The sequence below is a fragment of the Dreissena polymorpha genome, chromosome 13, assembly GCF_020536995.1.
Source record: "Dreissena polymorpha isolate Duluth1 chromosome 13, UMN_Dpol_1.0, whole genome shotgun sequence".
Classification (NCBI taxonomy): domain Eukaryota; kingdom Metazoa; phylum Mollusca; class Bivalvia; order Myida; family Dreissenidae; genus Dreissena; species Dreissena polymorpha.
In genome coordinates, this window is record NC_068367.1 from 16,757,686 (window position 1) to 16,829,774 (window position 72,089).

At 34.3% G+C, this 72,089-nt stretch overlaps 3 protein-coding genes across 3 annotated transcripts; 1 reads left to right on the forward strand and 2 right to left on the reverse strand.

The window, feature by feature from the left end:
* Nucleotides 1-9,540: 9,540 nt before the first annotated feature.
* Nucleotides 9,541-20,079, reverse strand: LOC127856249 (uncharacterized). Its single transcript, XM_052392341.1, has 4 exons — nucleotides 19,906-20,079; nucleotides 19,035-19,140; nucleotides 18,467-18,670; nucleotides 9,541-14,143 (listed from the first exon to the last, which is right to left on the reverse strand). Exons 1-4 carry the CDS (start codon nucleotides 20,039-20,041, stop codon nucleotides 12,478-12,480), a joined length of 2,112 nt encoding a protein of 703 aa, XP_052248301.1. The 5' UTR covers nucleotides 20,042-20,079; the 3' UTR covers nucleotides 9,541-12,477.
* LOC127856248 (uncharacterized) lies at nucleotides 9,995-23,294 on the forward strand. The gene is made up of 3 exons (XM_052392340.1): nucleotides 9,995-10,208; nucleotides 15,989-18,701; nucleotides 22,576-23,294. The coding sequence occupies exons 1-2, from the start codon at nucleotides 10,105-10,107 to the stop codon at nucleotides 18,348-18,350; spliced, it is 2,466 nt and encodes an 821-aa protein (XP_052248300.1). The 5' UTR covers nucleotides 9,995-10,104; the 3' UTR covers nucleotides 18,351-18,701; nucleotides 22,576-23,294.
* LOC127854490 (uncharacterized) lies at nucleotides 20,841-22,810 on the reverse strand. The gene is made up of 2 exons (XM_052389554.1): nucleotides 22,598-22,810; nucleotides 20,841-21,509 (listed from the first exon to the last, which is right to left on the reverse strand). Exons 1-2 carry the CDS (start codon nucleotides 22,808-22,810, stop codon nucleotides 20,841-20,843), a joined length of 882 nt encoding a protein of 293 aa, XP_052245514.1.
* Nucleotides 23,295-72,089: the final 48,795 nt, after the last annotated feature.

Genomic DNA, 72,089 nt, shown 5'->3' on the forward strand with positions numbered 1-72,089 from the left:
TATCAGTTAAAAAGTAAATTAAAAATCACCATAAAAATTCTTATTATAATAATCAACCACATGTCTATATTTCAACATCATATATTCCTTCTATAAAATCTGGCATATCAGAAATACGACTATTAAAATCACAATATATCTGTAAAAAGTTGATCAAAAAATGCTTGTGGATTAACATAACGAATATATCCATAAGGAGGCAAATAAGCCGAACAAATATTAAAGGTATTGTTTGAGACTTTGTCTTATAGGGAGAGCCATAAAATGCCTTCATAAGAATTGTTCAAGAGTGTTCCATTAAAATAAGATAATACTTATTTTTTAATAAAAATACAAACTCCACCGGAACCATTCTTTTCATTAGCATGAAGTAATTTTCTACATTTGCCATAAAACACATAGTTCTCTAAATTTAAATGGTATTCAACAAACGGGATTAAACTATACACACAATATCTAATTTAAGAATTTAAATACATTGTTCACGAAATAAAAAACTTGTCAGATATCTCATCATCAGACCATCCCATGACATTCACAAACCCTTACTTATACTGATACTGTTAATAAGAAAAAACACTGTCGCGGCGGTCCAAATTGTGTCTGTAGTTGCGCCTATCCTCATAGTCTCTAGGATCAGATCCGTCATAGTCTCTCCTTAAGCGATCTCTGATACGCGATTCTCACGGTTTTCACGATAATCTCTGTAGCGATAGTCGTGGTTATTTCTGTTTCACGATGATTATAACTGTCGTTGTTGAAGCGTGAGCCATGACTCCTGTCATAGTCCGATCTACTATTAGCTTGATGACTTTGATTTTGAGTAACACATTGATTATTGCGTGTGCTTCTGGGATTACTTTGCCCACGGTTAATATTGAAATTTGCACCTTTTGACCTAGGAATAGGATTACGTACACCAATATTTCTTCCGGGATTATTATGCCCGGGTTTCACTCTCCTCGAATCACCATGTGCGTGTCTCCTTTGACCAGCAGTGTTTGGACTTTTCTGAAATCTGAATGCCGTAGCTTCAATCAATCCACTAAGGGATCTTTGACAATTTGAGTCACGTTCTCGTTAGTAGTTTGTGCAAGATGCATCTTACAGACATTCAAGTCTCTACATATCTGTGGTTTTGAATTGATATCACTTGTACTTGTGACTGGAGACATGCGATGTCAGAGCTAAATTCCTCCTTTAATGTATGTACTTCTTTCTCCATTTCCTGTTTGTTCTTTAATTGTTCTTTTTATGCACCCGGTAGGGTCCATAAAGCAGTTGAACTATTCGTCCGTCAGTCAGACAGTCAGTCAGTCTGTCCGTCCGAAAACGTTAACCTTGGCCGTAACTTTTGCAAAATTGAAGAAAAACTTGATATTTGGCGTGCATGTGTATCTCATGAAGCTGCACATTTTAAGTGTTGAAAGGTCAAGGTCATCCTTCAAGTTCAAAAGTCAAAAAAATACAATCCAAGGGAAGTTATAAGCTTTAAAGGGAGTTAATTTCTAAACCTGCCAAATGAAATTGTATTTCAAAGCGGCGCAATAGGGGGGCATTGTGTTTCTGACAAACACATCTCTTGTTTGAATCTAGTAACAATCACATTGCGAATATTATGCGACAATTTCTTTTCCATCTCATCAGTTACCTTTTCGAGCTTACTGTTTAACAACAGCAGTGACTTTTTCAAATTTATCATTCCCATCACGAACGTCCTCGCGTTATATATTCATTAATGTCGACAATTTGTTCATTTCATAGGCTAATTAATGCAACAATTATGATACAAACCCTTAATTATCACCACTACTTATATATATCAATTCACTATTCATAATTGGGGCAGGAACTTGATTGGAATTAGAATTATCCTCGGAAGTAGAACTGCCATTACCTTGTCGCTTGTTATTTGCCATTTTCGAAAATGTTTTGGATTCAGGAAGCTGCTAAGTAGACACTGTTTAAGACTTTGTCACTTTCAATTTGCTGGCTTTTTTCGAATGGCCAATGTTTACCGTAGGTTGTGCTTGTTGAACCTTCCTACTTGTTCGTTGTTTGCTTTCTACAATGTTTTTCAGTAATGTTTCTGAACTTAAACTATCAATATTCTTATCATTAAGCTCTGTGTCACTTATACCAGATAGTTTAGTTGATAGATCACACTTGGCTTTTTAACATTACTCTCAGGGGATTTTGATAATGTTCGTTTCCTTTTTACCTGATTGGCTAGTGGAGTAGATGGCCTATCAACAATAAAATATTCTTGCACAAACTCACCTGCAGAACGATTTCAAGTTTGTAAAGTCTTAGATTCTGTTTCCACCGGGTCCTGGAGAGTAGAACCACACGACGTGTCTGACGGCCCGCAAGCGGGAGTTAACTCCCCGGCACGAGCAGCCTCTGGATCCCTTTAGTGTCGGATGTCTCAAATAGCCCGCCTTCAGGACTAATATCCATGGCACGAGTAGCCTCTGAATCATTAACGTTTGTAACACCCGATAACATGACTTGCTGAACGCCGGTTAGAATGTGGAAGAAAATTATTTCCCGTAAAATGTTTTCTAAACTGCCTTACTTCTATAATGCCTGTTAAGTAGAGAAACACAACCAAAACTGTTCATAAAATGTTTACAAAATCTCCTCCGCGTCTTTATCATTCAGACGCTTGATTGTCCGATCTAACTTCCGTCAACTGATCGGGCGGATAAATCTCCCGAGTTGGTAATTTTTTAAATATATATTTCATAGGCAATATGTATTTGTGCAGTTCATTGACTATGCGTGTGTGGATGCATGGTGTCGTCTGTGTACATAGATGTACATGTGCATTTTGCTGCGACTATAAGTGCAGTGATTTAGCTGCATTTGTTGATGCAATGCATTACCTTCTTGTATTGATGCTCTACATTAGCTGCGTGTATGAATGTATTGAATTTGCTGCTTGTATGGGTGAAGTGCATTTACGTGTATTGATGCATTGCATCGGATGCATGTATCGGTGCAATTCATCTTCTGTGGGAATGTTTGCATTGAATTATTAACGTGTATGGTTCAGAATTATTGCTCCATGTTTTTTATGCATTGCATTGGCTTTGCGTATTGTAAAGCTCTATAAATGCAGCGTGTATTGGTGAAGTGCATTGTCGTTGCGTTTATGGTGCAAGTGAAATCGCTTCGTATACATGGTAGCATTGCATTTTCTTCTCGTAATTGTACAGCCCATTGATGGCGTACATTGATGCAATGCATTGACAGTGTGTATTTATGAAGTGCATTGGCTGTATGTATTGTTGCAGTGTGTTGGCCTTGCACCAGAAGGAAGCTTGAAGATAGGATAGCGTGCTTTATTTTGGAAAAGAGTTTTATTATTTATTTGTCACGTACATGCCATATGACTGAACATCAGGACTTAGCTTATACATTGAACTATTATGTTTCGTTTCAAAACATTAAGCATATTTTAAAGGGACCGTTCACGGTTTGATTAATTGACCAAATTGAAGAAAAGTGTTTCATATATGCAACTGTTTTTGAAGTTATGTTGTTTTTTTTTCGAGGAAACAATAATGCTTAACAATGTCCATGCTCAACAATATCCATTCTATGCATCTTTTGACGATTTAAAAACATGAAATTTATTAAGCGCGAAAACGAGTGAATTATTTGGAGAGTGATGTTGTAATGGTTATATTGGGTGAAACTACCTGGATTGCTTATATACACTATATAATAAAAAATGCACTATAATAACAGGAAGAAGGGCCGTGTGGTTTAAGCGCTAAACCTTTACTCCAATGTCAGTGGTTTGGGCCCAGGTGTGGATTACTATTTTCTGTCTGTAATTTTATTCTTGTTCTATAATGGAAGATATGCGTTTTGATTAACATATGTATAATTTTAATTTAATAACGTGGTAATTGTTTGTTTCCATTAGGAATTGCATCTGACACTGGAAAGCTATGAATTTTATGAGGCAATAGTGTCAATCATAGCAAGGTACACTTAGTCACTAGAATGAAATGCGTGCTTATAGTAGAACAATGTTCATCACACGACATAATTAGTACAATAACAAACGATATATTTTGTTTCGATGTATACCTTTGTACGTAAAGGAAGAATGTCAGTTTATTAAGTTGTTATAGTGCTAATTGGAGCTTACCTGCCGCCTGTAAATGTCACCTACTGTCCTGATGTTCACAGCAGCCATAAATGTCAGGTACCGTAGTGTTGGTTAATTTCATAGCTCAACGTTGATATAAAATGTCAAACGCACTAGCATGCAAGCATGCGGTCTCGTGCCTATAAAGCGGCTTTAAAAATAAATATGAATCATCGAGCAATAAGCTTTTTCACTAAAATGAGAAAGTATTCCACACAAAAGAAATGTGTAGATTTTACTTGTTTTCATATTACTTTAATCCAACGGATATTAGCCGTGACCGTGACTGTTACTTAACCAACATTTGCTTACCGGTAATTTATGGGCAATTTTATTCAAATTCTTAAATAGCGTGTCAATAACATATGTTTTTTAATTTAAATTTGTAATATTTTTGCTATAAATTAATTCAATATTTAAACCCACTCTCACAACTGAAACCACTCTCAAGGTTTTATTTTGATTAAAATAGCAAAGGAACAGCCAATATAGATTTATTCAATCCATAAAAAACAAGAACACGTATTGGTGTATTTTACATACAATACCATTGAAGCACACAGTAGTCAATCAAAACGGTCAAATCTTTTATATTCTACAAATAGAAGGTAAATTAAATAGCTATGTTTCCTAAAAATAAGAATGACACAAATTACTTCAAAAACTTAAATACTCAATTTTTTTTCATTTGTGGATCAAATAGTATGTCAAAGGTAAAAAGGTTTATAACAATATATTGACATCCTTGTTTGTATTAATTTTACCTTTAAAATTAAATTTCATTAATTGGTCTAGTGGTAAGAGAATATATCAATACTATGTGTCCAGAAAGGCCCATCACAATCACAAACTGAAGGGGGATTCTAACACAAGATAACATTATATTAATTTTAAATAATAATATTAATCGTATGAATATTAAATAGCGAAAAAACGCATTTCTGAATTTTGCTTGCTATCTTACCCACGTGCAAAAGCGTCCGATCGTCACGGTTGAATGAATGCATCGTGAGTTTGCACATTATGTAATCAAACGATCAAATATACAATTTTAAATCACGATATTTACTTAAAACAGATATTCAAGTCGTTCTTGTTTCGACGTGTTCAGTAACTTCAGTATTATATGCCGTCGGAGCCTAACTTGAACAGAGAAGTGTATTGCATTTAAGACTGAAACAATAAGACAGGTAAAAAATTATATTGCCCCTCAAACTTGCGCGACATCACGAAGCTAGGTACATCTAGCATATCCATTCACAAATATGCTGCATAGAAGCATTTGTTCTTTAGTATTATTTAAGCCTAGTGATTACTTCACACGTGTCCTAATTTTTTTTTTTATTAGCAACCTTCATCCTGCTGGCTCGTTACAACTAGCTCATTCCTTCAAACATATGTTCCCTCTGCTATAAGCGCTTTAAATTGTTAAGCTTTTGTTCAGTGTTTTTTGCTTTTTTCAAATAGCTAATTCTATTATTGCTCCTCGTCCCAAAATGTTAGTATGTGATTTCGACTGTAAACATGAAATTATAAACAAGACCCGATCTTTAAAATGGGGAACAATATGTCATGTCGTGCGCCATGTCGCGTAATCATTCATAGTTCATGGACGACACATAGTTACTAACAATGTTCAATACTCTTAAATTACCAGTGTGTAGCCTATCATTCGATATCTCGTCATGCGCATAATGCCACGATGACGAGTTTTGCATTAACTACCATTTTCTCGTATCGCGCATGGGACAAGTCCGTCCCTCTCTAATAATATTAATTTCTCTGCATAATGAAGGATAAAATATTCAACAACACCATATATCAGTTTCTAGTCCAATTTAATGTCCAACATACTTAATATTTTCAGTTATACAAATACGTTGTGATTGCTACATGATTGTGTCTTTCTCGATCCGTACGTCTCCAAGTCTAAACGCTAACTGCCCTATTCCCCTCTAACATTTGCCCCATGAAACTCTGTTATGAATCCCATTGGTCAGTGTTCTACGCGTGTTTATTTCTGATTGGCTGAATTTCAATCTACTGGAGAAGTCACTATTCAAGTATGCACACGTTAAACAGCATTGTGATACCAATAAATAATGCAAATACAGCCTAAGGCTTGTGTCAACAGCATTGTAACCCCTTTGTTGTTAAACATACACCAGATCCAAATATTTAATCTTTTGACCGTCATGCATACTCGCCACTGATATACTTGTCAATAGTTCGTACATAAAGAAAACCCAAATATTTCACCCAATTTCTCATCATTATTCGACACAACTTATCCTCTCAATTTGATTTTTATGTATTTTAGGATACAGAAAAATCTTTAAGAATGTAAGTATGGAAGTAAACGAAAACATATTAATACATACGATGTAGAATATCAAACACGCAAACATGAAAACATCAGTGACTAAAACATATATATGATGAAAATCTGCAAATTATTAATGAAAGTTTTAACGAATGTTTCTGCTGAAATAATAAAACGTCAGAATATTTTAATAGTCAATGTCAATCACAATGACGTGGAATGCGTCACTGATTTGGGAAATCCAATACGAATAGTGTCCATTTTTGACATCTTTGCTGGAGGCGAAGTGGCGTATGGGTGAAGAGATGAGACGTCCGGTTGGAGAGTATGTGACATCTGGTTGTAGATGGTAACATGCAGTCGATTGAAGACGGCGGCTTCCGAATGAAGACGATGATGGTCGGTCGGAGAAGCTGTTGGTCCTCGGCTGTTGCACGATTTAGAATACTTCAAACGTTTATTATATATAGTTCTGGAGAATGTCTGCATTCATGACTGTAGTATTATAATTAGTGTTTATGTACATGTAATAAAGGTAACACACATATATATATATATATATACGTTCATAGCCGATAAAATGTTCACCTAATATATGTACAAAGTACGCGCGATTTTTCATCATCAAGTCCATTCATATCATCGTATTTTTTAAAATCATTTTTGACGACGTGTGAAATGTCCATTAACAGTCCACTCGTTGTAAGGTACTGATGCTGGTTCACAATTTGGTTCAATGTCGACAATGTTGATCCTAATTGAAGTCGTCTATTACGTCATCTTATCCTCGACGGATACATCGTCGTCGAAGATATCTGTATGTCAATGACATATTCTTCTTCTGTGTCGGGGCGTTAAGATCTGATCACGATCTCAAATGCGTTATGAACGCATGTTGCTGCAGGCAAACCACGCCAACGATGTCAGGAGCGCTGTGTTTCTCCTCAACTTGTATTGCATTGGCAAATCTTATAGGGTCAATTACATGAAATGATAAACGGGGCTTTAATTTACATATTAATGGAATTTGCTATATAAGCACTCAGATTATTATTCACACCTATGATAAGATATACCCAAATAAAATTAATGTGCTAAAGGAACGCGATTCTCCTGACGCAAATTTATGATTTTTTATTTAAACTATACGCGTTTGTCTATTCAATGAAATGCATTGTGCTTTATTATGTTTTATTTACTTTGAGAACAAAAATTTACAAACAAAATCCCTTGTCTAAATGTAGTTATTCTTATAAAGAAACGAAAAAGAATAAACTACATATTCGATCAGCATCAAATTTTTAATGAATCATAGCAATATAGTTGTATCTTTTACATTATACTAATAAAAGGTCCACTGCTTTGCTTTTAAGGATATTTACAAACTGTATTAAAATGTAATTTATGCCTAAAATGGTGTTTACCTGAGCGCTGTAGGGCATAAGCTAGCGTTGGTTAATATCGTTGTCAAGTGCGTTGTCATAAGCTTGTCACGTAATCGAACGTACTTAGTGAAAATAAAACAAGTCTCTGATGTCTAAAATATTTCTTTTATTTTTCTCTATTCCCTAACACCAAAATTGTACTTATAGTCTAAACAGTATTTACTGAGTCTGAATGTCAATGTACTTAGTGGAAGTAAAACAAATAATTTCAAAGTAAAGGTAAATAATACAAAATGAATATTTCCTGAGGGAAGGCGAGGTCCTGTCTGCCTATTGTGAGGGTTATTTATACCAATTTCGTTACGTACTCGCCTAATTCGTGACCCACGCCTGTCATCAAGTAATGGGCGTCAAACGTGTGTATCTTGGCGTTCATGGACAGATGACATACCATCCCTACGGATTTTACGCCTTCTGTACTCGCGGGTCTCCATTTAATTTGACATCGCCAATTTGTATTAACACCTGGAAAACGTATCGGAATGTCGCTCCTTCCCGCTTAATGTACCTACTAATTGTTTATATGCATTTTGCGAGTCACGATTCTTATATTTTTACGCATCGGAATGTCGCGCTTCTTCCCTCTTAATGTACCTACTAATTGTTTATATGCATTTTGCGAGTCACGATTCTTATATTTTCTGTTCGTTACATATTACTGAAATATATCTATTATCTTTTCCTAAAATAAACGCTTAATGTACCTACTAATTGTTTATATGCATTTTGCGAGTCACGATTCTTATATTTTCTGTTCGTTACATATTACTGAAATATATCTATTATCTTTTCATAAAATAAACCCATAATAATAAAATACATTGCATATACATTTTACTAAAATATACCCATTATAACCCGTTACATTACAAGCTAGTCTGCTACGATACTAAAGCGTCGGTCAATCGGATTAGATCGATAAACGAATTGGGTATTTACCGTCAATTGCGACAGGTTTGGTCTTTTTGTCATGTTTGTACCCGATTGAGATATATACACAATTATCACTTTGGGAACAGGAAACCTCGTTTCATTAAGCATACTTGATCATATAACCAGATGTTATCTATGGACACACCTCATTGTTAATAGAAAACGTAACACTGCGATAATCTTGGGAAATTGGAATCACATTTATCTAATCAATTATTTAAATTTCATTATATACCATATCTGAAATGGGACTCGTTATGTATTGGTTTGAAGTAATACGAACTAAATTGTTGATCAAGGACTAATACAAATCAACACGTTTTCCCGATAATTGAACTACATTGGTGAAATGAAACCATATTTCCATAATAAATTATTCAAACTTCATTATATCTCTTCCGAACTGACTTCTGTTATGTTAATTCCTAAATTACCCGCAACATACAACTACGTTTCAAGCTACTCGTTATTCGAGTACGGGTAATTGGCATTTCACCCGTATACTTAAATATGACATTTTCATTTCATTCTAAACCCGTAAATCAATGCTAATGACGATACCACAGGGTCCAGTAAAAAAAAAAAAAAAAAAAAAAAAAAATTGTTTATGTAAGAAAAAGGAAAAGGGCACCAACGCAATTCAACTACTGGACATGCATTATAACGCACTGCTAAACAGTTCATATGTTTATCACCAAAAACTCTGCACAGATTTACAGCAAAATAAATTATCTCTCAATCGGTATCAGTGTCATTCGATTCGACGCAGTATTAAACTGTCCACAGGGCCCCAAACACGAGAAATTGTCCAAAATTCGGTCGATGTAGCTAAGCCTGTCCACTTGTGTTTACACGGGACGAGTCCTGTTGGGCACGTAATAAGCGATTCCCCGATAAATTGTCTATAACTCCATATAAACCACATCCAAGGAACACTGTCCACATCAATTACTCGCTCCGTCTCCGAATATTAGCCAAGAAATCGACTCGTTTTTACACACAATAATTCTACACGTCAAAAGTCGCCATTTGCCGGCTTGGAATCCCGCACTGCGCAGATATTGGAACGCGTTATTTGATTGGTTGAAATTGTAAAAAGTTAAAAGGTAAGATAACAATTGACATATAACTCAAAATGTTTAAACTTTTGCAAAAAATTAAATCCTATATTTTTACAAAACGATTTAAATATGAAAACGATTTTTGCCATCACTTAAACTGTGTTGTTTGATATAAACATGGAAAGGGAACCAGCACAGCGTCCCTTGCAGGGAAACATCAGAGTAATAATAGCGGCAAGATTGAAAATTTTGACAGACCTCAAAATGAGTCTTGTAACCTGGTAATGTGAACTTAACAAACAATTTGTCCTTCCCATATTGATTATTTAACCAATTGCCCATGATATAACGTCTTTTCACACCTTTGCGAACAGAGTAGACTCATATCAGACAATACTGTGCCAAGTGCTGTTTAAGTCAATGCAATACTTAAGCAAAGTGCTGTTAAATTTATATGCAAAACTGAGCTACATGATGTTAAATTGTATGCAAAACTGAGCCAAGTGATGTTAAATTTCTATGAAATACTGAGCTAAGTGATTTATATGAAAAACTGAGCTAAGTGATGTTAAATTCCAATGCAACACTAAGTGCTGTGAACTTAACAAAACTTAGCAATGAATTGATCGACCTTACGATAATATTAAGTAATGGCTGAATCAACCTATGCCTACCATGCAGAATGATTTTGTTATGTCAGTGACTCTGGTTCAATGCTGTATCATCGTTTTGACAATGTTTCAGCATGGCATTTTTCTACTAATAGTCACTACACTGCCTTTCGGAGCTTGCCTGGTCAGGGTCTAGTCAGTTTGTACAGCATGCCCACTCTCTTTCAAAAGTGGTTATCTGTACCCATTAGGTTTTCAAAATGTGGGAACAGAACTAATAAGATGTGTATGTGACCCCCCCCCCCCCAATATAATTGACCTTTGACCTTGTAGGACGACCTTGATCTTTCACCACTCACTATGTGCAGCTCCATGAGATACACATGCATGCCAAATATCAAGTTGCTATCTTTAATATTGCAAAAGTTATGGCCAATGTTAAAGTTTGACACAAACCAACAAACAAACAGACAGGGCAAAAACAAAATGTAACAAGAGCTGTCACCATAGGATGACTTATGCCCCCTATAAACGATTGATAGAAGTTATGAGTTTTTCTCTAAACCTAAACGCAGATTTCGAAACCTTGACGCGGACCCTAAGTTCAAGGTCAAGGTCACAGGGGTAAAAATTTGTGTGCTTATGGAAAGGCCTTGTCCATATACACATGCATACCAAATATAAAGGTTATATCTCAAGGGACATGAAAGTTATGAGCATTTTTCAAAACCTAAATGCAGATTTCGAAACCTAAACGCGGACCCGAAGTTCAAGGTCAAGGTCTCAGGGGTAAAAATTTGTGTGTGTATGGAAAGGCCTTGTCCATATACACATGCATACCAAATATGAAGGTTATATCTCAAGGGACATAGAAGTTATGAGCATTTTTCGAAACCTTAACACAAAGTGTGATGGAAAGACGGACGGACAGACAGACGGACAGTCCGATCACTATATGCCCCCTTTTCTTCGAAAGGGGGCATACAAATGTGGGTACTTAAGATTTATTTGCTAAAAAAGACTTTATAACATAATATTTATAACATAATATGTGGTAAAATACTTAACTAAACACATGAGGATGAATAATCAGAATATTTTGGTAGAATTTGCAGCACACAAATTTAAATTAGCTCTATTATATTGCAGATAGCAATGTAGATCTTGTTTTTTATACACCATAAGAAAACCCAGTGACAAAAGAAGAAATATCTCATTATGAGCATTTTTTTTCTTTTGTCTCTAGGCTTTCAAATGTCATCAGCCGCAAGATGCAAAAATGCTTCTGCAGGGAGCAAAAAATTAAACATCATTTATTGTCAGGTCTACATAAATATGATAATTCAAATGGAATGTTACTTAAAAAATATCCAATAATAATAAACATGTAAATCCTATGTTATTACTTATGATATCAATCATTCTAAAGAGAACCACCAATATAGGATTAAACTCTTTTCCAAACGACACATTTTGGACTGTCCCAAATTTAAAGAAATTGCAGACGACCATTAAAATTATAATGGAATATGAAGAAATAGCTTTGGAAGGGTAGAAAGCATTGTGATAAAAGGAGAAATTGTTCAATATGAGCAATTCCTCGTTTGTTCACAATGATTTCTAGAGTTGTCATCACCAAACCCGTAAAATCCCGTTATCGTGTGGTAATAGCTTAAACAAAGAATAACCAAAGTTGTAAAACAAAAACCCTTTTAACTAAATGGTGTATTTATATTATTATTATCTACTGATGGCATTTTGCACTCGGCAGGAGATGACTTAAAAATTATACTGAGACAAAAGAAAAATTGCTTTTGCAACTTACTTATAATGTCAAACATGAGCAATGTATTATTTTGTCAAAATGTTGATGTATTCCTTATTTCCCAAAGAGTTAAATCTTGTTATTGTTATGTAATGGGTCAAACAAATGACAATATTATTCACATTCTGGACAACAGAACTTTCTGTTTACTTTTGTGTAATACTTCCATTTTGTTAAACTAGATAACCCACAACACCGTCGATGGTACCACTTGTTACATATATCACAAGCTATCCATTCTTCATTTTCAGTGTAGGCTTTACCACATTTGTAACATGACTCCTCTTCCTCCTCCTCCCTTTCCTCATCACCATCATCATTCTCTGGCGGTTTCTCAGTTTTTTCCTGACTTGCAGCTCTTTTAGTCTTTTTCACTGCTGTTTGTGTTTTTAAAGACTTCTTTTTACAAGACACTCCAGATGAACCTGGCTGTTCTGAAGAAGCCAACGCGCCTAGAAAAGTATGATTTGAATGTGTTGAAGATGATCTTTTTTTTGAAGACACTCCAGATGTGCCGGGCTGTTCTGTAGTAGTAATAGAAATAGGGTTGAGACTTTTGGTTTGTTTGAAATGTGTATTGTGAGCGGTCTTTTTTTCTGAAACTTGGATTTGTTTACGGTGTTCCATTTTCTTACGAGTGTTGCAGGACTCCATAAAATCCCTTGAAAACTGCTTCAATAGTATTGAGGATACCTTGTATATGCACTCTCTGTAAAGTGTTCTGATGTTGTCATTTGAAGCTGGGTTTGCATTATTTCCACTACACATTTTATAAAAGATTGCAAAAAACTGGTTATTTTCTTCAAGGGTCTTAATTACATGATCATGAAGACTATTTCCATGTTTGACCAAGTTTTTTGAACTTAGTTCATTCAATGATGCTGTTACAATACTTTCAAAACAGTGGTAACATTGGTCAGAGATATTTGTCAGACCTCTATTAATATTCTGTTTTCTTGAGGTTTCTGATAGACTTCCTGGATCTTCAGTTACAGCAATCAAATGGTGCTCACTAACTGTCATCTTCTCTAGGAACTCCACCATTACTGACGCTGTGTTAAATTTACTAACGCCCAATGCACTGGTTTTGTACATATTCGATTTAACTTGGCACATATAGTTGTATTTGAGCTTGGCAACAGCATAACCACCTATATATCTGATTTTCCCTCTGGCTGTTGCATCAAATCCATCTGTAGCTCGTGATGTCATTTTCTGGTTATCTATATATGATAACTGTGCAGCTTTATCTGATAGAAGCAACTGACGAACAGTAGTGCAGAGTTTAAAAATTGCAGAATACAATGCAGGTTTTGTTCCTTTGGAGGAGAGCAGAATTAATGGAAGACACTCACTTTCATACTCTGCTGATGTCATATGACTTTGCCACAGTTTATAAAAAGCAGTTAACTGACACTGTGGAACTGGACTCTCTCTACCTGGTTCGGAAATCACAGTTTGGGCATAAAACTTCATGCAACGGTCATACTGTTGGTTTAAGAAGCATCTAACAATTTGTTCATTAGCCATAAAACTTGCAAATATTTCATTCACCATAGACTGTTGTTCAGTAACGGGACATGTGTAACTAAGTTCATTTATTTGTTCCTCTAAGTCAAAGGTGTCTGGAAGAACAACAGCTGTGTGTTCTGCCAAGGAAGAACCAATATTTGCCAAGAGCTCGTCAAACACTGGATCGTCCATGTCATCTTCCGTGTCTAAAATGCCTGTTGCATGTTGCACTGGGCTAGGATTGCTCTGTTGCATCTCAGGATATAAACTGAAAGAGCAAATTAAATATTTGACACATCTCACACAAAAATCATTTAAAGATATAATCCTAAATGTGTCTTTTAATCCATTATCATACAATAATGTGATTTTACGTGTTTGTTTTCGACAACTCTTAGAAGTCGTTGAGGTAATAAAAGAAATTGCTCATGTTGAGCAATTTCTCCGTTTTACAACGATGACTTCTACCCTAACAAATCAATGTCTTAATACTCTCTTACAATTTAATTTGTCATCTCGAAATTATAATGTGAAAAAGAGAAATTGCTCAAGATAAGTAAATTCTCCTTATCTCACAATGATTTCTACCCTACCAAAACAATTTCTTCATATCCTATTACATTTGTAATTGTCATGTGTAACTTCTTTCAATTTGGGACTTAAACAAATATTGATTGGTATTGAGTTAAAAAACCTGTAGTTTTGCAAATCTTGCAAAGTTTTCGTTTTATTCAATAATCACTAAACCTTGCAAGAGGTACAAGCATTTTTTATTTGCATAAATAATATAAATAATATTCATTAGGTTTATATTTTTCATATTAAAATGAATTTCATATAAATCTGATGAATATTATTTTGTGTATGTTCCTTTTGTGTATAAATTTTTATCCTGTTAATCACTAGTATTAAACATTAACCGTTTTCCACTTAGAAGCAAAGTGAATAGGCTATGTGCAAACAGCATAAAACCAGAACAGCCTGCAAGTAACTCGCAGTCTGTTCAGGTTTTATGCTGTTTGCTGCTCATCCGTATCTAAGGGTTGGAAATGGAGCCGTTAAAACTTGAATCTAGCTAGTAAGAAAGGTTTTTATTTAAATTTCACTTTCTAAGGGACTACAAACACATCAAAATACATATCTAAGTGGTAAGGGGTTAATACTATCTGATACAGAGAAGTCTGTAAATAACTTACAAATAATCAGTAACCGTATATAGTATTCAATATTTTGATCATTAAATAAAAGCTGATTTTAGTAATTGTATTATTTAAATCCATAAATTGTTATTGCAATTATGGTGTGTAATTTAATTTAACCTTCTAAGTTGATTGTGCACATTTTCCCTGTACATGTTTCTAGAGCTTATATGTTTACATCTGACTGATAACTAGGTCAACCCTCAGCAGATTGAACAGCTGTTATCATGCATATAGAGGTCATAATCTTTATAATTTTCCCACGCACTTATGTAAACAATGTCTAGACTACTATGATGGAAAGTGTATGCAAGAATTTTCAATTGTTGTTATAGGTAAAAGTATAGTATTTTAGTAAAAATATATTACTTTATTTAAGAAGGTTTGTCCTAATGATATCTTGGATGAGTTCGAAAATGGTTCCGGTTGGTTGAAAAACATTGCCGACAAGGGGGCGGGGCATTTTTCCTCATAAAATCTCTTTATAGTTTGTTTATGGGTTTGACACATACTGCTGCTGATGCTGCATTTATGTTCTTTTTCTTTTAAACTGACAGTAGAATCATTTAACCATTTAAACATCAATTAAAAAGATGTTATTCCATTACCAAACAGTTAACCAGTAACGACATTTTACAAGTTTGTTGCAGACGACTTAAGAAATCGTTATGATGAAAGGATAATTTTTTCAAGATGAGCAATTCCTTCATTTATAACAGGGATTTCTACCCTACCAAATCTACTTCTTTATATTACAATTGTATTTGTCATCTGCATCCACGTTCAATTTGGGACAGTCTAAAATGTGTTGTTTGGTAACGGGTTAAACCTTTTCCGTGTTTCCAGTAATTTAACTTGTCAACTGCATCCTCTTTAAAGAAATTGTTTATAAACACATTATTTTTTTTTTTCAGGCTTACACTAAACCTCAAGTTGGGCAATGAGCAAGAGTTCATATCAGCTGAGGTTCTCTTCAACACCTATACCATAGACACAACATTGGAAAGGAAAAATGACATAAACTATCTCACGTTCTGTCAGATTCTTCAAAAAGTGTTTAAAGTAGACTCCAAAAGAAAAGTTATAAACAAACAGAAACAGACTGTATACAACCTGCAGTGGAAACCCCAAGACAAATCCAGTAATGAGAAAGTTTTCGATCACTTGGCGTTAACAAATTTGCTACATAACCTGCATTGCCATGTACATGTCATGCCATGCACATCTGTGAAAGTGAAAATTCCTACCGGCTGGATATGCAATGGAAATGAAGTTGAGAAAGTGGTAGTTTTCAGAAGTGATATGACATTCAATGTGCATATAAGAGGACAAGAGATTGATCTGGAGTCTAATTATATTGCCGGCACTTACTGTCTAACCTGCGAAGGTATTAAGGAAGTATTGGAACAAGTTAATTGCATCCAGCTATGTCAAGGCATTACTATTAAGAAACATAATTACATACCCCACTCAAACATTCAACAGGAACTGCTTACCAAACAAGGGGATGAAAACATTAACCATAACATTGTGCGATCTAAATTATGCAAACAGTTTGCCATATTGAATAACAGACAAATCCCAAACTGCACAACATGTCAGCGACTTACTATCAAATATCCAGAGAATACGCCAAAACCTTCGGTAGTTGATACACTTAGGAATTTAGTGCCAACAGCTAGTGATGCTACTTTGACCTTCTTAGCTTCACAGGTAAACAATGCACAAAACAAATGCAGCAATCAAAACAGATGGGACAGCACAACTATAAATGAATGTCTGCAACTTTTCACTAGAAGTCCAGAAGGATATAAAAGCCTAAGGAAATCTGAAGTGCTGCTTCTTCCAAGTCCCTCACTTCTATTACTTTACAAAAACAGCATACAACAAAGTCCAGGGTTTCATGAAAACATCTTCAGGTGGATGTATGAGGAAGCAAACAGGATGGATATTCCAACAGAGGGTCGTATTGGAGGGATTCTCCTTGACGAGATGACCATTCAAGAGAAAATTGAAATTGTTAGACAAGGGGACAGCTTGTCCATGATTGGTTTTGTAGACCTTGGAGTTGAAAGCCAAGCTGTTGACTCATTGAAATCTGGAACTTGTACGAAAAAACTAGGAACTCACATTTTACAAATGATGTTCATGGGGCTGTCTGGATTTAGATTTCCATTTGCTTATTTTGTAAGCCATTCACTGTCTGCAAGCCATCTGTATATATTGTTCTGGGAGGCAATGAACAAACTGCAAGATTTTGGTTTCAGTGTGAAATATGTCTGCATGGATGGCGCTGTTAACAATCGATCATTCATGCACATTCATTTTCCTGATAAGCAACCTGCAAACCACAACATGACATCAAAATGTCCAAGTGATCCATCGCAACATATTATATTCTTAATGGATCCATCTCACACTTTCAAGAAAATCAGAAACAACGTTATCAAGAGTGGAAATTCAACTGGTCATACCAGGCTTCTTCTTCTTCCATCTGGAGCAACAATTCAATGGTCAATGTGGATTAATGCATATAAATGGGACTGTCAAAACCCAATACAAACTCACTATAAACTTACAAATGAACACATTTATCCCAGTAATACTTCAAAAATGAGAAACAAGCTTGCAGAGGATGTGCTGGACTCTGAAATGCTTAATCTTATGCTTGCATACAAGGACAGTTTGGGAGAAAAAGGCAGTGAGTTAGATGGTGCCATAGAATTCCTCAAAAACACATCTAAGTTGATAAGTGTATATAGAGATAAACGCCCTGTACATTTGTTAGAAGACCAAAGGCTAAAGGACCTCAAAGAAATACAGGCATGGTTCAATGACTGGAAAACCCATTCCTATGGCAGCAAAGTCAAACCTGGAAAAGGTAGTGAAAAAATGTCTGAGCAGTGCATGGAGGACCTACAGTCAACAATAATTGGTTTCTTACAGCTATGTTGTACCATATCCCATGAAATCAGTGGTTGGTCAGTAGTACCAGCAATGATCAACTCCGATCCCATCGAGAACCACTTCTGTCAACAACGTGGCAAATTCAACGGATTAAATACAAATCCTACAGCTCTTCAATATCAGCGGAATGCAAATAGTGTAATAATCGGACAATCGGCATTATCTAAGAAAAGTAACACTGGGGGAATAAGCTCAAAATGTCAAAACTTCAAACATTCTATAAAGCAGTTGGATTCAACAAACAGTCGCAAGAGAAGAGTTAGTGAACAAAGCCAAAGTACACAGCCCTTAAAAGTGATCAGAATGTGATTGAATTTTGGTTTTAGACCAGTTTTAACATTGTTTCAGTCATATAATGGCGGTCGGTGTATTTTCTCACCAGTACTGCACAATATTCTGCAAAATAGATACTGTTTAATACTCACCAATCTACCAAATTCCGACAGCATGAACAGTCATCAATAAATGGACTGCCTTCTTGGGCTACAAAATCAGTGACAGCTTGTGTTTGTGGTATCACAGCATCCTGGGAGAAGTTCACGATTCTCAAACCTTCTATAGACCTGGCACGACCAATTGCCACACCCAACTGACCAGACTGGAATATATGCCGGCAGTTTACTTCAACCCTGGAAAAAACAATGATGAAACACATGACATGTAAGTTATTATGTTAAAGTGTGTGTTGCTATTATGGTACTCTAAACAGGTGTTCATTTCATGTTCATAAATATGGCCCCATTTCCCTTCTGAGAAAGCATACATGTATTACTCTCCCATACATTTGACAATTGAACAAACATGATCAAATTTTTCCCTCATAATGGCCTCAACAACATTCCCCTAACACAAAAAACAAATGAGTTGATATTCTTAAAAAATAACATATAAACTGTCTGATCTGGATCTATTTAATTGTGCAGAGGCATCAAAAGTGGTATCTCTCAGAGAAAGGCTTAAATTTTTATTTTGTAATCTTGGAAATAAAATTACCTGTCTAGTGACATGCCCTGGGATTTGTGAATTGTCATGCCATAGCTGAGCTTCAGTGGAAACTGGTATCTCTCACAAATGTTATGTCCAGTAGTCGGGTCAAAAACTGAAGAGTATAAACATATAAAACATGTCAAAGATTAAATTTTCTCCAAGGCATTTTCAATTTTTTTTTCAGTAGGTGGCTACAACAGTGTATACCCTAAAAAGAGAGATATTATATACAGGTGTTCTCTTTGATCTGGATCTTCACTGGTTGCAATAGTACATTAAGTATCATTTTGCTGCAAACAGTGGTAAAACAAATATTTTGGGTGTCTTTTAACCCTTTACCGCATAGATACGTATGTTCACACATTTGAAGTCATTTAGAAAGTAAATTTAATTAAAGACCTTTCTTACTATATTCAAGTTTAAAAGCTTCAATTCCAACCCTTAGATACTGATGAGCAGCAAAAAGCATAAAACCTGAACAGACTGCGAGTTACTCGCAGGCTGTTCTGGTTTTATGCTGGTTGCAAAAGCCATTTGCAGTTCTGAGTGGGAAAGGGTAAAATCAGCTAAAGTAATAAATATTATATCTAAAAGTTTTCCAAAGCTTCTGATTATAAGTTATACAATTTAATTCTTTTTTCCACTGAAAATTACTTTTTAATTTACTTCTTTCCATTTCCTTTAATTGTCAAAGTAATTATTTTCTTAATGTGAGAGGCCAGGACTCTTCCATTAAAAAAAAAACCTAATCTGTGTCTACCTTAAATGCAAAGTAAATTTTGGCATTTTTTTATATATAATGCAAACAGTGAAAATGTACTCCTTAAGTGAAATAAGCTCACATGCAAGCATGCATTTTATGCTAAATAAAACATACTTGTGAAAGCACATCGAAGGATAGTGGCCACTTCATGTAACATAGGGAAGAAAACATGGACAGCATCCTCTCTGATGTCTCGAACCTCACCCTGCAGCCCATTCATAAGTCTGTCAGACAGATTCTTTAGAAGCATTACCCTGCAACCGATCTGTAAACAAGTATTAATAACATTCTAATGAATTTATAGACGAGTCATTTTTTTCAAAACCTACTACAGAACCACAGGGGCCAGTAACAAAAAATGGGTACTGTATGTAAGAAAAAGATTATCCCTTACAATGCGGGAACCGAGTTTTGAAGGTCTTTGCAAACAGTTTGGATCCAGATGAGACGAAACAGTTTGCTATTCTGATAGTAATTTTTTTTTTTAATTCGAAGAAATGCTAATTGTAGAAATTCAGCAGACGACATTTTAGCAGACGATAAATTTCCCAGCATGCAAAGGGTTAAGTACAGTTCCCATTTCTTTTTGACTGGCCTCTGTGTACAGAACCTAATAATCTTAAAACATGAAAAATAATTGGTATTGCTTTCATTTTAAATAAATGAATTTGGAATGGTGCATACCTAGATGAGAAGGCAATTAGGGCAAATAGTTGTGTATACATGTGCACTAGACTTATTGAAACTTGTATGAGGTTTAGAAATTGAGTCCACAGTACATGGCTGCCTCCACTGAACAGCCATTGTCACAAAAGCCTTTACATATAACCATACCCCTCATGCATATTTATTTGCTATTAATATATAATGAATTAAAATGTAATTCTAGTGTACTAAAAAGCACATAATCACCATAAGTTGTATTGTTCACTATAACTTGTTATAGAATATAATATTCATATTTATAATCAAACAGAGTAGGCCTGTGTCTTACAGCTCATGTAGGAGCTCCTTAAGATTGGTCATCTTTGCATGTTAATTGTAAAGGATTATTTGTTCTTTATTTTTTTTATTATTACCTTTAACCATAATGTTGGTGTTACCACCAAAGTGTTCAGGGCTCGTTCATCTCCTTTATCTGTGGATTGGAAGGAATACATTTGGCCGTCAAGGTCCATGATTCGACTTCTGTTGTGAAGGTCCACCAATATGTTGGTGGCATATAGCTTCACCAATTTACCATCCTCTTGTGGCAATTCCCGGGCTAGAGAAGTTATTAGCTTCTGACTGTCATTACTGAGTTGCCCTAAAGATAACTCTCTGATGAGGCTTATGAGAGATTCGTCTCTCTGTCTAAACACAGAATCTAAAAATATGCTGTGTGGTGGCCAAAATTTGCTGGTAAAGGCAAACTCACCCAGGTCCTCATATCTTAAATTTCTTACTGGTGGAAGTTGCAAAAAATCACCAACAACTATTATCTGTATGTTACCAAATGTGTGGCTTGTATCCTTTATTCGCAAAACTGTTTCAAGCATATCAAACATTCTTCTGCTGAACATGGAAATCTCATCAATTATTAAGATATCTGTTGACAAAATTCTGTTTCGTGCAGGTATTAATCTGTCATCAGTTGCCATCATCCCCCTTAATTTTATACCACACATCCTGCCATCCCCAACTCCACACCACTTGTGAATTGTCATGGGCTTCAACACCTGAAAGCGAAAGGTCATTAAATTAATATTGTGATGGTCCCCATGCATTTTTTGTTTCTGTGTGGAGGGAGATGCCCATTTTACGCACTAACAGCTGAAAACTGATGCGATTGTGAAAAAAGGTGAAATTGCTCGTCTTGAGCGATATCCCATTTTGTCACAATTGTTTTGCTGCACTAGCTTCGTAAACATGTTCTTTTTTTAAAAGCGTTGTCTGCTGGTGCTTTAAAATTTGGTCACTCCCAAAATTCTGCATGGGATGGGATGGGAAGGTTTAGGATCCATTTCTTTCCTTTAAATAATAAGTAAAAATTCTGGATTGTGGTTATTAACAAAGGAGCATCGCTTGAGTTACATGAAATATATTTCTTAGTTAATTCCATGCAAAACAAACCAAGAATAAAATCTAATGACACCATATAATATATTTATATATATTTGAAACAAAATCCTTGTGTTGTATATGTATATTTAAATATAAAAGTTAAAAAAAAAACTGCTTCATCTTCATGAACTTAGTTATTTTAACCAGGTTATTAGATTGGCGATGTTGGCTGGTGGGCAGGCAAAACAAGCTTGTCTGCGCCATTACTTTGTTGTTTATTGTCAGATTTTAAAATCATTCGGCACATGTGTTCACCATCATAAGAAAGTGTGTCATGCTAAAGAATTACGTTGATATCTCCAAGGTCAAGGTTACAATTTGAGTTTGAAGGTCAAAAATGGCCATAAATGAGCTTGTCCGGGCCATAACTTTGTCGTTCATTGTCAGATTGTAAAATCATTTCGCACATTTGTTCATTAGACGGTGCGTCACGCGAAAGAATTACGTTGATATTTCCAAGGTCAAGGTCACAATTTGAGTTTGAAGGTCAAAATTGAAATGAAAACCTAGTTTTGTGACATTTTAGTCCCTTGTTTATTTTATTTACTAGAGCTTTCACTAATTTACAACAGATCGTCATGTTTTTTGTTCCATATATATGTACCCTTTCTATACATGTTAAAGAACTTGATGAAATCCCACTTGTCGTTTCTGTTAAATAAGTTAAATTATGTTTTGCAGTCAAATCACAAAATCAACATACCGGTGAGAAATTGCTGCAAGCAACACCTGTCGTGCATGTTAATGCGACCGATTTGCGTTCATTCTCCGCCCATTGCATTATATGGGTTACGAGCGTAGACTTGCCGCACCCAGCCTGACCGCCGATGTAAACATTGTGGCCTGCTTTGACCATTGAGAGGGCCAAATTCTGTTTTGCAGTCCAATACGTCTGCTGTTCCATGGCTGCATCCATTTCCCGCGATATGTCAAAGTTTTTAATCTAACGAAGTACTCAGAAGTGTTCCAAATGAAATCGACCAATAAAAACTCACCGTTTAGGCTGCGTTCGTCTCAGCATTCACTGCGGGATAGCCGACCGGCAAATGGCGTCTTTTGACATTCAGAATTATTGTGTGTGAAAACGAGTTGATTTCTTGGTAAATATTCGGCGACCGAGCAAGTTATTGACGTGGACAGTGTTTTTGGATGTGTTTTATATGGAGCTATAGACAATTTATCGGGGAATCGCTTATTACGTGCCCAACAGGACTCGTCCAGTGTAAACACAAGTGGACAGGCTTAGCTACATCGACCGAATTTTGGACAATTTCTCGTGTTTGAGGCCATGTGGACACTATAATACTGCGTCGAATCGAATGACACTATTACCGTTAGAGAGATAATTTATTTTGCTGTAAAACTGTGCAGAGTTTGTGATGATAAACATATGAATTATGTAGTAGTGCCTTGGAATTCATGTCCAGTAGTTGAATTGCGTTGGTGCCCTTTTCCTTTTTCTTACATAAACAATTTTTTTTTTTTTTTTTTTTTTTTTACTGGACCCTGTGGACGATACATTATCAAAATCGGACGATACCGTCCCCTATAATCCTGTTTTTACATATTTACTACATATACATTCAAAACATATTTCTCTATATACAAAAATCTGGGGTCTTTAAGTCTCGACATCTATCTCGCTTTATTTTGTAGTCCATTCATTTACATGTGTTCAGCCATTGTCTGAAGGCACGTGAAAATTGCTTTCTTCATGGCGTTATTTGAACGTGAAGTCTTTTTAGTTAATTTTCGTTTTTTGTGTCTTAACGCTACCGCGTCAATTTGCATCTGATTATCCGAAGAATCATTTTCAAACCTACGTACAGGTGAGTTTTGTGAATTACTGTTATCGGAATGCATCGTATCTGATTCACTGGAGCTTGACTGTATATCCGCGAATTGTTTGTTTCTCAAATGTTTTTGCAATTCAGCAAGCGGAATGTTTTCCTCGTCATCCGTGTTATCTCTAATATGTCGGGTCTGTTGCGTAATTACAGGTAACCCATGTACTGACGTATTTGAATCACTATCAGAAGATAATGTGTCGTCCGCAAAGGCTAAATTTGCTTTTCTAATCGGGCGCGCTAGTGGTTTATCTATCATTGGCCATTCATCGATATTTGCGTGCCTTATTTGATCAGCGTGAACTTTAATAGTTGAGTTGTCTAACTGATTCTTTATTACGTATGTTAACGGCGACTTTTGTTCGATTATACGATAATATGGTCTCCATTTACTGTCTAATTTATTCGTACGTTGAAAGTTTTTGTAGTACACGGGGTCATTGATTTCGAATTTAATATCTTTCGTATTTTTATTCACATATTCAGCTTGTCTACGTTTCGATTTTTGAATTTGGGCACATACCTTTTTAAATGATTTGTGTTGTTCTTCTAATATTATTTTATGATAATCTTTACCGTGATATTTACGTCTAGGTTTTAACAAGTCGTCTATTGGAAGAATAGGGTCTCTATTAAAAAGTAAGAAGAACGGTGTGTGCTTCGAAGTCTCGGATGTACTAAATCTCATTGCCGCTAAAGACATGTTTAAATGTACGTCCCATTGTTGTACATTTTCTTGAACCCGTTTTGATAGTATATTGTTCATAGTCCCATGTGAACGTTCGTTCATGCCATTAGCTGCGGGATGATATATTGTCGTCTTTACGTGGTCAATGTTCATTGATTTTAATGTTTCAGTGAAAGCTGTGCTTGTGAATTCTTTTCCGTTATCAGTTATAATTCTTATAGGACAACTATGACGGCAATAAATCTCGTTCATTAACAGGTGTATTACACTATCGGAAGATTTATCCGGAGAGGGATATGCTTCTATGTACCCTGAATATTGATCCACGAAACATACTATATATCTATTTCCGGAAAGCGTTTTCGGATATGGCCCGCATATATCTATGGAAACAACTGAAAACGGAAACGGCGGTATTGGGGTGTCCGACGATATGGGAGTTTTAATTGCTTTTAAGTTTCTACTTTGACATTTAATGCACTTAGATACATAATCATAAAATTCTTTGAACATTTTAGGCCAGTAATTTTAGTGTCTGAAAAAGCCTTTGAGACCCAGGATGCCCGTTTTCATCATGATATAACTTTACAACTGAACCAGTCAGGTGTTTAGGTACAAAAAGCCTGAGATTAGGTTGCTCATCTACGTTTGATATGTAGTACAGTATGCCATCAACCGTTAAATATCTATCATCTTCACTCTTATTCTGTTTCCCTAATCTTAATCTCGCTTTAATCTCAGATATATGAGGGTCATTTTCTTGTTCTATTTGCATTTTAAGCCCTGATATATTATCGTTCGACGCTGTGTCGTCGACTGGGAGTGGCTGTGGGGTAATAATATTATCAATTATTTGCTTGTGGTCAATGTTTGTGGAGTCGATTACATTAATTTCGCGTGTTTGGTCTTGTTTATTTATTTGCGAATTAATCGTAAAATGTTTATCGTTATTATCTAATTCTAGTTCTGTCTGATCCCATTGATTATTCTTTATTTTGGTTTTTGGAGGTCGGCTTAGAAAGTCGACAATAATATTCTTTTTTCCCGGTATATATTCAATTTTGCAGTTGTAACCCGCTATACTTAAGGCCCATAATTGTATTTTCTTGTTTTGCATCGGACTTTCCAAAAGAAATTTCAACGGCCTATGATCCGTCTTGATAACAAATTCGGCGTTGTGTAAATAATGGTGTAATTTACTTAGACTGTAAAATATACTGTAACATTCTTTTTCAATGGTACTATATTTGCATTGCGTGGGGCATAATCTATGCGATATGAAAAATATCGGCTTTTCGCCCACATAATCCCCGGTCTCGTTATTCTCGCATTTTTGAGTTAAGCAAGATCCTATGCATTTATCGGATGCATCAGTATACAGAATATAACCTTTTTTTCGGATCAGGGTATGAAAGATAAGGGATTTGCGTAAATAAGTCTTTTAATTGTATGAAACTATCTTCGCATTGTTTTGACCATTTAAATGGGCCATTCTTTCTCGTGAGATTAATTAGAGGCTCGACTACTTCCGAATACGACGGACAGAATCTCCTATAAAATCCCGCTGCACCTAAGATAGATCGTACATAGCGCACGCACTTTGGCCTAGGGAATTGTCGGATCGCTTCTTCTTTTAACGGATCCGGCCTTATACCGTTTTTATCTATGATGAAGCCTAGGTATCTAGTCTCTCTTTGTAAGAATTGACATTTTGATAGTTTAAGCTTTAGGTTATGTTTACTGAGACTCTGTAGTACCGTATTTACGTGCGCTAAGTGAGATTGCAAGTCAGGTGAGAATATTAGTATATCGTCTAGATACGCCACAGCGAAACCCTCACAACCCTTGAGTACTTTATTAGCCAATTCTTGAAATATAGCACCGGCAGAGGAGGCACCGAAGGGCATAACATTGAATTGAAATAGACCCCTGAATCCCGAAGCAAAAGCCGTTTTTTCTCTGTCCTCTTCTTTTATAGGTATTTGCCAATATCCCGATATCAAATCTAAACTGGTGAAATATTTACTTTTACCTAATAACGCCAATATATCATCTATAAGTGGTAATGGATAGGCAATTGGTTTTGTAATTTTGTTTAATTGTCTTAAATCAACGCAAAACCTTTTCTCATCTTTATTATCTTTATTTGAATCATGGTTATTTTTCTTTTTATCTACTAAAACAATAGGGAAGCTCCAAGGACTTCTTGATGGACTTATTATGTTTGCGGCTAGCATTTCGTCGATGGCTTTATCTATGAATACCTTATTGTTTAATGGTGTTCGATACGGCCTTAATTTAATGGGCGGATTATCCCCTGTATCTACGGTAATTTCTATCGCTGAAGTTTGTGTTAATTCTAAATTATTTCTTGCGAAGAGAGATCTGTGTTTTAAGAGTACTGGTAGAATATTTTCTTTTTGATCTTCGTCTACACGTAAATCTGATAAGATTTCATCTCTAGATAAGCCTGATTTCGGCTGGTTATTTTTGATAACTTCTTGTACTGAGCATATTTCATTATCATTTACCGATTTTATTCGCCCTATGGCACAGTGTCGTCTAAGCCTTATTGTTTTGTGCGTATTGTTTATAATTAAAATGGGAAATTGTCTATCACGCGTTGTCTTGACTACTGAATTAACAATTGTTAAACCAGGTTCATTATCAAAGAAAGAATTGCTTATTCCATTGAATTCATAATTTGTATTTGAACGTATGCAGTTTCTTTTAGCTTGAGCAAAGAGTCTATATGCAGTGTGTGGTTTTAACACAGTATGTCTAGTTAATCTCGCTATCGTTGAAAGGTGTACATCTTCTTCTAGAGGTACATAACAGTTATCAATCCTCAAACATCCTAAATCGAAGTACAAACGGACACCATTATCTTGTAAAAAGTCTCTTCCTAAAATAACATTTCTATTTATGTTACTTACTACAAAAACAAGTGCTCTGTATATATGCTCCCTATTTTGAATCTCAATTTTACACTTCCGTGGACATGTAATGAATTTCCGTTTACCGACTTTAGATTTACTTTTTTAATTATCAGTGTTGGTTTTTGTTTTAACATATCATAAGTACGTTTACTCACGATGCTTACTTCAGCACCGGAGTCTATCAGGCTTCTAAATTGAAACCCACCTGTTGAAATAACACAAGAATTTAGACTACCACCCAAAGCGATATTATATGTCTCGACTTTTTCATTCTTACCATAGACCCCTCTTTGGTAAGAATTTCCTAGTTTTTTCGATTAATGGACGTTTTTTTCTGAGTGCATTCTCTACTAAAGTGTCCTAATTTACCACAATTCCAACAATCAATTTTATCTTTCCAATTTTTGTCATATTCGTTCTTGCGCCTGTTATGGTTTTGATCTATCGTATGACCGTTCCGCCCTACCGTATATGCACTTATCTCGCGTTGCCTACGGCGACAGATTTCAATAGAATGACCGTGTTTCTTGCAATATGTGCAAACAATAGATGACCTAATATAATCGATATCTGTCTGAATATTATCGGTCGTAATGTTATTAAGTCTATTTACCTGTCATCGCAATTCAAATCTAGCTCTGACACTTTGCTCCTGTATAGCGCTTTTTAAAGCATCTGATAGGGTTGCATGATTTTCGCGCATTAATTTAAGTCTCAAATAATCGTGCGATAATTCGTCGATAAAAATTTCTACTAACTGTTTTTCTATATAGTCTAAATTACCTTCAATATTTTCGTATGTATCAGTCGCAAGAGATAAAAGTCGCTCAGCGTATATTTGAACATTTTCGTCGGTCTTTTGTTTAGTCGTCTTTAATAATGAGAAAGCGTATTGTGGGTCTTGAATGTCTGCAAATCTTAATTTAAGCTGTTCCTTTAAATCTGCTCATGTCCCTGTCGGATCATCAGTTAAAAAGCGTTGTATGTAATCACTAACAAGCCCTTTACTAGATTGGTAAGCAACAAATTGTAATTTATTTTCATCTAAATTGGTAAGCGTTCCATATTTTTCTACATTTTTAATCCAATTTTTAAATTCTTTTGAATTTCCATCAAATGATTGTACAACCTGTGAAATAGTCTGAGTGCTTATGGCCGTTTTAACATCTTCAATTTGTTCATTCAAATTTTGAAATAACTCAGGGATTATTTGATTTGCCATTTTGATACAAGCGTTAGGAAATAAAACAGTCACTCACCGGAAGTTGCAGAATATGTGCGGTCTGATATCGTTGTTCCCGGCTCACGGTCGTTGCTACTGGTTACAGAAGTTGCCGAAACGGAGTTTCTTCGCGTTGTTTTTCATGGCTTCGTAATCGTAAGTGGAAGTATTTCTTTGTTCGAATCCTTGGTTCACGAGCACCATTTAACGTCCTGTGTCGCGTAATCATTCATAGTTCATGGACGACACATAGTTACTAACAATGTTCAATACTCTTAAATTACCAGTGTGTAGCCTATCATTCAATATCTCGTCATGCGCATAATGCCAAGATGACGAGTTTTGCATTAACTACCATTTTCTCGTATCGCGCATGGGACAAGTCCGTCCCTCTCTAATAATATAAATTTCTCTGCATAATGAAGGATAAAATATTCAACAACACCATATATCAGTTTCTAGTCCAATTTAATGTCCAACATACTTAATATTTTCAGTTATACAAATACGTTGTGATTGCTACATGATTGTGTCTTTCTCGATCCGTACGTCTCCAAGTCTAAACGCTAACTGCCCTATTCCCCTCTAACATTTGCCCCATGAAACTCTGTTATGAATCCCATTGGTCAGTGTTCTATGCGTGTTTATTTCTGATTGGCTGAATTTCAACCTACTGGAGAAGTCACTATTCAAGTATGCACACGTTAAATAGCATTGTGATACCAATAAATAATGCAAATACAGCCTAAGGCTTGTGTCAACAGCATTGTAACCCCTTTGTTGTTAAACATACACCAGATCCAAATATTTAATCTTTTGACCGTCATGCATACTCGCCACTGATATACTTGTCAATATTTCGTACATAAAGAAAACCCAAATATTTCACCCAATTTCTCATTATTATTTGACAGCCAGTCATATCTTATATACTGTGTAATACAACTGGGACATGCGATATGTCATATCGTGTGCAAATCATATCTTATATACTTTGGAATACAGCCGGGGAATCACACAACCGGAGCGTATACATTTTACATATAGAAAGGTATATGATATATTCTATTTGCAACTTAACACTGGTTAAAACGATCAGATGATCTGACCTAGGATTAAATCGAAGAGTGTGTTGTAAACATATGTTGAGATAAACGTGTTTTATTCTTCTGAAGAGTACTGTTCCTGGTACTGATAAGATGCGTTTGGTTGCACTCGAATCTCTATCCGCATTAACTTTTAGAAACCAAAAAGACTTGTGGTGGATATACGGAATTTATTCAATAAGTGATCGCGAAGTAATACATTGTCCTATTATAAGTCTATTGGAATTTGGCTTAATGTTGGGAAAACCTTCTAAAATGTGGGTAGATACTAAAGAGCCTCATTCTAAATCCTCTTAAATGAAGTGGTCCATGTTTAGCTGAAATGTATATTGTAAGACGTAAGCTAGCAGACGCTAAACAAAAGCAATTTAACATAAATAACTAACCTGACATCTGAACTGTTAGTGAAATATTAATTAAAACGTAAGTGTTACCATTTTGAACTGGAGCATCACGAAACCGAATTGCATCAATTATATAAACTCGGAGGTTTGTGTTGAATCACATTTGCATACGTGTCTAAGATAAATCTGCTGCATAATGCGTATAATTCTTAAATGAAACTGCGTTTCAACAAAGAATAATTTTGAACAGTGTGTGTAATAGCAAATAATGAGATTATGATGATTTTTGGAGGATCAATGTTCCTGATATTGATAAAATGCATTTTATTGCATCTGATTCTGCTCAACCTTTACTTCGTTAAACAATCAACGTTTTAATCGAACGATCGAAATGCATTTTGTTTTAAAGTTTTGTTTTTGTGCGGAGTTTGCATATGACGATTGGTACAAATGCTATTTGATCGACTTTCAATATATACAAATGGTCCAGGAATAAGAAAATAAGCATCATTGAAAGGGTATTTCATTATTCGTTTGCACCTGTATCGGGTTTGTTTATGCGGGCTCGGTCACAATGTTCAGACTTATACATCGGATCGTAAGTAATCAGTAGCACGCACAGTGTTTGAACAAATATACTCATATAATATATATAATGCAATTAAACAAAGCTTACACTGTGTTCGTGGGTAATGTGTTATATAAGCATATGGTACGGTTTTATGCACTGCATTTAACTGAGTGTGTAATATTAATATACTTCCATACTCGACACTCGCCGATTCTATTAGTATTTCGCATATCATCTAAGAACAAATACAAATAATTTATACAATCTGACGTTTTGTAAAATAGTTTTGATTAAATTACTTGTCACTTCCTTTTCATAAAGTGGCTTCAAAGGTATTTGTGTTATTGTCGTCTATAGGTTTTTATAATAATGCTCGCTTTTGCTTTTAAATGTATCATGAAAAGGCCAAGTTAATGAGAACGAGTACTATAAAAACATATATACGCACAATTAACGGAAAGTGGATAAATTAAATTTCAGAATCACATCTTAAGATATAGTATTAATTATTAAGGCAATATAACTTTTTGACGTTACAATAAACAAGCCAAATTGAGTGATACAAACATACCCACCCACAATATGAAGTTTATGAATGATTGTGACCTTTACGGTAAGAGTTTATCGAAGTGCACTTGTGTATGCCTTAAACTGGTTAAATGAACAAAGTAAATGTGTAGTTACAGACAAAAGTTAGTTCGTAAGAAACACAATCGTGTCTTAGATAATTGATGTGCAGTATAAACATTTCAAATAATGAGGTTTGCAATCGTACTAAAAAAAATTTAAGCGTAAAATTGTTCTATGTAGAAACCATATGGTGGGCAGCATATGTATAAGAGGAATTTCTTAATCCAACGCAATATAAATGAACATTTTTTTATTAAAAAAATATATTTTGAGAGGTTTACAATCATACATGTATTAATTGTATCAGTGAAATTCACTGATACCTATCGTTAAAACATCAAAATACAGTGAACATTAAACGGTATAAGGATATTTATATTCGAGAACATTATACATTTAATATCTTCTTTCCTTTAAGTTTTTTTCTGATTTTCTCCATCTATATTGGTTGCAGCTTTAAGTATATGTGCAGATATGGTAGGTTCTTGTTTAGTCGTGCGTCCTTTTTGAGTGGTTATAGAGATCGAGTGCAAACAATTGATAAAACGTTCGCGCCTGACGCAGTTTATTCCGGTAAAATGTTTTAACGAAGTCCTTTTTGTTGTTCTTTCTCAAAACCGCGCCAACAACCGGTTAATATTTTAATTCAACATAATTCGATACGTTCTTATTAAATTCATATAATATTTCCTCATGTACGTGTTGATCATATATTGTTTCTAAGTAATACAAATTCGTTTGTTTATGAGTATTTCCCATGCTACATTGTCTGTATATTTGCATTAAAATAAATCTCCCATTCAATGTCATTTTTAGGCTATTTATGGGATGCACATATTGAATTGGAACATTCAACTAGAACCCACGACTGGAGAAGCTCTTTCCTTTTAAGATCGCGGTTAGAAACTATCAAGGCAAAAGAAAATATTGTGATGTTTTTTAAAGACGATAAACATTTGAAAAACAAAAACATATATATATTTCAAATGTTAATAATTATGATAATAATGATTCATGGTAATATATTTATTAAATATTTGTGATGCGACATCTTTTTAAAATTAACCCACGTCTCAACAAGACTCTTCGTCTTAAGAGATTAACTCTGCTTTGCCATTGTCAAAATTGATATTTAAATATGATAAATATTTTAGAAGGATTGTAATTTTAATTAAATTATATATATAATATATATCATCAATACAAACAGGCTCGATGTTTATTTAATTTGCGCACACGTTCACCAAGCTCGAAACAGTATACGATGTGTTATGTCTACGTGTAAGCATTAAGAAATAGGCCCGTTGCTTCCGATTTTGAAATACTTAACAATATCATCTGCATTGATGCTTTGAAGTAAATACTTTCTAGAGTAGTATTTTTTAAACTCTGCCCACTTCAAGCATTAGTTGACATTCCTTATTGTGGCAGCTGATGATCGTATCATTGTTAGAGGTAATGAATCGATTCCCTAAAGAGAGATACATCTGCGAAAAGCGAAAAAAGCGAAAACCAAACGAAATAGTTCGAAGATTATGTAACATAAACAATATTTAAATGACCCGCTAAGTGTTGAAAATCACTAGAATGCGTATCACACACATGTGTATTATCAAATATGAAAGACTTACAATTCTGTACATATATTTCTTGAATATGTGATTCATAGTCTGCGGTTCTGTGATAAGCTTATAACCTTCACTCGGTTCCTTGTGTATAGAGTAATGTTAAATATGTGCCGCTATTCAGTCCGGTGGTCTATTTAGGACGCAATTGTATGCCATGGTAGGACCAAATTAGAATAAACTGGAAGCATGAAGGTCATATTGCATACATATTTCTCACTCGTTCATTGAATATGCGTTTCTTAGCATGTTATAACTTAATTGGTATCCATTAGTCTCCTAATATTTCAATACTGTAAACTCCAATGTTCCATTCTTTTCTCAGATAACAAGCTCTTTCTATTAGGTTATTTCTAGGTCGTCAGTTTTGGCGTATACTTCTTTCAGTGGAGACTTAAAAGGTATCCATCTCAAGTTAAATATCACAACGCAAGATTACCACGACTTTTCTGGCTACATATATCAGACTGATTTATGTAAAACCTTGAAAGGTTCAAGGCGACTGAAATCATTGCGCAGATGGTATCACGGTTTTCCATCTGTCTTCGCAACATTAATATCTGCCTAACGTTATATACAGAAATGCAGCATTCCGATCATTCTGCGAATGGTGTGGTGTCGATGTCGATAAGATATAGGTACCAGAGTGTATTAAACATATTTAATAAAGTACATAATCTACACCTTGGGATTTGCTTTTTGATAAAATATATTTTAAAATCTGACGAACATTTCGAAATAAAATGACAGTTTGAATGTAACGTCGATAATAAGAGTATTTAAGTTTTATGACTAAACACTTTAAGTGCATGTTCTGTGTTTATTTGTACACAGCGTTGACTGCATTAATTGGTGCAGTAAATTGCCTGCGTGCATAGACTGCGTGCAGTTAATTGGTTTTGCGTGTATGGGTGCAATTAATTGCCTGCGTGAATAGGTGCCTTGCATTGACTGTGAGGATGGGTGCAGTGCATTGCTTTTGCGACTATTGGTTCAGTGCATATGCTTCATGCATAACTTTTAGTGCATCGGCAGCTTTTAAATGTGCAGTGCATGGGATGTGAGTGTAGGTGCATTTGATTCGTTGATTAAATAGGTTCAATGAATTGGCTGTGTGTTAAGGTTCAATTCAAAGAATGACACGCGTATATAGTTGTGTTTGGCTGAGTGAATAGTTGCATTGCATTGGCAGTGTGTATATGTGCAGTGCATTTGCCGCGTTAATTTGTTCATTACATTGACTGCGTGCATTCGTACAGTGCTTTGACTCCGTGTAGTGGCGCAGTGCAATTGCTGATGCGTGTAAAGACATAATGACTGCTTCAAAATTAATTATTTAACAATAACTAGGGCCCTCTATTATATGAGATTGTATGCCAAACGCCAAGTTAGCCTTGAGGTATCTGATATTAAACATATTTTATCAGATTATATAAAGGATATAATGACAATGCATTTAAGAAACAATATTTTCGATGTGACAGTTTCGTCGCTTTTTCGATTCTATTCTTAATAGATATATTTTGCGATGTAAAAAAATGCTTTGGTATAATGAAAGACAAGCCTATGAATCGTATTAAACGCATAGTTTGTTCATGTCTTGAAATCGAGAGGAATAATAATATTTCAGTTTGAAATGTGTCTATAGATTGAGCTTTATGAAAACCTACTGTGCTGTCTAAATTTGTATATTCTCTGTGCTCATAGTGTGCTTTGTCTGCACAACTTATTGCACACAGAGAATGTCACGGAAGATTGACTACGTCAATGTATGCTGTTGATACGTTACATTGACAAATGGAACGTTCATGTATCGACTTTCATGAATAATATATAGTTATTTAAGCAAAACAAATATTTACATTCAAAACATATTTATATTCCAATTTATTTGATAAAAAAACAGATCTGAAATAAATGTCACATATGTTATCAAAACTAAATTGATAAATGATTTTGATAAATGACACTGTGTACTATTAATAGTAGTAGATATCGTCTGATCAGTTACGGAATGCTCTTAAGTGTTGCACTATGTCATAGCTTTAAGAAATTATTACTTTTGTACGCGATTATAAGAATTGAAGACGGAAAATAAAATTATAATTGCATATAATGTTTAAGCTAAACAGCTATGTAAAATAACTAAGACTCAAACACTGCAAAACATACAAGTCTAGAAAATGGCATACATTTTAAACAATTCATGCTTTTAACGCCGAATACCACGTTAAAAAGGTACAAACGACACAAACAAAAATTGGAATAAATGATGACATTACATTCAAACATATAAAGTTATCATAAGATGTTATTGCGTATAAAGTGTATCTATTTTGTACACTACATGATTAAACAATAACATACATTATCACAGGATTGAATAAGTAAAGCACGTTTGCATTGACATTACATTTATATGTTTGGAACATAACACTTATCGTCATACTGAGTACGTTACTTAAAATATAACTTTTAAAAATAAGAATACATTTGAAAATTCCGATAAATCATCTGAACAGTGTCTGGCTAAACTCTTCAACTCTTTTTGACAGTCCCAAGGTCTCAACATAATTTAACGTATGATAAATTTAGTACACAGAGTTAACGCGAGTTCTTTATAATGTTTGTCTATTAATGTCTCTAAATTAAATGTATCTTTATTTTAAGATAGCATTACTGTTATGCAAATACGTCTGAAAACCGGGAATTCAAAAGTATTGCTAAAGTGATTGTTGCCATATATATGAAATGTGAAATTAACATCGCTCAGGAATAAATAGCGTTTAATTGTTGTTCTACTAAGCGTTCACAGACTCAAATGCAGTGGTTTTACAATGGTTTGTATTATTGTTTCGATGAACTTAATGACAACATAAAGTAGATTAGCATGATGCGTGAATCCGTAACAAAATACTTTCTATATGAAACGGGGATGTAGTTGCTGATTATAAATAAAATATTTAAACAACTTGAAAATATGCCTTAGATATAATTGTAATTGATTTTGCAACATATGTTTATAAGTTAGTCATGCGTAACGATGATTATAACAGTATAGAACACTTACGTCTGGTGATCGTATCAGAGTGTTTTCATAACCACAAGAAGATATTACACCGACCTTGTGAGAACAGGGTGTACACAGTATACAAAGCCTTGTTAAAACCATCATGTGTTAGATGTAAATAACATCATCTAGATGTTTGCCAAAAATTCCGAATGAAAGATGCTTTGTATGTGCATGAATCCTCATATAATAGCGCTGTGATTAGTACATATGAATCAAATCAACTATATTTAACGACATCAAATTGACTATATGTGAACATGTCTCATAGAGATGCGATTATATTACAATTTGTTAATTTTAATTTTTAATTTTGTTTGCAATTATATGATGTTAATATGCCAATACGACACAATGTTCTACGGTCTGGGCAAAGTATTAGGTTCTTATGCCTTTAATTGAGCTTTAATTCCTTATATTTTTGTATCAATATATATTTTAAATGTTTTGCTTTTTTGTGGGGTATAGGGAAATATTTGTGATTGAAAACCGGTTTCAGTCACAGTTAAAACAGCGAAAAATAACATCGAACAGTATATATATTTTTGTTGTTTTATGGTGAAAAGACATTCTTGAATTTGACGCCATTACGGTAATCTTGTCTCGAAAGTATCCAGTTAACCCTTTGAAAACGTGACGAATGTTGAAAAGGGCAGTTAAACGGTCGATTTTTAAACCATCCGTGACACTTAAAAATAATTTACTCATGGCTTCTGTGTCACTCGTGAAGAGATTAATGTCTCTGAACATGGATTAAACTCGGTAATCTACTGAAACAAAATAATATTCGTGAGTTTATTGTATTTCATTTTATTAAAGAACTAAGTATCGACAATGGCTTTTGTGTTGAAGTTGTTTCTTTTTTTTTCCAATGAATGACTGTGCGAAACAAGGCAATATTCTAGTCGAGGCGCTGTTCAGTGTGGAAAATGCTATTACCGGTAAATGCCAGTTCAATGCGATTCATCCTTTGAATTATCTTTCTGGCTGTAACAATGCAAATCGCCGTCATAATTTACTAATTGTTTGTTCGAGTATGTTGGTTAAGTTCTTGCAGGAAAAGGGGAGTTTCAAGAAATGGCATTGCATCTAAAAAGCTCGGGATTAAAACACATAATGGAAAAAGCTGTAACATTACTCAAGATGCAAGTATTTACTTCCAGAACGTATTTGTATGTCTGTGTATATTTTACTCAAATGATACAGTGTATGTTAGTCATGCGAAGTGCACTGTAAAAAAATACTAAAATGAGCCTTAACATAAATTATGGACAGTAGAATTTTATAAAATATTCTGGAACGATATTAAAATACATTTAATTAATTCACTTAACTATTCATTTAACAACAAAAACCTAACTACTCTACAAAAACAAGGTATAATATCACTCATTCCAAAACCTGGAAAAAACCTAGAATCCTTATCAAACTGGCGCCCGATTAGTCTACTTAACAATGATTATAGAATTGCAACTAAAAGTATATCAAACAGAATCAAAAAAGTATTACCATCAGTCATTTCAAGATCTCAATCTGGTTTTATTAAAGGACGATACATTGGTGAAAATGTACGTCTGATACAAGAATGCATAAATTATTTCAACCAACCAAACAATTCTGGCCTCATTTTCTTTGCAGACTTTGAAAAGACTTTCGATTCACTAGACCATTCGTTTATGTTCTCTTGCTTAGAAAATATGAATTTCGGTGAAAGTCTAATTAAATGGGTAAAACTATTTTATACCGATATTAACAGTATAATAATTAACAATGGCTTCTTCTCAAACAGTTTTAACATCAAACGAGGGGTACGACAAGGATGTCCACTCTCATCCTCACTATTTATTATATGCATCGAGTATCTATCACACTATACCCAATCAAATAAACATATAAATGGAATATCGCTAGAACCAGACGAAGATATTAAACAGTCCCTTTTTGGTGACGACGCAACTTATTTTTTAAATGACAGTATTGATTCATTCAATAATCTTATAGAATCGCTTACCCTTTTTGGAATGGCATCGGGTTTTAAACTTAACAAAAGTAAATGCACTGTGCTACGAGTAGGTAAATTTAAACAACGTAATATTCAACTTTAAAAAGAAAAGAAATTCCACTGGACATCAGATGAAGCAACAACGTTAGGAATAACATTTACAAACAATGAAAATGAAACAGTTCAACAAAACATACTACCAAAATTACTAAATTTTTAAAATTGTTTAAAATCATGGCAGCATCGTAAACTTACACTAATCGGAAAAAACACGGTGTTGAAAACGTTTGCACTCCCTAAATTAATTTATACACTAACAGTTCTCCCAAACCCACCAACTGATATTATTAAAGATATACAATCAGAAATATTTAATTTCATATGGGACGGTAAACCTGCTAAAATTAAGCGAACTCAGTTAATTCAATCTGTAGAAAATGGAGGTATCCAAATAACGAACATCGACTCATTCTTGAATGCGATCAAATGCAGCTGGGTTAAAAGATATCTAGATAATACCAATACAAGTAAATGGAAATTATTCTACCAGAAAATCCTTAAAAAAATATGGTGACTCCTTACATTTTGAATGTAACATCAGCAATACCATTTTGCATGAAATTGCAAACGAAAACATATTTCTGTCTAATGTTTTATCGGCATGGACTAATGTTACTCATAATCTAGAAACCCAAATCCCCAGTAAAACTATTTTATGGAACAATTAAGACATATCTTTAAACAATAAGACTTTTTTCTATAAACTTTGGTTTGAAAAAAAACATAAAATATGTCGACCAATTGTACGATTATAGAATAAAAGACTTCTATTCTTTTGAGAATATATGTTATATATACGGAATACCTCCAGGCAATTTCCTAATGTATTACACATTAATTAAAAGCATACCCATACATATTAAATCTACAATTAATACAAATATCACACCATGTACTCAAACATCATTCACGGAAAACATACTTGCAAAGCAAAACAAAACAAAACAAACAAAATATTTTACAAACTACAAATTAAACACCCTGCAGAAAACTCCAAGATTCAAAATAAATGGCAAAGCTTTCTTCGAGAACAAGAATTTAATTGGAAACAAATATTTATCATGCCATATAAAACAACTATAGATAGCACACTTAGAAATTTTCAATATAAATATGTCCATAGAATCATAGCTACAAATAAATACCTTTTTAAGTGCAACCTATCCAACACTAATTTTTGTGATATATGCAGCGAACACATTGAAACAATAGAACACCTTTTCTGGGAGTGCAAACATATTCAAATTCTATGGAACCAGTTAACAACATTTCTAGAGAAACAACAATTACAATTAAAACTGTCTCTCTTAAAATTTTAGTTTCGGTGTGAATACTTTTAAATACCAGAAATTAATAACACTGTGACCCACATTATCATATTAATGAAATATTTTATATTTAGCTTCAAGTACAAAAAACAGAAACCTACTTTCAACTGTTTTGTAAACTATTTAAAACTAAAGATCCAAATTGAAAAAGAAATAGCCCTCAACAACGATAAACTTCATATTTTTGAACAAAAATGGAAACGCATAAACTTTCATAACCCGGTCCAGTTGTCTTTTACCTAACTCTACTCACTATAGGATTGATTATTACATTTAAAAATAACAGCATACACCACATGCAACCAAGGAAAAAAAACAGTATATCCTAGCATATCATGTATTATATGTGTTTGACATTATTACTGTTGTATTATACCACTTTTGTTCTTGCTTATGCACATATTTACATTGTATGTTTTATATTGAATAATAAAAAAATAAATAAATTATGGACTCATATACAACGATTACCTATACACTCACTTGTTCCAATCTTATAAACAATCCTAAGTTCGATTAATTGTTTATGTCTAAATAAGAGAAAGGTTCTTTAAATAATATGTCATGCAGGTTCAGAACGATTAATTCATTTTACCTCTTCCAATAGTATATTTCAAGTTCACAGCAAACACCAGTATCATATATAAAACATATTTAAACTATACATGTATATAGCTTTTTATAAACATATTCATAAAAACATTAAACGTGACCTTGAAAATATCTTGTTCAGTATTGAATAAATATGTGTCTTGTTCTGAGAAAACTGGGCTCAATTCATGTGCGTAAAGTGTCGTCCCAGATTAGCCTGTGCAGTCCGCACAGGCTTATTAGTGACGACACTTTCCGCCTCAACTTGATTTTCGGTAAGGAGGGACTTTCTTGAAACAAAAAATACCATATAAGCGGAAACTGTCGTCCCTGATAATCCTGTGCGGACTGCACAGGCTCACTGGGATGACACTTTACGCACATGCATTATGCCAAGTTTTATCAGAACAAGACAATAATATCTGAGCATAATCGAGCGTGCATTAACATGCCGTTAAGCAATACGCAGCAATTTACACGCGCAAGAATTCAACCGCTCTTCGTAATATTTAAGCAAACAGCGCAGACCCTGATGAGACGCCGCATCATGCGGCGTCTCATCTGGGTCTACGCTTTTTGCCATGATTACATGCCGTTTAGCATTTCGCAATTTACACGCGCAAAAATTCAACCGCTCTTCGTAAACATTTGTATGATAAGATGTTTTGAAGGTTAATAAAATACCTACTGTAAACACAATTAATAACTAGCCATACGATCCTTATCAAAATCAGCTAATAGCATGAAGCGAAACTTGAGATGAACGTCATTCGTAAAAACGTATACCGTGAAAGCAGACTTAGTACTTTTTCATAAAAAAGCATATTCGAAAACTTATATAAAATATTAATTGAAAAGTTTTCATTACTTACATTAAGTTCCTTCTCAAAATCAGGAAATAGCTTGAAGCTATTTCAGCCCGTACGAAACACATTGCGTCGAAAGCCTAAGGCTTATTTGAAAAGATAACGTCCTGTACTTGGTGTATTTAGGGGAGATCTAAAGAACGCTCCCACTGTCGGGATTTGACCTCCCGATCGCTAAGCGGACACTATTACCACTATTCAACATCGACCTGAAAAGCATTTGAGCCGCTTGGCGTGCACAATTATTAACATGTTCGTAATAAATATTTAATCATAAAACATTGTGCATGTTTTAAAGAACGAAATAATTGTAGCCGATACTTGTGAAATGTATGTAGGTAAAAATAAAATAAATATGTTTCACTTCGACAGTCACGGAAACCTTTATAATCAACATATCACATTAATCAGGAAGCGTAATATAAACACAAATACCCGAAGGATATATAGAGAGGTAATAAGTTTCAAATAGGATACAATTGGAATTACACGTAATGCTTAAAAGCAAGCACAGCATTTCAAGTTAAGTCACAGATTTTGTATCGAAGGAAATGTTTGCTCATTATCATTCATGTCTATAAAGTAACGATTTCGTGTTCAAGTAAATAAGCAATACCATCTTCCAATTATGTAGCATACGGTGCATGTACATATTAAATGTGATATAGGACAAATAACTATACGCATTGCACATACTTCATTATAAGAAAAATATCTGCGTCGACTTGTTCCTTAAATTAATGTATACGAGTCATTTTTCGTTTTCGTTTCATGGTATGACTCTCATAATTTTTATCATATGAAGGCTAAATACAAATAACAGCTGCAATACATACTTGTAAAATCAATCTAAATGATCCTATAAAGTAATTGGAATGCGTGGGCTGCTTAATTATTATTGGTAAATTAAGAGCAGTGATTTATATACAAGTATCCTTAACCAGCAGGTATTTACCTAATAGTTGTTATAGATGCTCAACAAATATTGTTTTTCATTTCTAAAGATCACATTCATCGTTCTTCAAACACGGTCTTGTCGGGTAGCCTCTAAGAACATATAAGTTTCTCTTAACAGTTTTCATGACAAAAGCTTTGTTACTTTGCTGCTTGGTTTGAAAAACCATGTTTTATATTACAAGACTATTGTCAAGCAATATAAGTCCCCTACCGGCTCCATCATTGTCAGAAACTCCATTTTCAGATTTATTTATTTTTATATTTGTTGCCATAGCAACCAGAATTTATGACGTAGGAACAAAATGAAATGACGTGCATAATGTCCATATTGCCATCTATTCATGTTTCAAGTTTCATGAATAAATATTAAAAACTTAAAAAGTTATCGCAGGATCCAGAAAACCACCATTTCAGCAGTATTTCTAGTCTATTTGTTGCCATGGCAACCAGAGTTTTTGACGTAGGAACGAAATGAAATGACGTGCATAATGTCCATATTGATCTTTCCGTGTTCCAAGTTTTGTGAAAAAAAATTTAAGAACTTTTAAAGTTATCGGAGGATCCAGAAAAGTGTGACAGACAGACTAACTGACAGACTGACAGACTGACAGACGGAGCGCAAACCATAAGTCCCATCCGGTTAAACCGGTAGGGGACTAAAAATGTGTTGTTATGGCTTTAATTCATACGTATTACTCCACATTTATTATGAACTATCAGCAAAACCCAGTGCAGAAATTAAGAAAGCATTGTTTTCAAAATGTTAATTAGGAAAAAACACATTGGTGAACAAAGCGTATTATCGATAGTTAACAACATGTCGACAATTTTATCGCAAAACATGATTGTAATCAAATGATAATATTTGTAAATTAAAAGTTTGGTTTTCAAATATATTTCAAAATTATATGTTTCAAAGTAACATAGACGTGATTAAAGTTTATTATTTGGAAGGAGGTAGCACACAATAAGAACTAACTATACGCGTCGAGAATTTTCTTGAAGCACAAGTCGGGAGATTTACATATGGTTTATTCAAGATACATTAGACATTACAGTCCATGAGTACACATGTATGTTGAATATATTTATACAAACAAAATGCATGCAAGTGGTCATCAATAAATACAAGTTCATGACATGATTGATCATATTCAAAACTATATTATGTTCTATACATACATTGTTAAAAAGATACATGTATTTCAACATAATATTAACATAAATAGCGCTATTGACAGCGAGAAGTCAACTTTTCTGACACGTTAATTACTCATAATAATATTTATAGACATTTCTTTGAATCAATGCTTTATGAACATAATTTGCTAACTTTTTGTTAATTGTTTGGTTATCAGATTGCATTAACTCTATAAATTTTGGAATATTTGGTCTTTTCCTGTAATATTGCTTTATGTATTTTTTTCTAATATCATTGTATAAGAAACATTCAAATAAAAAATGAAATTCATCCTCTAAGACATTGCAATGTTGACATTTTCTTTCCTGGACTGGTATAGATTCTGGTTTATGCCATCTGCCTGACTCTATTTCTAATCTGTGAGAGGATACTCTTAGTCGGCACAGACTTAACCTAAACCTATCAACAGTTACATCATTTAAATAAGGCTGGACTTCAAATTTACAAAAAAGATTATAACTTACTGCTCTTGATGAATTACTCAGTTCAGACATCCAATTTTGTATAAAAGCATCATTTAATCTGGATTTAACAAGAGATAAAAAGCACTTATCATCACCTACTCCTTGGTTTATCCATGCATAATGTAATCCCAAGGACATACAGTCGGTGGCTCGAACTTGCTGAGACCGACAACAAAAATTCGAGCCATCCGAAATTCGGGCAATCCGATTTCTAATACACTTATGTTTATGTACACGAATATGCAATAGATTTACATCCCCAGTAGAAGAGTATTCATTTTGCCCAAACTCCATTCTACTGTCTGCTGTTGAATTAATAAGAAACAAATACATGTGTTTACGTGCTATTGTTATGAAAAAATATTTAAAACCAATTACAAATACAATTAAAACATGCTCAAGCGCTATATGTACATCGCTGAATATTAAACAGCACTACATGTATTTATTTATTCGCTTCCTTTTTTAAAAATAACATCATGTCAGTATGTGTGTTGTTCATGAGTTGTCGTATAGATACAACGCTTTCTATTCCATCAAGTTGACATTGTACATAATGAGATGCAGCCACTTCAACCCTAAGTCTGCATTTGCAAAAAAGAACTCAAGATTTTATACAAATGTTATCTTTTGCTCAAATCAACTAACGATTAAGTCGATGACATGTTTACAATTATGACTCTCTTCAATTAAGAGCTTCTTATCGAGTATTAACAACCCATCATCGGGGATAATTCAAAAAGACACAGTATAATGATTTTATCTGTATCAAGATGTGTCCGTCTTATAATCACTTTTTTTTATATTTCCGAATGAATGTGTTTCGTTATCGCACGAAACATTTCTAAATAATGACCCGCATTGGAAATAAACGTTATATGCATTTTGATTTTATGGCGGATATGTGCATATTTCCGAATGATTCTGCTCAGTTGATTTCTTCATGGACTTATTGAACATTGCACACGAATATCTTTACTCGTTTATTCTTTTTCGCCTATGGTCCAATTTTAATGACACTTCATATGCAGCACCCATATTCATTTGACATGCATATATTTTCAGTTTGTTCTGCTTCAAAAGCAAATTTCCAGAAGCTTATTTCATTTCGACAAAAGCTGCTAAAAGTCGCTCTTACTGATTTAATGAATTACGTTTAATAGAAAGCTGCCTATATAAACCACATAAGTACACAAAACCTTCACGTCTAAGATACACAAGATAATTGCTTTAATTTTAATCTCTTAGAAAATACCATGTAAGCGTTGGAAAACGTTCAAGTATTCGAAACGCGAATGCTGTAATATCAGAAAGAAGAACTACGAGCACAACCTAATTTCGTGTAAATATATTTTTTGTTTATATTATGTACTTTTAACTCGACTTCGACATAGGATTGAATAATTCAAAACTAAAACACTGGAAATATATCAATTTTAGTGGTTTTTATGTGTATCAAACAATAAAGATAAAAGTTAAACCCGTCTGAATATGATTCTCTTGTTGCATCGAGTAAATAACGGCAAATATACATGTTCTCGCAGCTTACTATTTTCATTTAAACTTCTTTATTTAGTATGACATAAAAAGATCATCCATTATTTGACATTTGTATATGGCGTTACGATACTTTCGATTGTATTGCGTACTTATGAGTTGTGTTGTATAATGACAAACACATAATGCATAAAACGAATTTTTTGCAGTTCAACCATTTTATTTTTTGGTGAAGAATAATCTTTTCGAAAAGTATATGTTTCTATAAGTGTGTTTTTGTAAACATAAAACAATACAACAACCAAATCGATAATATCTCTAATCAGTTATGTTAATTTAAATGGTATAAAATGGGATAACATCAGTATTAGCTTATTTACACACTTTTTCTTTTTCAATTTCATATATAATGAATGGGTGATATATATGTCCTCGTGTCTTCATACCGTGATGACGCTGGACGATACTACGAGGACAAACGGCGAACACACACGCTCGATATGATCATGCTATTATCAGGTAAGTTACGAATACAAAACCATGAGAACAAGTTCTAAAGCCCTATAATTAGCAAAAAGAAAACTTTTTTACAAAATCCAACTATTTGCCACCGTTCATTGATATCGCTATAACAACGACGACGTGTTTTCCAAGTGTCCCAAAATAATTGATAACTAGAAATGGCGCGGCAGCGGCCGACGCGTATCCCCACGCCGCATGTTTGACCCAGGGGTAAGATCGAAATTCAAAATAGTGCACTACCGCACATAAGTTCATAGCTCCCATGTGTTTAAATTTCAATGTTCGAGTACTAATATATAGGTGGAGATAGTGGTCAGGACGGACGGACGGACGAAAAGGCAATTTTCGGTGGGTGTGGCCTATGTGGGCAGGGCTCTGGGGTGGTTAATGTGGACACGGATGGTCGAGATAGACCGTGTTGTCATAAGAGATGTTCAGTATTAATTTTGAAGTAAATTGGTGAATAAATTAAGAAGTTATGTTAAAACAACATTTTGGGTGGGCGTGGTTCTTCACTATCTCCTCTTACACTATTAGCACTAGAACCTTGAAACTAACAAACATGGTAGCTATGAGGATATATGCGACGGTGCACTATTTGGAAATTAGAACTAACCCCTGGGTCAAAAGTTATTATCATGTGCGTCACATGTTGTTCTCAAAATGAGTTACAATATCCTCATTTTAGCCAATTTTACCCCCATATCTTTTAACCCTGGGGTGAGATCAACATTCTAAATAGTGCACCGCCGCACATATGCTCATAGCTACAATGTGTGTATGTTTCAAGGCTAAAGTGCTAATAGTGTAGGAGGAGATGGTGGCTATGACAGACGGACAGACAGCGGAGATCAATACAATATTAAAAAGCTTTTAAAAGTGTGGGGATAAAAATATAGGTTAAACATCATCTTTGACAAACATGCCGAATACGGTTTCAATGAAATAAAGCAATGACGACGTAGTGGATGTACGAGGTTTGGGAGGTAAATTCACAGATAGACACCCGCGCATTTCTTAAAGAGTACTGATAAAGAGTACGTGTTTAATTATGAATTTAGGCATTCATGCTGTAAATAAGGCCAGTTTTAAACGTAGACTACTTAGGTATAATATCCGTAGCCATAATAACACGCTATAAGACAAACGCCAAAATTCTTTTATGAAATCTTGCTTATTAACAACCATTTTACATTAAATTAAGATGTTCACGGGATTGTACCATAGCAGTATTTTAAAGTAATGTGAATTAATATTTTACATTCAATAACTTAAATAAAAATAACTTTTGACTTAAAATAATGAAATGTACATTAATCAAATCATTGCTATAAATAAGTATAAATAAGTATTTTGTTAAATTGTGTGTGTTGTGGGTGCAAGCATGCGTGTGTATGTTTAAGAAATAATATTTTTCTATTATGGTTTGTTGTCGAATAACCCACAGTAAGGAGTATAGATGCGTAGGAATTAAATCACGAGTGCGAAGCGCGAGTGATTTGATAACACGCATCTATACAACTTACTGTGGGTTATTCGACAACAAACCATCATTGAAAAATATTATTTCGATTCTTACACGATTCTAATTGATTTGGTTCAAGCTTTAGGACGTGAACTATATTTTTCAATACTCCGTCCTTCTTATTACACAGTTCAATATTTATATACGTCTTTGAATTGTACAAACATATGACGTCGGTTTCATTCATAAATATTTTGCAAATGACGTCACTTTCATTGAAAACAACAATCGTAGAAACTTAATAACGTCACGTTTATTGATGCTACTGAAAAGCTGACATGCTATAAATGTTTTCTGAATTACGTTTCCCAACAAATAACATTCTTTGTATGCGTGGTTACCAAATATACAATTTGTTGTTTCCTTAACATTTATATACATGCTACATGTATTAAATTTCTTTAAGAGCGGGTTTTAGCACGTGCATTTTACTGCAATATTTTCTTTATTTATTCGGAACTATTTTCGAAACATTAAGCTCCGCCCATAAGTTATTGCAGAATAACCCACACTTGATTTCCTTCTTTGTCTATAGAAAACAAGTCGCGTGCTGTGTTACAATAATGTTCAAGAGGCCCTTCCGTGTCTGATGTTTCAGCATATGAGGTTCCGGAGCGTGTCCCAGCACTACTTCATATTTAACTTATTAGACTCTAGAAATCGGCACACATTTCGATATTGCAGCTGCTTAAATGAACCGCGCGCGCACCATTAACTATACTGTTTACAGTCCAAGTTACTCAGCACTGCCGTACACGGAGAGCATTTAATTTTCAATTATTTAATATGGGTGATAATTAATTGATACTTGGAGTCGCAAGAACGCGTAGCGACTGATAGCAATAAGAATCCCATAGTCGTACTGGGAAGGCAGTAGAATCTCCGCAAAATCTCCGGGCGCCCATAAATAAATTTTACCATTTTTAACGGCGTCACTTTAAAAACTATAATGCCTCTCTCTTACGATATTCGTGTTTCTACCACATAGCATTAATACCGTCTTTAGGACGATCCAACAGCGTTTAAACCAGGATGCCGTGTAAACGCCAAAATTTCTGAGTTTATTTAGAACCAAAGAAGTCGCCGGAAGGTCACCAACGTTGGTCTTCTTGGCGTCTGGACATCGTCGGCATGCGTTCCCACATGGGTCGCCGTCGGAGAGCAATAAGGATGCTAGTATGGTGCAATGGGGTATAAACCGCGTCTTCCTTCGGACCCAGTTGCTTTAAAAGCTGGCGAATGTCCGTCTCGTAACTGATAAGCGAACACAGCGTTCCCGCTTTCAAATATTAATATTATAATTCAAAGCTGATGAATTGTTTATTATGCTTTTATTATTAAGTTTATATACATAACATAAGTTTAAGGAGTTTCAGTTCACCTTGTTTGACGCATGATGTGTGTACGACTACGGCTTCAGCTAAAAAATGGTCACACGTTTAAGTCTTAATGTAAAAATGTGAAAATTGTCAGCACACCGTCATTCTTGCTATTTATGCAGAGATTATCTATTGCCCCGCTTCTTCTAAGCGAAACAACAACACCAGTTATTATTGTTGGTTATTGTTGTTGGTGGTATGCTGATGCGCTGTCTTGAAAGATAGGGTACGCCAGCGTTGACCGTGGTACAACATTCCCACAAACATTATAAATGCCGAGAGGCCGCCGGTAAACGGCGTGAGTCGTTTTACCGAAATGAATTGACAAACATGTTTAAACCCTTTGGATGCTTGGAAATTTGTCGTCTGCTAAAATGTCGTCTGCTAATTTTCTAAAATTAGCATTTTCTTCGATTTTTTTTAAAGAATACTATCAGAATAGCAAACAGTTTGGATCCTGATGAGATGCCACGTTTTGTGGCGTCTCATCTGGATCCAAACTGTTTGCAAAAGCCTTCGAAATTCGGTTCCAGCACTGAAAGAGTTAATCTGGTTCAAAAACACTGCAAGCCTTTAATGCAAACTTGGGAAAGTAAACCAGATTAAACGTGTTACCGAAGAGGCAGTAAGAACCCAAACAATAGTTCGGTATTCACGTAAACAGTTTTGGTTCACATTGGATTTATTTAATAACCAAACTATCCTGGATGCATGCTTGATATTGGCATGTATGATTATAGCTAGCAGTTAACCAATAGTTCACTTAATTTAAGATATAACGCAAAGATTTATAGGAAAAATAACTTCTAATAATTTTCAGCGCGATGTTAAACTTCATTTTAGAGAAAAACATTTTCGCATCACTTCAGTGTACTAATAAGATATATGGCATACTGTGGAAAGCAAAAGTTGTAGTGTTATCATTTGATTCGAGACAATTTATCAATAAGACAAAAGTAAATTTTTATTGAACTTAAATACAACTGTGATTTGCTTAAATGATTCACAGCGTTTCTGTACATGTTGTGTTAGCGTTGCTGTTCTGTAAAAACAGTTTGTTATGTTATAATTGTTTACATGTCTCTAATACATGGCTGTTTATGGAAATGTAATGCATGGCTGTTTATTGAAATTAATAAATATTTTTCACCCCTGTAGGACCTGAAGTATTTACATTATAAAGCCAGTTTACGAACTGTTTTTACAACACATGTACTGTTCGCCCAGTACCATGTTTTACCACAACTATGTAAGCTTTCCACAGATGCCTCGTCCCCAAGCAAATCTAGAACTTGTCATACCCACGGTACGGACTTAAAAGTTTCGCAATGACACAAAAGCTGTCTGTACAATCAATTTAGCACTTATGTGTAAACACATCAGTTTTCGTGAGGTAATAATGAGGTATTCCGTTCATAGTCATGTTAGTCTACTGATTATACAAAAGACATCACTGCAACATTAGTACCACAAGTATAAATAAAATATGCATTTAGTAACGCATAACAACAATATATATATATATATTATATTTTTTATTTCAGTAACGAATACGTTGTCTATGTAAATATCTGAGATCAATGATAATGCCCATGTAAGCATTTCAAATTTAAATTGGTGACAATTGGATATAGAATATTCAATGGATATATAATTTTCAAACAAAGAAGTATAAATTGATTATCCACAAAAAAATACAAAAGGCATGTTTATGAAACACAATAAAACACAATATCAATGAAAAAAGCACAATGCAATAAATATATACATAATTCATTAACATATACCCGTATATGAATAGTTGAGACAAAATATTATCCAACATTAAATCTACACACCAATAAAGATGTCAAAAAAATAAATAAATAAAATTACGAACTAACAAATATCATGCAAACAATAATAAATAAGAATGTGATGAAGAATGACTAACATGAATATCATTTATTAACCTTTAAATTGTTGGTAAACTCAAGATGTCCAGGTGTCACTCTGAAACCACTTTTAGATCACCCAAAACTACACCGAAACTCTCGAAAGACCTTAAACGGCGCCCGAGTCTGTAATTTTTTTGTTTTATAATAGCTGATATCCCTCCAAGGTGGCTTCACACCTGCATTCAATTGACCTCCGTCGTATTTTCAGTTGACATTCTTTTCCAGCGCTCGAGCACAGGGAAACGCCCTTTAACGGGCCTGCACGTGGCACGACATCCATGCACGTCAAGGCGGCGGGGTCTATCTGACACAGTCGGCCCTCCACGCCCGGCAACATGGTAACCATGGCGACGCAGACCAGGACAATTGCTATATATGCCATTCTGGTGGTGATGTTTTTTCTGTTAAAAGGTAAAGGGTTAAAGATGAATAAATAATATAAAACATTTTTCTTAACAATAGTGTTTATCTGAAAACATTACACCGAATAGTTCTTTTGTTTAATTAAGATGCCTTGATACAACGCTATTATGATATTGTATGTCAGATATCAAATATTTAATAAAGAACAACTATGTTTAAACATAGCCTTTATATTCTATACTACCGGTATACTGGTGATATTTGATTACAGGATATCGTTCAAAATCAATTGGACAAACTAACCTAATATTTAACTAATTTAATTAATTACAGCATGCCAATCACTTTATTCAGTTGAGATGTATAGACAATTACATATTTTCTCATTATTATATGAGTGTTACATTTATATAAATAACTTCATTTAAAAATACCCAACAAACCTGTTTTCAAAAACTTCTGTCGTCAAACGATATTGCTTCGTTGGTGATGTCTTTAGAGCTTTATTTCTATATTACGTTGGCTTTTGAGCAGTTGTTTGTGTTTAAATTTTCACATCCAACTGAGCGACCTATATACCGTGCCTCTAAAGAGAAAACCCAGGTCCTAAAATTAATCTTCAAAATCATTTGCGTTATTTCCATCTCTCAGCATCATAGGCTAATTTTGGATCAAAACAGGCCGACACATTTATTAGGCGTTTATCGAAATTTCGTAAAAAATATGCATATAGGGCTTTCTGAAAAAATCTTATATTTTTCGGTCGATTATACAGTTAGACTCCTACCTTTTATTTACTGCCAAACACACGTAACAACAGATGAAACGGATTCGAAATAGTCGCAATCAGCCGATTTTGCACTCATTTAAGCTCAACAAAATACGATAAAGATCAAATACAACTGCCGTTTAATTTAACTGCAAATTAAGAAGCCATTTTTAGTTTGGCAGGCCTTACTTTTTCTCAATAAGGACGTCTTTCTCCGAGAAAACAAGACCACTTTAGTGGCTATTACTTAAAAGCATCTATAAGTGTCGCAATTTCCCGTCAAACGTACTTTCATAATTCGTATTATAATAGGCTTGTAAGTATCGATTCAAACGATCTTGCTGAAAAAAAAACAAGGGAAACCAAGTGACCAGTTTCATTCAAAATAATTTGTCCGATCCCGTACTTGGAAAAACTGCTCATCTTACACTATTTTTGTATCATGTTTATTCATCATTTCTATTAAGCATGTGGAAATTATTAGTAGTTAAGTGACGGGCTTGGTTACCATGGAGTTACGTCAGTGGGAAGTGGTGATTTGTTGTCGAGACTCCTGCCGTTTATTATCCGCCGAAATTGTGTGTCATTTTATGGACATTTCTTGGTCAAATACTCGGAACTGTTGTGAGTAATAATGTTGTAAACGTCCAACAGAAGAAAGCATGAATAATTATAATGTTTATTCGCTCAAGAATAAACTGTCTTATTCAACGCAAACACTTTTTTCCTAAGGGATCGCCGAAACCCAAACCCAAATTTTATAACCCATCCAACCCTGTCTATTATAACACATAGACTCGTCCATTAAGTACAAAACCACTAACGGTGCAAATTGTCGGTCTTTTACTAGCTCGTCGCATTACAGTGTAGGTCGCGCTATGGTTAACAAGTTTACATTTTTATGTGCTGGTCGATCATCAGAGTAAGTCACTCATTTATGAATTATTAAATTGTTGTACGTGGTTGTTACATTTTTATTTAACTCTTTTCAAATGAGCACCTCTATAATTCTTTTTGTCGATTGTACATTTTAGTATTTAAAATGTTTGTGTAATTTTATTTAGCTATTTTTAAATGAGCTCCTCTTAAATTGTTTTTGTCGCATGTACATTTTAGTATATCAAAATAAGTTTAAATAATTATATATATGTATGAGTTCTTAGATTCAAGATAGTCCGACCACGCGTTTGGTCTTCAACAATTTGTATTAGTATTAAGTATTATTTTAAATGCACATCGATGTTTATGTATACTTTCAAAATGTTTTTCGTACTGATATTTATTATATAAACAATAAGTACATACAGTTTCGGTGAAATAAAATTATATTTTGGATTTTAGATATAAGATTAAATGTAAGATTAGTTATAAGATAGATCGATCGCGTGTCTGTATGGTTATCGAAATTTGGATCTATAAATAAACAGCTAAAGTCAACTTCAACTATATTGTGGTGTAGGGCATTTTTGTGACATTTTGAAAGCGGCTTACATTTTAAAAGCTGTTCGTATATATCTGGTGATCTGTTAATCGTGTTAGTGGTTTGTTTAGTTAACTGTTGTATTATTAAGCAATCTTCAATTCTACGTTTAATTTAGTTTTGCATTATTGTTGGTACACATTTATTTTAACATATCAAAATGTCTTCTCACGGAAATCCAAGACTTTACATTCTAAACTAGGTGTATCTACTTTCTAGCTTGTTTTCGTTGTGATTTACGGTTGCGGAAGGCCCACTTCCTACGGCCGTGGTCCTTTTTTGCATGGTTTCCACAAACACACTTCCCGCTTGTCACGGGGGAAAGACATTATGTACTTAAATGTCCCGCCGTTTTCGGGGAAACCTATGTAATACAATTGATCCCAGCCTTGACATTATTATGCAAAACCTTTAAGATAATAAATTGCGTAGTTAAACTGATTGGCATTTGTCGTTTAATAATAATGTTTATTCGCTCAAGAATAAACTGCCTTATTCAACGCAAACGCTATTTTCCTTAGGGATCGCCGAAACCCAAACCCAAATTTTATAACCCATCCTACACTGTCTACTGCAACACATAGACTCGTCCATTAAGTACAAAACCACTGCCCGTGCAAATTGTCGGTCTTTTGCTAGCTCGTCGAATCACAGTGTAGGTCGCGCAATGGTTTACAAGTTCACATTTTCCACCCACTCTCCCACTTAATAGTTTATTGTAACACGATGCTTTCCAGATTTTTGTTATATTCCAGTGTTGTCGAGAATTACGAGCTCCGTCAGAAACCCACATCGTCATGGCTGGGACTTATAACAGCGGACGGCACACCGTCAGTCTGTCCAATGATCTACTTAGTTTGGCCCCCGACGACAGGTGCCTGCGTAATTGACTGTACCAGTGTTAGAGATTTTGCTAGGCTTTGATCAAAACTTTTACTTTTTGAAATTCCAATCACATTAAAATGACCAGTTATGTTTGAGTTACAAAATGTCCACAGTTACATGCTATATTGGTTGTTTTCGGGTACAGTTTTCCAGAGTTATTTTACATTCAGTGAAGTTTGATCTCTGGTTTTTACTCTGGCCTTGAAAACACCATTTTAGGATAATGAAGAAGACATTATGTACTTAAATTTCCAGCCGTTTTCGGGGGAAGGCATAGTTTCCACGAACACACTTCCCGCTTGTCACGGGGCATAGACCTTATGTACTTAAATTTTCCGCCGTTTTCGGAGGAACCTGTATAAAACAATTGATCCCAGCCTTGACATTATTATGCCAAACCTTTAAGATAAAATAAATTGCGTAGTTAAACTGTTTGGCGTTTGTCGTTGAATAATCAGCCTTCGTAGTGGTGATGCAACTTATCTGAACACGTCTGGACGTATATTTTGCAATAGCGTAAGAACCATCGTACAGGTTGTCACAATAAAGTTGGGAGCAATGTGTGCGCCTGGGTCAAAATGAGCGCAAGAACCAGTTTCTATAGGAACCAGTGACCGATTAACATTACAGTCACGCGTAAAGTAAGATTCTTAGCGAAAGTAAGGTTTGTGTTCGTATCATTTTTATTTAATGCGTACGTACATTGCTGTTAAATTATAAACACAAACATTACCGTAATTACTTTATGTTTTCGGACACTTAAAAAGAATGATTTATTTCGTGACCGAAAACATAGATACGGAAAATATTCACAAATGCAGGTGTCCGAAAACTTAGGGTCGAAAATTGAAGTGTCCGAAAATAGCGTCGATTGTATCAACGACTACCGGTAATGGCATGCGCTTGTAAAATACCATGTCGTATAGTATAAATTACAGTTATATATATTTGCACTGCATTTTAAATAATTTTAAGTGCTTATTTTTTTACAGAAAGTTTCTACAAGGTTGTACTTTGACCAACGAGTTCAACGATGAGAATGTGACATACCGATACTCGCTAGTATGAACCAGTAATTAACACAAAAAAGCAAACTTTGAATTCTTTGTTTGTTCATTTCAGATAGTTGTTTCTAACACCTTCCATTGTTCGTAAAACTTGCAATAGGGTGTATCACACTTTGAAGCGTTTAGTATTTGTCACAGTTATTTTACTTATAAGGGGTAGGACCATTGCGGTAGATAATTGAACTGTTAATTGGTACTGCCACTGGTAAGTGTCATAACGCTTATGCTATCGGGCGAAACTATTGTTTAATGCCGGTTTACAATGTTATTTACCCAATAACGCAATGTAATGGTTCGTTGCCCTCAGGCATGCACCTTCCATGTTTTATGATGTTTGATCGAAGTGTCATTAGATATCGAAAACAGGACCGAAATTTGGTAAAATAGCGCTGTAAAATATTCTGTCCGAAAACTTAGAGACATAAATAATGGACTAAAAATCGTGTGTCCGAAAATTAAGAGTCATGAAAAATAACCATTTTTGCTAAAAAAAGGGGGGTGTCCGAAAACTTAGAGAGTCCGGAAACATAGAGTAATTACGGTAACTCGTAGTTGTTAATTTGACAGTTAGAAAGCTTATTTATATCTTAATTAGTATAACATATATTGGATAAAATATTTTACAAATATTTGACAACCATCACCCAGCCTTCGAACGAACACATGCGCTATGTTGGAACATCGCTGGACCAATGATGGCGCTAGTATTGATTGCCTGTTCACTAATGTCCAAATTTTATGCCAACCATTCCCAAATAAAACCTTACGATTGAGCTATATCGGCATAATTTGAGAAAATGGAACCGAATGTTAACCCTTTCCATCTCTTATGAAAAGTGAAAATCGCAGTGTACAAACAGCATGTAACCAGAACAGCCTGCGAGTAATTCGCAGTCTGTTCAAGTTTAACTTTCTCAGGGACTACAAACGCGACAACATACGTATCTAAGTTGTTAAAGGTTAACCATTGTTGCATCAATCTGCTAATATAAAACAGCTTCTCATTCAAAAAGGTCATGTATACAATTCAAAGATCACGGACAGTTGTGAGGAACCTCTTAACAAGACCAATATTGCCTGCATACGACGCACAACTGACAAAATGCGATCGCAAAAGCTCGCGATGAGAACTTTGTGCTCAGGTGAACTAAAAGACACTCTGAAGTTGTGATAATTCTCGGAACATCCAACCAAAATATTAACACAACATGGTGACTTCAGTTTACTTTTCAAACTATGTTGGTGGTGGAATATTTTTTCCACGCACAAGGCCTACTTCAAGAGTTGAAGCGATGGCGCTTGTTCAAACACCGTGGTCGAGGCAACGCCCATTTCTGCGATAGACGATCCGGGTGCCTTTTACTTGGAGAAGGAAGGAGCTTTTCTGGGATTGGTTGGGTAAGTGGGGGCTATGGTATTCTGGATCAGGCGTGGTAGGTACAGGGCAGTTGGAAAAACCGGGTAAATATATGTCTGTTATGTGATATATGAGACGCGTGATGTGTGATAAGACGCAAAATAGACACAGTGCTTGTGCATCTTATTTCAATGTTACTCTCCGTATTTTTATGAAACATTATTTCTGAAGTTTTAATCATTGAGATTAAGATTGTTAGTCGGATGACGAAGTAAGACCAACATTACACTGTGTTAAATTGCCTTTGACATTAACGCTCATATTTGACCTTTTAAATACTGCGACTCCAGTTGTGCGTGTGCCTGGTACGTGTTTTGTAGATGTCTAGTGGTTTTATGCTGTGTCGTTACTACTTGGTCATTGTTAGGGCTGCAGTGAATATCCGAAATATTCGAGATTCGCGGATCCAAACAAGGATTCGCGGATCTAACCGTGATTGGTAAAGTCGGTTTCGAATCTGGATCTTATTTGAGTTTAACCTTTCGTTTGCGTTAATTGTTTCTTTCGCCCTAATACGTTTCAGTTAAATTGTTTCTTTCTGTTTGAAAGGCAGACTGGTATGTAGTTTGTTACAATTATCGCTACTTTTTCGACACAAACATAGTACTATACAGTCTACTTTCGTTTTCGATGGTGCAAAAGGCGCAGAGGAAAATACACGTAGAACCTAAACAATTAAAATCCTCGGTGTGGAAGCATTTTGAGTTTTATCAGCATACTAATTCTGGCTTATAAGTGGTCGTTACGAAGTATTGTATTGATACTTATTGCAGATTGCGTGGATGCGTTTATTGCTTGTTAAAATACAGCGTTATTCATATTTTATCTGACTGACATAGATGTGTTTAATATGAGACATTATTATTAATGTTTGTCGTTAAAATGCTTACACTATTTCGTGTATGTGCGATTTTGAGAAATTTGCGGAATCTGGACCCGGGTATAATTTTGTCATCTACTTAGTATTTTGTTTTGTTTTTGATGTCGTTATTTCTGCTTCCACTACTGCTGTTGCGGCTGCAGCTGCATCTACCAATGCTGCTAAAGTAGTATAAATATTATTAGCTGTAAAGTTTATAATAATGATACAAGTTAATTACTTTTCTCATAAGACATATATACGTTCTGTTGTTGCAAAAAATATAATTTTGTATATAACAATACAAATTATAATTTATTTTGCGTATTTTCACTTTCAAATAAGGATTCGAACCGATATTCGATATCCAAGCCTTTGGATTCGAATTCGGATCCGATTGAAATTTTGGATTCGGTGCAGCACTAGTAATTGTCAATTGGGTCCTTGCAATAATATACGCATCACATGCGACTATAAGGGTTTGCTTCTGTTGGAAAAGCTTTAGTTCAATTCGTTTATATTCAAACTACATCGACCTAATCTAGAAGACGCATGTCAGCAGAATTATTAAAGAAAGACCGGGATTATCTGAGAGTGTTATTGTTACTAGGTTACATGAGCACAAAGTGCTCATGAGGAGCTTTTTTGATCGCTTTTGTTAGTTGTTCGTCTTCAACATGTACATTCTAAACATTGTCAAGGCCATATTAATTGTCCAATATTCATGAACCTTGGGTAAGACATGTATCCTAATGACATCTTGGCACAGTTCGAAACTGGGTCAAGCAACCTAAAGACACTAGGTAAAATTAAAGGAAACGAATATTTACGCTCTATAAGTCGCACTTATTGTAGAATCTTAATGATACTTGTTCAGAAAATTTGCTTTTATGGTGTAAAAATCATGGCCGCCAGGAGGTGGGGCAGTTTTCCTTAAATTGTTATTATAGTGAAACCTTGTTTAAAGTCTAGAAGTCACACTTAAGTCCAATCTTTATGAAACTTTTTTCAGAACATTGGGTCTAACAATAACTATGCATTGTTTCAAAAGGTTTAGGATTGTCGTAAAACATGGCCGGCAGAGGGCGGGGCAGTTTCCGTTATATAAATACAGTGAAAACTTGTTAATTACTTCAAAAGTCCCATTTTTTGCCCTAGCTTCATGAAACTTGGTGTGAACATTTGTCCTAGTGATATCTCCGCTGAGTGGGAATCTGGGTCATGTGAGGTTAAAACCTAAGTCATAAGAACACATTTTTAAAAAGCTTGATAACACCATAGAAGTCCATATAATTCACATTTCAAGTCTTCAGGAAAAAGTCTGAACATTTCTTTTAATGATATCCCAGCCAAGTTTGAAAGTAAAAATCATGTGCATGGACATTTAATATTGTTTCATCAAGCACTTTATTATTCTGAACTACAGCTTCCAGAAAAATTTAGTACCTTCGGGCCTCAGTTGAGCGCCTTAGAACCAAGGGCCCTCTTGTCTTGATTATATTAAATTAAATTACCTTTTTATTCTACATGTGCACTATGTGGATTTTAAATATTAAAAAGTTACAATTGCCATTGGTCTGAATAATCATAGTTTGATATCAAAAATCCCTTCTTTGAGGCGATTCAAAACATGTGTTTACGCATAAAAAAAACACATTAAGGTAAACAAATAACAATTGCTGTTCATAAAACACACATGCCCCCAAATGGGCTGTCAGTTGTAGTGGCAGCCATTGTGTGAATACGTTAGAGTATGTCCCTATAAACATTTCTGATCCTAATCCTAAGCATTCTTGAGTTACCATCCGGAAACCATTTTACTGTTTGAAGTCAATGTGACCTTGACCTTTGACCTAGAATCTTGAAAGTCAATAGGGACCATCTGTCATGACCAAAGACCCCATAAACTTACCTGTTTCCAGGCTTAAGCGTTCTGTAATTATAATCCGGAAACCATTTAATTGTTTCGAGTCACTGTGACCCCATTTTACTTTTTCGAGTCACTGTGACCTTGACCTTTGACCTAGTGACCTTAAAATCAATAGGTGTCATTTGCAAGTCATGATCAATGTAGCTATGCACTTTCCTGATCCCAGGCCTAAGCGTTCTTGATTTATCATCTGGAAACCATATAGTGGACGGACCGACCGACCGACCGACCGACGGACCGACCGACCGACATGTGCAAAACAATATACCCCTTCTTCTTCGAAAAGGGGCATAAATATAAAAACTAAATATCTATTGAGCGTTTAAACAATCATAATCCATATCATAAACAACTGTTTAAATACATATCTAATTCATGATAGCGTATAAGTCTTTGATATATGAATTTATTCACGTTTCTAAATTGGTTCGATTTATAGTTTTCGGTATTCATCGTTCTTCTTTGTTTAACGATTTGATTAAGCGGGAAATTAGTTCGCGCATTGCAAGGTTTCGTTATAAAGGTGTATAGAGGCATTCTTTGTCACTCGAGGTATTATTGGCATTAGAGAGAAAGGTCGTTTGCCCGCCCAACCCCCATTACTTGGTTAAATTTGCTATATCATATGTATGATATATATCCATATTTTGTTTTGGTTTCATTAGTTTTTATTTCCAGAATTTACGCCACTCTGTAAAAGTTTTAAGAAAAGTATTTATACACTGTTGTTGTAATTATAGTAAATTGAGTTTGTTTTCAGATTTTCATGTTAGATGCAGTCAAATGTATTTTTTTTTATTGGTTTTTTCAATATCACTTACTGTTGACTCCTTTGCCGTTACATTATTTAGTATATTTTCACTTACCAATATGGCCTTTAAATGTTGGGTTTCCGCTTGCTTCAAGCAGTCAATCATTAGTACTCCGTTCCATGAGCCAACACGCCCTGTGTCATTGCAGGTGGATGAAGTCCGCTTAATCAAGATTCTATTTGTATTTTGCTGCCAATTACATGCCTTATACCTATCTGTTGTGGTGTTGTTCAATTTTGTTTTTTGCAGCAATTCAGATTAGGGAATAATTGATTTACTCACAATGAAATAGTGAGTGCGCCTTTTTAGCTTCGTGAGTTTGCGTATTTCACTGTCGATATTGTATTTCCTTAGACAAGACAAACAACTTTAGAGAAACATATTGTAAACACCATTCCGTGTTGTACATGCATTGTTTACATGCTTTATGGTATCACAACATTGTCGTTTATCCGGATAACATGGGTTTCCCGTGAAAAATCTCAACTAAAATTGCATCACTGAGCTAGGAGGCGTCATCCCACTGTCCTATCCATGAATGAATAACAAAGTAAATAACAAGCGTTTGCGTTGAATTAGAAATTAGAGCGTTCCCCCGGGGCTTATGACACCACTTTACATCTTCTTACAAGACATTTCATGATCGTGATGACTTCTTGACTCAATCCGACTGCCGAAAGACGAATCATGCTGAAGGGGGTAATCCATAGAATGTTTACCTGGCCGAGTATATCAATCACGCAATATGTGAGAAACAGCGGTTTTCTTCTTTTTACCATCGTGGAGCGAACATGAGACAACATCAAACGATGCGAGTTGGCGTTATAAAAAATACGCTAAATTAGTTCAACGCATCGCAGTTTAATAGTTTAACGAACTTTTTTGTGGACGTTATTTTACCGTAATTATCCTTCTTATAATTGCTCAGTGCTACTATTTATAGTTGTCCGTTTATACTTAAATGCTATTGAATACGCTTTTATAAAGAATAAATAGACACTTACATTTAAGTGCTGAAATGGTTTTTAGTGATATAGATATACACGCGTCTGTTGAATTACAAAAATAATAGCAAGTTAAAATACACCGATTGAACAGCTGGCGTGCCCCTAGCTGTTGGACGCACATTTGATTAATATAACACAAGCAAATAAATATGATCTCGTGAGTTGCAAAAATTTACTACTGCTCACTAAACATGTGCATGTGAATATAAACATTAAATAATACGCCATAATTTTAACGCATATCTTGGCTTGATGTTTAACATTTTTTACCTACAATCAAGTTTCTTAATTGTACAAAAGCCACCATATATTACAATTTTAAGCCAATTGAGAAGTGAATCCAAAACCGAAACCAGTGAGAAAGATTATAACAATTACTATCGTCACTGCCGTCGAACTTATTTTAGTCAAGCATTTACTGATAAAACGAAAATGAAAAAATAACGCATCAACAATGTAGGCGATGGTGATTGTTTAAGATTTATCTAGGTTAGGAGCGTATGAAATGATGAAAGTATATACACAATAAGTGTCTAAGACAACAGCAAATAGTTCGTTATAAATACAGAAAATAGCAAGCATAGCTTTTTGAGAAAGCGTGGGTTCTGACTAAGTTATGCTATGTGAACATACCGAGTTTAAAAATTATCAATATAATTACTTATATTAAACCTTGGAGTGTTTCTCACGCAAATGTCATAACCAAAGCTAAGAATGTGTTGAACTCATATGAGGTATTCACATAGAATTGTGAAAATAAGATAAGAGCAATAATATATTTTACAGGCATCAGATTCTATCCAGTCTTAACAATATTTTGTATAAAACCAATATTTTCTATTCGTATAGGAAATTACTTCTTAAGAAACGATCCTCACTTCACTTGTCATCTCTTTAATTCAGGGGATTAAAAGGAATCGATCGATATATCAAACGTTAATAATAAATTTAATATTTTTGAGTTCAATTATGTTCAATGTGTACGAATCCTTCGTTCGCACTATAGCGCATGCTAATATTAAATCATAGGGAATGGTTATAAATGTGCTTAGTGGATATTATTGTTTTATTGGCGTCGCCCTAGAAGGCGGCGACTAGTATGTTATGCTTTTTTTTCGTTTATGGGAGGAGAAGTTATTTTACGGATCAATGTATATATTTTTGTTTTGAGAATATCTTGAATAGTGGTGATTTCTTGTGTACATTAGTGTAAATAAGTACTGCATTTGTGCCTATTACATTTATTACAAAATTTATTGCCAATAATGCAAAGCTATTTGTTTTAATTAATAACTGATCCACAACTGATCACCGGGGAAAAATCACAGGGACTGGGCAAATACGCGAAACTTTCTGGTTTTGTATCAAAACAAATGATGTTTTATATAAAAACAAAACATAATAAACATATATTTATTTTGTGGTTTTTCTAATTTGCTTATTTAGTGGAGAATCGATGTAGTACGATATTTGACGACCTACCGCGCGAGCAAGTTTATTGGAAGGCGTAGTGGTACGAAAACGTGCAATGTATTAGTTAATTAATAGATATAACGATCGCTATACACAACTTCACCAAATAGCAGTACTTCAGTGAATGTCAGCTGGAATACCTCAGTTGGGAGAGCGTTAGACTGAAGTTGTTTACGCAACAGTCATCTAAAGGCCCCCGGTTCAATCCCGGGTTCCGGCACGAACGGAACAGTTCGGCGGCTGACAATTTTTTTAGTCAGGTTAATAAATACAATAAAGCTTTATTTTATGTAGACATTTTACAATCCATTTTACTACAATTGGTCATTTTTATTAAAATTAATATATGCAGCATGGTGACAACGTAAATTAAAATTTCTTACATCACTTAAATATCTTATACAAAATACATATGTTTTTATATTAACAAATAAATGCAACCAACACATCTGTTGTCCATGTATTTTTATGGTTGTCTATCATAGGCCTATCCCTACCACATTTAGAGCGCAAAGCGCGACACATATTATTGATTGTAACAATTAGTTGCGATAAAGGAAGCAGCCGCTTATCAAGGAGGAGCTGTGTCCAAGCAACCCGTTTCGCTAGAGTCAAGCACTCCTCGTAGTGTTTTTCTTTAAACCACATATAGAGCGCGAAGCGCGACACGAATTACTGTCCAGGTGGTATGGGCCCTTTAGCATTATCCGACCATTACGTCCATAGTTATCTTCCGTAGAATTTGAAAAAAATTGAAATCCTTGTTCGAAGTCCAATACTGTCATCCGATTGTTCCCAAACTTTCACAGGTTTTTGTATCAATGAGGACCCACAAATCCAAACTCTATATGAGCAATATCGGACCATAAGGACAGAATTATGTCTCTTTAAATTAAAAAATAAAAGTGAAAAACTGCTTCATCAGATTCTTTCCAAACTTAGAGTGTCTTCATATCAATGAGCATTTTTATCTCATTTAAAATGAGAAACATCGGGACAATAAGTCCAGAATTTTTTTCTATTAAATTTAACAAAATAAACAATGTCCACTTGTTTAAAAGATTTCACAACTTTCGTCTGAATCTTTCCAAACTTGTTAAGTGTTTTTTATATCAGTAGTACTCGAACCCTATTGAAAATGATGAATATCGGAGCAATAAATCTATTATGATCTTTTACTGAATTTCAAAGTATTGTGAAATGCAGTTTCTTAATACAATTTACAGTTTTATTTTTTTTTCAAACTTTTACAGTGTTTTCATATCAATGTGTACGCATCCCCTATCGTAAATGAGCAACGTAAGAATACGTTCAGAATCGTCTCCCCTTGAAGTTGAGAAAAATATGAAATTACGCTTACAAGATGAAGCAGATTTTTTAAAACCTACACAGTTCTGATCCATTTATGAAAACTGCACACGGATACCAGTAAAAAAAGGAAACCAATGTAATTAAAATGAACTATGAAATATTTGGGAGTTACAAAACAAAACCATAGATAACGGTTATTTGGGGGTTATAACACAACATCCTAAATAATGGTTAGTTAGGGGTTATAACAGAAAGTCATAGATAATGGTTATACCAGTATCTTTTTCTATTTTGTTTAAAATAATCGGCAATATATTAATATTCACAGTAGAAAAAAAATCGTTCCATGTAACTTCATTGAGTTCCTTTTACACTTAAATTACCCACGCCTTTTGATGCTTTCCATCAATAATTATCTTGAAAATAAACTTAAGTAACACGATATTTTTCAGTAAGATAAAAAACACCTCATGGAACGGAAGCAGACACTTTACTATCAGGAATTTAGAAATTCCCAAACATTTGTGGATTAAATTAAATTTTGGCAAGTGCATTTATTTTTTCTAAACGCGCAGACTTAATGTTACAACAGACGCACACGTATGTATTTAGACGTGTAAATATTTATCCGGTATTTGAGTCTGTTTCAATTTAAAATCATTTGGAATTGGAGAACTATTCAAGCAACACATTTTCTGAAAAACAACCTAACAAATAGTGTTAAAGTACAAACTTGCATCACATATTTTTGACGTAAAATATAAATAACAAGTAATTTTAATTAAGAATTATATTTGTTAAACAAACCAGTGTTTTCAAATCGATTACTAAAGAGCTTATTTTCAAGTAACTTGATACATATTATATATAAAAAATCCCAGCGATTATGTTTATCATACTTTCATCTCTTAACGCAAACATAATTCTCAAACTGACTCAAATGCCTAAAACGTACTTATTATGAGCGTTATAGTGTACACGCCTTTGAGATAACACGTTTGATCCAATTTGTATGTCCCCCATTCTATATTTGGGGACATATTGTTTTTGCCCCGTCTGTTTGTTTGTTGGTTTGTCGGTTTGTTTGGGTCAAACGTTAACATTTGCCATAACTTTTGCAATATTGAAGATAGCAACTTCATATTTGCATGCATGTGTATCTCATGGAGTTGCACACTTTGAGTGGTGAAAGGTCAAGGTCATCCTTCAAGGTCAAAGGTCAAATATAGGGGGGACATAGTGTTTCACAAACGCATCTTTTTAAAATTTGAATCTGAATGCTATATTTTAACAGTTGACATGAGTTTCAATATATGATCACATAAAACGTGACCACATAATTCGAATTTGCCACTTCGCGCGTATTTTTTTGCCAGTTCTATTATCTTATAATATAAACCAGTTGACAATCGAGGTTAAGATGGTCAATTATCGGTATACATTTCAGGGATATATCGTAAAACCTGATGAAATTAATGTTTATGAAATAATAGGACAAATAAACGAAAATGAAAGAAATGGGTACAAATTATATGTTAACAGCTTTCAATTTTATTTCGTTCTAGTTCAAGTATGATGACCACGTTATCAATGACACATCTGCTCTTTAACATCATGCTGATGTTTTTGTTCACACCAGTATCTGCGCAAAGTTTAGGACCCAGAACTATAGATCAACAAGTGCAAGATAAATAGGCTGTAAGACAGTTCTCCATTTTTCTTTTAAATGAAAGATTTGAGCAGCTATGCAAATGTTGTCAATACTGCAAACTATAGCACAAACAATAAGTTTAATATAAGGAAGTGAAAAGTCAGCTGCTAGAGCAGTATTGCATTCTCACTGTATCAGTTTGTCGGTCTTTTTTTAAGGCAACGATCAATTGCCAAAACAGTACGAAACAGTACAACACGAAACAGCATACACACATAGAAGAATAAAGCTGGGGTAACCGCATTGGAACGGTCAATGCAAAACATTGGGGGTTTAAACCGGTTTAAGAGCGCTCAACCTCACACTTGTCCCAGCAATATTCATGATATATATATAAGTGTAAATAAATCATAAAAATGTATATTCACTAATTATAAGACGATGCCTAAATTGCAAATAAAACTGAATATTAAAAAAGTATAAGTAATGCACATGTGTTATAACTTGAGTTACTAAAAAGTATGTTATTTCAGCATGTATACCATCGTATAACTATTTCAAATACGTATGTTAAAGGGATCTTTTCACGCTTTGGTAAATTGACAAAATTGAAAAAAGTTGTTTCAGATTCGTAAGTTTTCGTTTTAGTTATGATATTTGTGAGGAAACAGTAATACTGAACATTAACCATGCTCTAATATAGCCATTATATGCATCTTTTGACGATTTTAAAACCTAAAAATTATAAAGCGTTGCAACGCGAAACGATTGAATAATTTGGAGAGTTCTGTTTTTGTCTTTAAATTTTGTGAAACTAAGAAGATTGCTTATATAAGGTATAAAATACGTCAAGAATGTGTACTCGGCGGAATAGCTCAGTAGGTTAAAGCGTTTTTACTTCAGGACTCTGGCAGGACTCCAGGGGTCACTAGTTCGAAACCTGCTCCGGGCAATGTTCTTTTCCTTTTTTTATTTTTTTTCTTGATTTTTTACTGGAGCATTTACGATCCAATGTTTACATTTATCAATATAAAGCATTTAATTATTAAGTTAAAAAAAGGCCAAAATCTGTGAAAAGGCCCCTTTAATATTCTTCTGACAAAACAAAGAATTCGGGGGATCGAAAATAGTTCTCTCTTCCTTCTTTTTTGATTTACGCCGTTTTTTGGGTCGATCAATATTGCAAAAATATATCTATCATGCATCGCACATGCCGCTCTCATGAAAATGAAAGACCTTTTGCACGTAAGCATTGCTTGCACACGAAGAATTTGGTTTATTAAAAATTATTAACATTATAGAACATATTAAATACGGCATACGCAAGATTGTCATTTCAACGAGATGTGAGCGTTATTCACCTAAACAATACTTTAATATCACACACATACTATTAATGTTATTGTTACCGTGAGTTGCTGAACGTTAATATAATAATCAAACCGAAAAAAACAAAATTCGAATTACTAAAAGTGAAACGATTTCATTGATTTGACTCTTCGATTGGCTTGAAACTAGCTATTAATTACTCATTATTAAAACGATCTTTTAATATATTCATGCATATAGGTCAGTGCCGGTTTATTATAATGAAAAACATATAACAATGTCTTATACTTTTATGGCATCTATACAAAATACATTATATCAAAGCCAATCATATGCACAGGAGGCATGTTGTTCGTTAATATATTAAACGTGTATGTGTATATTTAAGTGCCAAGACGACAGCACAGTGAGCCAAGCCGACAGCACAGTGAGAAGCGTATCAACGTGTTCTATAAGAGCTACTTAAAAGCAAAGCATTCTAATTTTTTGCGTGAGATCCTAAACACAATATGTTTGTAAAGCATGTATATATCCGACTTACAAAACTGGGAATAGTTGTAAAATATTACGTGCCCATATGACCTTAATTTTGATGTAAAAAAATAAGGGCCTTAATTCAATCATAACTTACCGACCGTCGGACAACAGCTGTCCGTCGCGCTCAAAAAGTAAATTTACTTAAACTTCATAGTATTTATGTTATATCGTTCCAACAAAAATTGATTTGTCACCGTAAAATATTCAAAAAGGCTTCAACTGTCTGCCAAATGAATTCCCTCCTACAGCTTGCTGCTTCCACGTTAGGGAACTTATATAACTTAAAAACAAAAAATATCTTTTTCCATTTATACGTAAAATGCACTATAGAAAAAAACACATCTTTTTTTAACTGTACTTATGATGGGTATTTCTTTTTTGTACTTAACAAACATTATTTAATTCTCGTATACATGGTAAATTAGAGGTACAACGAGTGAAATCCGCTAAAATAGTAAGATGCTTATCCAGTCAATGACATTGTTGTAGGTTGATGCAAAACTGTTAAAATCGATTCCAACTGTAAGCGTTAGTTAAGAGCGTATACATGTACTTCTAAACCACACATTTTATTCAGCCAAAGTTACAAAATTAACAGCAGCGCAACTATTTACTATATTGCATTCTGTCATTTGTCCTAGCTTGCGTACGCCGTCAAATGGTTATAATAAAACATTTGCTAGACCAGCACTCGCATGGAAAGTGTTTGGGTCGTATTTAGAATAAGCGTGCTTTTAAACTGAAATGGAGAAGTAATGTGAGGTCTTGAATCCTTGAAACCAATTTTCATTTAATAAAAGAGCTTTGTGTGAACGTACTCTTGTTTACATCGTCTTGCATCTTTTCACAGTATTCTTCTAGGGAGTGAATACTCTAGGAATGCCTAAACTTGTGCGTAATAACATGGATATGACATGAAATTGCAAGGTGTAATCAAACTTACGAAACAATATACGTGGAATGGTTCCCATGCATAAAAAACAAACAAAAACTAATAACCACGAACAATCCTGAAAATCCTTGATTGCAACATATTTTTATTATGCAATTCTTTAAATATAATACATTCTGGTGTTGGCCTATCGAGTTGTGCATTCCATGTCCCAGCGGACAGTTGTAGCTATAATATGAATTATGTTGTGTTTTCTTGGAATAAATGACGACGGTGAATTAATAAATTTTAAACATACATAATATTATTTATAAAAATGATAAACATATAAAAAAAATACGAATATAAACGAACAATTAAGCAAAGGCATGTTTTAATTTCTTACAATAAATTGCGTTGATGGAACATAACTTGCGCATGATAACATGCATAATATTTAACTTTAAAGCCCGACGCCAACTCAAAAGATGACGGAAATATAGCGGTTCGTTGCAATGACTTAGCTAGTCTTATTATTTGTTATGAAATTAAAAAACTTCCAGGATCAAAGCCAATAACTGATGTGCTTTTTAAATGAAATGATTACACCATTTCGAAATGTTGTTCTGTATTTACATACTTCTCAGGCTTAGTAATTGCGGTATGCACATATAATGCTTATAACAATATGCTTCATTTTGTTATACCAATGCCTAGTTTTGCTGTGTATGCTACATTAGAGTCAATAGAATATAGTTATGCATGTGTGTTTGAATTCTAACAGATGTTTGTGTTGTCTAAATGCGTTATGCGGTTAAACGTTTTAAAAGACCATTCGAAATAGAAGCACTCCTCACTCCTGCCATTTTGTCTGATTTAAAGATATAAAACCTGAGTAGTTACATTAGCACATTCACATAATACTAACTTTATCGTAGCCTGTCAAGTCAATTATCTGACACTGCCTTTTCAAATGAATTTATAATTAAGCAGGACTTGATATATGCATATATGTCTTTCATTAACTGAAGAACGTTGACAAACAAATGAGAATCCAATAATTAATTCGTATGTTTATTACAAGTACCCTTTCATACAAGTAAATAACACCTAAAAGCACAACAGATATTCACCAAAACCAAAGTTCACGTATGTCGGTGTACTGTATTTATGAATATTGTTCCACTGGTAGCACGCATGTCATTCTAGTAATAAAGTCCAACTGTCTTTGGTTTAACTAATTGCCTCATGACCTTGAGTTCTATTCACTGTCATTAAAAATGATTATTCATCACAATTAATCATCACAGTAGTCAATTAAACGATAGTTATACTTAAGCGGTTGTCAATCATAGCACATATCCTGTACTTCTAAAAAGTATGCCTTTTTCGAAGTTTTATCAAAACGTAACAAGTATAATGTGTATCCTGGGCGGATTCATGTACTTTCTTTAAAATGTATACAATGTAATCGGTATTTGTAAACAAACTTTATTTAGAAGAGTAAATGAGGATTTCCATTTTTAAGACGTGTTGTAATATTACTTAAAAAACTTTATAATAGTGACAAAAGAAGAAACATGAATTAAAAATTCCTGTTCATATGTCATATGCGTACCCGATTGAAATTGTAAAAAAGTTTCAGATAGTTGGAACACGTTTTTCTGCGCGTTTGCTTAACGATGTTTACTTCAATTACCTAAGGGCTTACTTTTTTAGTTTAGTGCAATGTTTTTCATGTTCAATTCGCGTTAACATTATTTAAAGATGGACTTCGGCACCTCTTTACAAGTAGAATGTCATTTAATGATAGTGCTGTAATTAATAAACTGTTCGTCGAACATTTCATTGATATTCGTTCATATGTGTTAAATGGTATTCAATTATAAATATCATAAATAAGAAACGTCATGCTATACCGCAACAGAGCATGTTCTTACGCTAATCAATTGTTTCCAAAATAAAGTGCATTATGGTGTCTTCAGGCGTCCAACAGACGCCTTTAAATAATATTTGCAATTTCGTGACCAACCTTAAGGCACATTCTGTGAAATCTTAAAATACATCTGACATGATTGACAATATCAAGCCTATATGCATTACTTTCCATTTATAGAAAAATGTCCTCGATAAAACACTCCAAGCTCCAAGTGGGAAGAAAGGTTTCATGCTATGATACTGCTTCGGAACGCAACGTGTATGAGGCTTTTTCCAAGATAATAATATGCACATGTCTGTTGGTTTTAATTGTTAGTATTTTCTACTGAAAAGCAAATAATTTTTCACCAGTTATGGTACCTGTGGAACCCAATAAGTGTATTTGTGAAGCAATAAGTAGATATTGCCCTTTTGATTATGCATGTTGTTCTTTTGTTCACTCGTTGAAAGGCTACATTATGTATTCTGATACAATAAAATCGTCGCAGCTCTGTATCATCGTTTATTGTCCGCTCATTGTGGCTAACTGGCCTGAACGTAAGCAGCGCCCATACCTAGCAGGTACCATACCGGCGCAAATGGTTTACTTCATTGCTCAACGTGTATACAATGGTCATACACATAAGCATCTTATTAGTGCCATTACCTAGAAACGTTCTCTCAACATAATACTATGAATCAGTCAATAAATAAGCTTTTTAACTAGCAGGAGAACGTGAACCAAACAAAATGATGAAGACTAAGACCTTACGTTTTGAGCTATATTTTCAAACTATTCTAGTGTTAAAAACTGATCATCTTACACGAACACAAAATTAACGTTTACATGATGGTATTTGTTTATGATCGTGGCCATATTTCGAAGCATAATTGATGATTCATGCGTTCGTCTCTTTTTACTTAACAAAAACTTGCTGGTTTTACCAGGCTTGAGTTGTAAATGTTAATTTGTATCATGTCACTGTCTTTTCGCATTCTGTCTCTTAGCCACTATGCCAGGTCTCATAATAATCTGCGCCAACCTAGCCATACATTTATAACTTCTTCTGCACTTTTCTTCTTTGATGGGTCATTTATAGTTTTTTAGTCCTCTTCAGGTGTATGTGTTTGTTTCTTAGCCTTAAATGCATCTCAAGTGTGGACTAGATATATGACTCTTTTTTGTCTAGATCTTTTTTTAGACACTTCCTCGTGTTATTTTTATTGTCTGTCGTCTCCATAAATACTTTTTATTTTTTTTAAGAAATTACGATTGTTTCTAACAAATAATAGAAACAAGCATTAGGTAAAAAGCAGGTCATAAATAATCATCTCATCAATTCTTATCTGCACGACATAGTTTATGATAATTTATTATATACTTTGGATATAATTACGTAGTTTTTTTTATTTCTAGAAAGCGACATGTCCTTTGAAACTTTGTAAAAACATAAAAGCATTGCATTACCCTAATATGCCCTTAATATGTCAACTTTTTTTAAAGATTCCTCAGTAATTTTAAGTTATCGAAGCTTCCACATGATTTCATTTCAAATTCCTTATTACATGTACTGCAGGTCGGAAAGATGTACTTATTATCGCCATCTAAACTACATCATCTTTAAAGACAGTAAAATAATAGTTAACACGTCATAAAATACATTGTATTAATTAAACTATTACTTAAAAGGGCTGATAAACTTAATAGATATATATTTCAGGGTGAATATAAACAAACGCAGGTCGATCAAAATTGCAAGTGCGCTTTCTCTGTCTGCATATATATTAGACGTTATTATGTACAACATTGAAAAGTTCAATGCGACTGAAATTCTTTTACAGACGGTGTCTAGCTTTTCCATCTGTCTTTGCAATATTAATATTTGCTTTATGTTATATCCAGGAGTGCAGCATTCCGATCATTCTGCCAATGGTGTTGTATCGATGAGAAATAAATGCCAGTTATAGAGATATTTTATAACGTTTAGAGCCTGTAACTAGTGATTAACTTCTTGCTAAAATGCATTGTTAAATATGACAAATAATTCGAAATCAGTTTACAGTTTGAGTGAAATGTATATAATAACATTATTTGATCTGGTTTATTATTACTCTACAAAATTCAATATGTCAGGTCAGAAATTAA

What these genes read in the sequence shown, in the direction of transcription:
- LOC127856248 (XM_052392340.1), top strand. Translation starts at nt 10,105, where the DNA reads ATGGAAAGGGAACCAGCACAGCGTCCCTTGCAGGGAAACATCAGAGTA. An exon ending in AAAATGAGTCTTGTAACCTG is followed by an intron (nt 10,209 to 15,988) that starts GTAATGTGAACT and finishes TTTTTTTTTCAG; the next exon opens with GCTTACACTAAACCTCAAGT.
- LOC127856249 (XM_052392341.1), bottom strand. Translation starts at nt 20,041, where the DNA reads ATGCTTCTAAAGAATCTGTCTGACAGACTTATGAATGGGCTGCAGGGT. An exon ending in CCTTCGATGTGCTTTCACAA is followed by an intron (nt 19,141 to 19,905) that starts GTATGTTTTATT and finishes TATACTCTTCAG; the next exon opens with TTTTTGACCCGACTACTGGA. An exon ending in TGTCGGAATTTGGTAGATTG is followed by an intron (nt 14,144 to 18,466) that starts GTGAGTATTAAA and finishes TTGCTCTTTCAG; the next exon opens with TTTATATCCTGAGATGCAAC.
- LOC127854490 (XM_052389554.1), bottom strand. Translation starts at nt 22,810, where the DNA reads ATGGATGCAGCCATGGAACAGCAGACGTATTGGACTGCAAAACAGAAT. An exon ending in CTTGCAGCAATTTCTCACCG is followed by an intron (nt 21,510 to 22,597) that starts GTATGTTGATTT and finishes TTTCGCTTTCAG; the next exon opens with GTGTTGAAGCCCATGACAAT.